We start from the raw sequence: 72,089 nt of genomic DNA, 5'->3' as shown, positions 1-72,089 counted from the left end.
TATATAATTTCTATAACTATAATTACACATATATAGTCAGTTCAATATCCCCCCCCCCCATCTCTCTACATATCTGGGGGCAATGGCTGAGGGGGGATACTATAGGGCAGCGTTTCTCAACTTTTTCTTCAGAGGTTGCTAGGGGGTCTTTGAGCAATGAACAGTTTGTGCCTCTCAGGTCAGTTTACCAGATACCAATGATCTTTTTGGCTATCTGTAAGGGTGGCAGCTTTCCTGCTGGTCAGCAATGTAGGAAGCATTCTGCCCATTGACCACCATGCTAATGTTCTGTGAGCTTGTGGATAAAGTATTTATAGCAGGGGCTCCCTGAAAGTTATCTCAAGGGGTTCCCTCATGGTAATAAGTTTGAGAAACACTGCTATAAAGTGTCACTTGACAGCTTTGAGTCTACTAGGAGTCCTGATTTTGCCAAAATAGCCGCACCCAGCAGCAATCTAAGGGCATTGGAATGTCTATAGAACAGAGAACAAAAAAAAATGCCTAAAATATATTAAAGGTCTTTTTAAGTCCCATTTGTGTTTCCATGTTTTTTCCTTCTATATTGAGGGCTAGGGTTACTTACTTTTAGACAGGACATATTCCAGCTGGTGCATCTTTCTTGACCAAGCTTGATAACCTAATGGAAAGTCTTCAGTATTCTTGTGTCATTCTGTGCATCCCAAAGCTTCTAAGCAACTAGACAAGCCTGAATTGTGAACTAGAAGGACGCTCAAAGTTTAAATACTGTATACATTTTTATTAGTAACTGAAATATGATGCCTTGAGATGTCGTTGATTATTATTTTTCTTATCTGTGGTTCATGCTTTAACTGTGATGCACTTATTATTTGTAAGAATGACTGCACCTTTCTATGTACAAAATCTGTTAACACGAACTATGCCAAAAAAGTGCATAGCATACATTTTCATGTGTCGGGCTATAAGTGAAATTTAGCAAAAAAATAAGGGTTTCATTAAATTTTTTGGAAACTAACAAATACATATTATTTGCAAGTCTGTATTCCGAATATAAATATTATAATATAACACTCTGACACTTTATAGCAAAGTTGGTTGGATTATAGACCCGTTTACAAAATTTACTTTTCCAATACAGAAAATGAATTGTGAACAGATTTTAAAGTAAGTGAAACAAAAATGAAACCATTTTTTACATCACATATATATAATTATATATATATACAGTAGACATGTTTAGGATTGGGCAAGGTTAAAGTTATGTGTGTTTACATGTGTGTATGTTTTACATTTATCCTTGAGGCCAACAGTCTCGTTTCTTTTAACCAACAAAGCTCCGCATTCAGATGGTGCTAGATGATAGCCATTTAGCTTTGTACTATGGCTATTTTGATGTCTCAACGTAATAAGGTTACTGGTTGGGGTGCCAGTTATGCCAAAGTTGCTATACTGATGCAGATAAACTGAAAGCTGTATATGGCTTGTCAGCAAGACTGATATATTTCTGAGTAAGGATGACAAGTTATAAAAGGTACCCTCAAAAAAAATGCCTTCCAATTCAATTTAATTCAATCAGATCTGATTACAGTAAAAAATAAACTAATTAACCGTGTCAACCTAACAGAAATATCAACATTATGCTATAAATGTAATAGTTTAGTTATACCATCAAAATATGTATTTGTAACCAAACTGTCCAAACTATGTTTGTGCTGTCACTGAGTAGTATATGAATGTTTGTTTTATTCATATTTATATTCAGAGCAGAATAACATGAAAAATGTATTTTAATTAATCTGTTTGATGAATAACACACTCTATTAGTAAATTACCCACTAAAGCCCCCTTATATTGGTCTCGGTAGGTCATTGGAGCTGGGACCTTAGCTCCAAGAATCTAGCTACCAAAGACCCTGCGAGGTAAAAGAAATCCATGAATGTTTCATCTTGTTAGAAGCCCCCATCAAAGTTCTTTGAAAAATAATAAATGAATAAATGCACAAAATCAATCTGTTGTGATGTGTGACCTACATTTCCAGAGCTATTACTGTATAATGCAACACGTGGTCATCGTAAAGATGAAGTGGTGATTTGTGGTCTGATCACCCAAAAGCAAACACGGCCTAATGGTAACTTCACTACCTCATCCGTCATCAATTCCTTCCTTTAAAGAAACATTAAAAAAACGGGAGGTTTTACTGTCTAATGAATCCTAAATTAATATAATTTCTTGGGAAACAAAACCTAAACTAAATCTTCAAAGCTGTTTCAGTTCAGCATTTGGCAATCTGGCATTAACTGTATTCTTTCCTCAACCAAAAAAATCATATCTGCATACCAAATAACTTTTAATAATTTGGCAATTTCCATTAAATTTCTTTTATAGCACTTTGATTTTTTTGAAATTTCATGATGGAAATTGCTAGTTATTTTATTACATGGGAATATATTGTGTTTCCCCTTTTAAATGTAATGTTTAAGAAGATCATGAGTACAGTATTTAAAATTATGTAAGTGCTTTGTGCATTAGTCTAGCCATCTATTTTTAACTGCTAAAACTTCCAGCAGTAAAACCTTAACAAGAGTTTTGTTATATTACACAAATGGATGTACTTTGTTGCGCTGTAAATGAAATATGTCACTATTGTTGTAAATTTAATTAAGATGTAAAACAAGCAAAAACATACAGAAAAGTATAAAAAGATCCTATTATATTAAATTCTGAAAATGTTATGCTTAAAACAGTTTTGCACCCTTTTTATAATAAAATAAAGCATATTTCTTTAAACTGCTCATGTTTTGAGTATTACAGGCTGTGTACTTTATTAGAAATAGTTGGTATAAAGGACTATTAGGGTTTCTCTTGCTTGCATTATTGAACTGATTTCTACTTTCATGTGCACTAGTAAATAATCTGTAATGAATTTTAGGTGTTAAAGGATACCTAAACCCAAGAACAAAAATGTAATATGATGCAGCTTACAAGTTTATAGATGTGGCTGTATTGACTATTTATAAGGCTAAGGATTGTTTCAGCAAGTACACAAAATATGTCATCAACTCTGAAACACAGTGTTCTTGTCACTTCCCTTGAGATGAAGTGGAAAACAACCTTATCTTCTGCAAACCACTAATCAACTCCCATGTAAAATAGATGAACAAAGGTAGACATATTTCATGACTAGCCTAGTATGACAACTATGGCTTCCATAGGCACAGTGGAGGAAATAATGTAGCCATTCAAGTACAGGAGGTGTGTTAATCACAGGATTTGTAATATTTGGGGTCACATATAGCTATTAGGTTCTCTGAACTATAGCCATTGAGTTAGCACTGCCAACACCCCTCATTTATCAAGTGCATGAAAAGACAGATATGTTCATGGGACTTTAAAGACAGTTCGATGTATATCACAAGTAGACTTAAATATAAAAAGGTAATTTTTTTTATGTACAAAAAGTAAAAAAGGGAAAGGAATAAGGGTTTCTATAAAATTGCTCAGCACCAAACACATATCTATACCATTGAGATTTTTTGGTAAATTCTGATAATCCAACACGTTTCGCAGAATACGCTTCATCATGTATACATGTACAGAATGTCAGTGAATAGAGTACACAAAAAAGTGTAAACTGTAAGGTGTAGCTGAACCTGGCAAGAGATGCAATCATGGAAAACAGGAGAGCCCTCTCCAGCAGCAATAGAAGGACACTCAAGCCAAAACCAATAATGTTTCCAATAAGTATAAGTTTTGCTCTTCTGTATAAGTTGAAATCTCACTGAAGTATGATCAGTAAAATGAGTAAAGCAACATGAAGATGCGGGAATGAGGGTCCGTTTCTTAGCTGCAACAGAAAAAAATGGAATGGCGGTTCAATAGTAGACATCGATTCACACCCAGCAGCCCCCTCACATCACTGTATGGAGTTTCCAAAAAAGTAAATCCATCAAAAGTTACAATCAATGCAATCATTACAACACCTGTTTTCTCCTAGCAACAGTGATTTAGCAAGACCTCCTTCTTGCTCCTGAATTAGACTTTTCAACACTATATCAAACTTAGTCATTTACATTGTCCATGTAAAAAGGCCACCACCAGGCCTGCTCAGCCAGCTTCCTAAATCTGGGGACCTTCTTGGCTCTTCCAGGAAACAGGCTTCTTTCAGCTATGCATACCATCCTGAACCCCACCCCCCCTTGAGTACCCCCCCCCCCCCCCCAACACCTCAATATGAACTGCAGATTGCCTTTTTGTGGGATTTGGTAGGCACTGCAGAGCCAACTCAAATTCCTGGCCTGGTAAAGTGATGAGTATTTGTCCAACATTTATTTATTTACTATACATTATGTATGAACACCACTGCTTTATAACTTAGCCCCAAAGGTAAATTATCTTTTGTTAACGTTAGCTAGAGATATCCAAGCTGAAGCTTTCTGCTTTTCACATTTTTTTATGTTAAAAAGAATAAATATCAGCGTACATGGTGTTTACTTTCAGTACCTAGTCAGATTTAGAGTAAAGCCTTTTTTTATAATTCCCCTGAATTATAATTCGGTATGTATATATTGAGTAATTTAGGCTAAAATTCATTGTATTAATAAATTAGCCACAATGCCCTCCTATATTGGACCCACCCAATCCTTCCAATACATTCCACCCCTGGATCCCTAATAAGGATTTGTAAAGCTTCAGTTTTATCATTAACCCTAATCATAACCTTTTTCTGTAGGTAAAACAGGGAAAGATGCTGCCAAATACCCATTTATTTACCCCCATACCTCAGGAGGCTACTGAATAAAGTGGCACTAAAAATATGATATCGGGAAGGTCCTTATTGCAGAAAGGGACAAGCAATTTCCCATCTGTATTACGTATTCTTACCTGCCTGATTGCAGCCTGCTATAGTTCTGCTATGAACTTGGCAATGGGGCAGCTCTTTATTTGCAAAAATGTTTATTTCCTTCTGCAATAAAACTTACTTACCCGCCTGTTCACTGTCTTCTTTTAAAAATGCATGCACAGATTAGCATACAAAGCTGGGTATAAATAAATTAATTGTGTCATACTAGTAATCAAGATGGATGAAGTTCAAGACACACAGAGCAGAAGGGATGGCAGCACCCATGCTGGAACGGGGATAGGTGAATTACACCAGGGTAAAGTTCTGCTTTAAATATAAAGGATATATTTAAATGGTAGCTGCTTTGTCAGAATAGATTTTCCTGGCTACTCTTTATCATAGGCTCAAACATAAAATCTTACCAAGGTTACCAATGTTAAATGTGATGCCAGGCAAGTTGGGTTCACTTGCAGTAACTCTGAATTTGCAGCTCCCATTATCAGAAAAATACAAGATTGTGAGAGTGTGAAACATTGTCCTTGTTTATACAAAGAACTGTGTCACTGTCTGAGCCTGCTCTTTATTTTAATAGTAACCTGTTTGAATGTTGCATTTTTTTAAATTTCATTTAGAAAACTTTTCCACTTGAAAAATATCCTAAGTAACCCATATAGCATATATTAAAGTCCAAATCCAGCCTAAACAGTTTTTCTTCTGGACAGATACCAATATTTTAGGGCAATCTCACCAGATAACGCATTGAGTTCCCTAGATGAACAGCCTCTGAAACACAAACCACTAGAGTTACTGGTAAGTTTGCATAGCCTGAGAGGTACCTTATACCATCGCATAATTAGTTTGCAGTTTGTTTCCACTGCTGAGCTGCTAGAAGAGCCTAGTATAATCCCAAAAAGAACACCATATTTCAGTACATTTCATTTTAAGCATGTGGTTTTGAAACTTGTTTATCTATTAATATGATGATGTTACATTTGGGGCTAGGGGTAAATCAACAGACACTATTGAACATTGTAAGGTGAAATGAGTTGGTTAACCTCCTTACAAACTTCAGTAACGAAGTGTTTAATCTGCAAGTAATAGAAAATCTCAGCAGAGAGAAATTCATCTGTATTTCTCAAAAGATGCGAAGGTTTTCAGTCCCTGCAGTGACAGCAAATTGTAAATCCTAACTTTATTCTGTGAGTACCACCATTTAAACACCTTATAATTTGAGTGACCCAGAAGAAAAGCTGGATTATTAACATATGATGATATTAGACCCACCAATGTTTATGTCTGTCTCATAATTGCAGTGTATGTTTCAACACATGATGATACGCCCGCAGGCTGAGGGGGGAACCCAAAGTAGGCCATCTACTGGAAGAGGGAACACCTGGGTTGCCTCAGTGGAGGCCCAAAATAAACCCACAAGCTGGGCTGCCACATAATATTTGTGCTTGGGACATTTATCAATTCTTATGAGCAGTATGGCAATGCTAAAAGAGACAGATTTTGGGTCCACTTTAATACCTTAGAATCTCTGGTCAAGCAAGTTGTTGATGGGAAAATGTATAAATGATTAGTCCTACCTCCAACTGCAACACTATCTACACACAAACATTACTCCTCTTACAGCAGACTTCATAGATTGTCATCTCCATGCCCTGTTTTTTTTTGTTTGTTTTTTTAAGATTCTTGTTAATGTGATGCATATAAGTAAGAAATGTTCACAGACTATATATGCCCAAGAAAACATGAAAGATTGGTTTGTATAAAGACAAAATACGAAATGGAATAAAACATACACATTTTCTTAGATTTACCCCAAATTTTCAGACATGAGCATGTTGGAATAAATTTCAAAATCCCCAGGACTATAGACTGATAATGTTCTTTAACTCTCCTGCCTAGATGCTGTGATCCACTTATCTCTGGTAGAAGCTCTCCTGGAAATACAGTGAGTGTCACTGCACTTCCCATGAGGTGCACTACTGTGACTTCTGCAGACATTAACTGGCCAAACAAATGAAATATAACTAGTCTAGCACATGTATTCTTTTATTATTAAAATAAAGTAAATTGCAAATGTTTCTGATGGAAGTAAGTACACTCCTAAATTTACTATGCTACAAATATTGACACAGATGTTAACAAACCAGAGTTACAAACTACACAACCTTTGTTGATGGCCACATATACACTTATGGTGGCATGCGGAGGATCAGGAGAAGCCTATGGCTACAGGCCTATTCATTGATCATTCATATAAAAAGTAAGAGAAAAAGAAAAGAAAGAAGTACAAGAGGGGAATCAAAGGGGGACATGATGAAGGAATAGAAACGGGGGAAGAGGGCAGGTTCACGGTCCCTGTATTTTAAAGAACCATATATAACTATGGACAACTTAGTGTGACTCATTTGATTGTCAACAATGACTGAACAAAGGATTTTGGAACATAGTATTATAGCCAGGGTGACCAAACCCTTTGAAATGTGGTAATGGTGTCAAACTGTATTGCTCTTAGATTTTTATTACAGAGAAATCATTTCATTTTATGCTTGACTTGAGTAACAGTAGGGGTAGCTGACCATCAGGCTTTTGCCAAAACTGTTTTGGCAGCCGTGAATAGGAACATTAAAAGTTTAAATTGCAGTGTAGTGCATTGAGTAGGTAATTGACTAGGGCTTTCTCTGTCTTTTTTTAGGAACAAATGCCCAAGCACTGTGTATATCAGTTGGTATACCCCTATTCAGAATCTCTTAGTCTTGAGGCACTCTCACCAAATATAGAAGAAAGTCCCATCTGTTGGACAGCCTCTAAAGCATCTGCCTGTAAGATGAAGGTAAAATTTCTGCATGTACCAGTGTATTAAAAAATTATAATTGGTTTAAATAGCCATGGCATTCAGGCTGCCATGGGCCACCGTGTCACAGATTTGTAGGCAGTCGTCTGGGTCCAGGCATAGCCCAGGTCTTTTTCTCAATGGTACACATATGGTAAGGGAAATGGTTTTGGTTTTACCAAAAAGACGTCATATAAGGAAATAATTTTGGGGCTCTTGAAAGCATAATTGCTCAAATAAAGAGAGAGTGCTGATGACTGTTGGAGGAGACTTAGAGCCTGATTTAATAAAGCTCTCCAAGGCTGGAGAGAATACACAGTCATTAGTGAAACTGGGTGACCCAGCAAACCTGAGATGGATTTCTTCAAAGTAATTTGTTATTTGCTAGAAAATGTTTTGAATCTTGAACCAGATCCATTCCAGGTTTGCTAGATCACCCAGCTTTACTGATGAAAGTGTATGATCTCCAGCCTTGGAGAGCTTTAAAAAATCAGGCCAAATGTTTTTGATTTGAAGGTACCAGAAGATCTTTGAGTTGGTAATGTTGTATACCTTCTAAAAATAGTTGTTCAGATAGCATTTGAGGATACAAAATTGTATATCCTATATAGATCATGGAAGATCAATCGGTGGAAACTAGACATCTGTTGTCCATGCCTGGGATGAACATAGGGTTCCCCATTATTGTGGAAAGTGGAGCATGAGTATTTCATGGATTACTATATACAGAGAGAATGGAATATCACCAGATTGAAAACAACAGGTCTGGACTATCCAGACTAATGGGTATCCACAATGGGTATCCGCTGGTATCCACAATAATGGCTCTAAGGAGACTGGGTCCACTTCTGGGGCTTCAAACAAGACCCACAGCCGGGGTCTAAACCTAGTATAGTATGCTGCAAGTGGAGCAATCTGTGCTGTAGTATAAAGCCTACCCCATGTCTAGGCTGGAAAAGGACTATCTGCGAGATCCTCGGTGGTTTTCCTCTCCATATAAAAGCGAGTACTTACCTCTGTGGGATACACAATATGTGGGATGGTAAAGTGATTGGCAAAATTCTCATCACTTAAAGGATCTTTATGAGCCATGTCATTTTAATGGCCACAATCTGACCAGAACCTGTCCTATTTAAACCCTAGTTCTCTATATGACTCTGAAAGTGAAGTAATCAATGAATGGTGTATACTTTATTGCCGCTAATTTGTCCAAGACTGGCCAGATCATCAAATTCACTCTGAGCACAAGAGCTGGCCATTTGATGCTAAAAAGACTGTCCAAGAATTCCAAAAATGATACTGCAGGAAGGTAACACTTGCAAAAGTCAGTGTCAATGTGCATGTATCTACAATCAACAGAATTGCATGTGTGCCAGGAAAGCCTTAGTGTTTGGGAACTTAGGAATTAGGGTATTTATTAAGGTATCTGCAGCCTTTATTTTAATGTACACTGCTGTGTAATAAATTGATGATCTAATAAATAAAATTGCATATAACTATTATTAACGATAGATTAAATAATAGAAGACTAAAGTCCAACATTCAAAATTTTGGCAAAGACCAAGTCTTCTGAGAAAATGTATTGAGGTCTAACAATTTAAAGATAAAGTTGCCTGGCTACAGTATCAGATATGTTTGGTACAAACCATAGACGGGTTTCAGAAAAACCTTTATAATTGTGCATAATTGTGCTGGCAATGTTGTAGTTTGGGTTTCTCTGCTGCTTTCACCAAAACATTACACAAAATTAGGTGTGGGTTAGGACTGGTCTATTTAAAGCCCTGATTTGAATCCCATTGATGTTGTGGATAGTGTTGTGGGTGAATTTGATATAAGGAAACCCACAAACATGAGTGACTTTTATGAACTGTTACGTCAAAGAGTGATATGATATTCAAAACCCCTTGAAAAATAATTCTAGTAATTGGAATGATACAAGATTTTGAAGCTTCTTGCCCTTTCATAGTACATCACTACATCTACTGATACTTCTGTTGAATATATTATAGAAAATGCCCATTTTCCCGGTGTTTTTATTTAAGTATAATAACTTTATCTCTAGTCACTGTTTGAATAAAAATGTAATGTTTGCTTACTCAAATGTTAATAAAAGTCAACAACATTATTAAAGGTCCGTATTTTTCATATGGCTGTAGATTTATAATCAAATATTTTTTCTCTTTGGCAATATGTTGTATTATCAGTTTCCAACTATGAAAAAGAAACACAATTAAAGTCAAATCAATCATTCGGTTTAAAGGAATTTCAAAATACACTTTCCTTAATTTGACAAAGTTTTCTCAACAAAATAAACAAGAACAGTACATAGAGAATGTAAGATGTGAAAACCATATAATTAATGCTTTCACTGACAGCTGGTGGTGTCACACATCTCAGAGGAACACCTAGCTTCTGTTATAACTGTCAGCATGAGACATATGTTCTTTGATTCAGGTCAGTAATTTGAAAAGAGCTTGTTTAAACCTAATGAATTCTACTTTTAATAAACAGTGAATAAACATTTTTGTAAGTTAACCCTTTAATCGTGGAAGAATGTTTTTTACAAAGGAAAACATGCATTGCAATACACATTAAAGGGACTCCGTCATTAAAGGTAAGTGAGAGAGGTGGAAACTAGCAACCCTTAAAAGGTTTAGCGAGAAATGATTCAAGCCTGCCCCAGAGGTGAATATAAACAGAAATCCAAGACAAGAAGAAGCTGGAGTAATCCATGAAAAAAGCGCCTGATGGTGGTGTTCTCATGACATGATAGCACCACCATCAGACGCTTCTTTCATGGATTACTAATATCCTTATAAGCATCTGACCAGATTTTTTTATATCCTTTAATTATTTAATTGATCCCTGCATGAATTCTTTGTGTGTGCTTCTAACTTTATACTTTGTGGTCCCCTGAGGAAGCCAAAACAGGCGTTGGGTCTCAATATTTAACCTCCCTATCGGTAAGCCCGAGTGTGACTCGGGGTAGGTAAACCTATGGGAACAATAGTAAATAAAGCGCTTACCTGATCCGCCGGCATCCTCCATCGTCCTTCACATCTTCTTTCTTCCTCCGGCCGGCGTTCTCAGCACTCGATGAGTCAATACAAAATACCTGTATTGCATTCAATACAGTGGATTTATATGTGTAAAAGCAGTACATTGTTTTTCATGAACATTTATTTTACAGTATAATACTATGATATATATCAATATTTATTATACTTTATATACTATTATATTATACTGTAAAATAAATTTTCATGAAAAACAATGTACCTCTTTTAGACATATAAATCTGGACAGAAATTAAGCGCTCTAATCATTCATATGTAAAGTTTCTTATCAGTCAGGGATTTTACATGTACATGTGTCTAGTACATTATACCCAACGTATATCCCCCTGTCAGCTTTGAATGGGGGATGGGACCCCCTTATTTTAATCACATGAATATGTATTGATTATGTGTTGTATGATTATGAATATGACTTACCACATTATAAATTTCTCATAATTTGCCTACAAACCCCAGCTTATTCTTGTCTTGATTTTCGGTTTAGACTTTGTCAATAAATAAATAAGTACAAAGAACTGTTCTTAATTCTTTGCAAAGAACATTCCAAAAACTAATCTCTCACACTGTCCTTGCTGCTAAACCTTAGTGTAGTAATCACAAACCTCCAAATCACTGAAGTATCTGACGAATCTAAAATGTCTGGGGGTGCTGAATCCTCCTCCTGCTAATATGCAGTGGTTTCCACGGGTCCCTACTTTTCTAAAAGTATTAGGGCTGCATCAGACTTGCCTTGGGATTGAGCAGCCCCACACAGCTCCTGGTGGCTGGTACCTTGCCAGCTGCTTAGTCACTCACATTGCAGCATTCGACAGCTCCATTCATTCTCTATAGGCCTACAGTGGGCAGAAGCTACCTGTAGCATCTCCTTCGAGGCAGTGGGTTCACTGGAGTGAGGAATTTTTTGGACCATAAGACGCACCTGACCATAAGACACCCAGGTTTTAGAGGAGGAAAACAAGAAAAATTAGGAAAAATATTTGGAACCACAATGTTTAAAGAAATATTTAATAAAAAAATATATTCCATAATATTTGGGGATTATTTTTTCCATACAATGCTAGTTACTACACTGTCATAGTAATCACACAGTATTTTGCCTGTCACACTAGGAGAGAGGGAGAGAGAGAGAGAGAGAGAGAGATTGCATGGCAGAATATTGCACAGACATTGCACTACAAGACTATAGTGACAGGAAAGCTACAGCACACCTGTCAGAGGAGAATGACGTGCTTCACAAGAAACCCAGCACTGCTCACTTCAGACTGCCCTCCCGCCCTTTCTGCCTCTATCCCCACTCCCCACTGTTACACAGAGCCTTCTCACACTGAAAGACATCCCCAGCATCCCTATAGACGTGTGGCCGGGGCTGCTAGCAAACAGCAGGGAGGGTCTAAGTTAGGGCTTTCTGCATTGCCTGATGATTTTAGTGCAAGGTCCCTTGAAGAGGGTGGAATGGCACTCCAGCTGTTGCCCTTCCCTCACCCTAGGAAGTGTGCCAGGGCCCCCCTTGGATGCGCGGGCGGGTTGGCTGTGCGGCAGTATTCGCACCCTCATTTTTCCCCCACTTTTTGGGGGAAAAAAGTGCGTCTTTTAGTCCGTAAAATATGGTATATTTATAATTATTATATATATATAAAAAAAATATATATATGAAATATTATAAAAATAGTTTTCCTTGCACCAGTCAGAACATTGTTACCTTCTACACATGAGGTACAGCCAGGCTGATTTTAACCCTTAAAGGATGTGCAAGAAAAAATGTTTTTTTAATTTTCTTTGACCATGATTGGGTATTGGATACAAAGTGAACTTTAACCTTTATTAAGGTAAGTTAAAACTAGTTTTTCAAAGTGAATATGTTCTACTCAACCTCAGTGAACACTTTAATTAAGATGATATACAGTACAGTTTACAGAGTGCAAGTCAGTAATATGTCATATATAGTGCAGATTAGATTATTGCAGAGGTCAGGGATATATTTAGGGCAGTTTTTTGCCCTTTATAACATAGAGGAGTGCTTCATTTCTTTCATCTGCTATGTGTGTGAGATAACCAATTTTGGGCAACCACAGAAAATGAATTTAAGTATCAAATAATCTATGCAGGTAATCTCCTAAAGGGCCGAAAAGCTTTTACTAATTACTGTTTTCCTTGTATCTACTTCCTAATTTAATCCCAGAGGCCACAAAACGGCACATTATAAAAAAAGCACATTTTTAAATAACATGAAAATAACGTAAATCTGATTGCACAAATAGCTATACTATGAGAAAAAAAAAAAGATTTTTAGTTCCTGGCAGCATGGCATCGCTGATTGCATTTACTGGTAATCCACATCAATCCACACTACTCTTGTCTCTTGAGATAAGAAAAGACTTTCTACTAATGTGTTTATACAAGCAATCAGCAAAGTGGAAAAATGGAATTCTCCTGGGTAATAATAAGGGCAGTGAGAAAGGGCAAGAAGATGTGTGAACCCTTAGCAATATGGATAAATGGAAGGACTACAGACATTTTTGCAGAAAATACTTGATACCTAAGTAGTCTTTGCTTAACGGTCTCAATGTCTAAATACTAGATTGAATATGCCTCAGTTTTGCACCATTCATAGTGGTGCAAAAAATAACTTTTCATTAAAAATACTTTTTTTCAAGTTGCTTTGTGAGGTTCTTTTCTTTCAGACTAAAGAGTGCAGCAGTATGTGTTATCCAGCATTCCCATTGCTATCTGGAATCCAAGAAACATACTACATACAGTATCCTCACACTTTCCCTACCACTCTGCCTATCACTGCGTATGAAGGAACATATCACCAGCATTCCTTTAAACATGCTAATTTTTGTGCAATGAGTTTTTTAGCAGATAGCACAATGAAGTACAGATTAGCTGTGCAATTTACTATTTGGTTCATTGCACAGAAAGGAAAGCATTTCAATACATCAGACTGTGGCAACATGCAAATTCTGGAAAAAGGAAAAAGAGTTTGCTACGATTATGTGTTGTAGTTTTGCTATGTAATATTTGTATTTCTTTTCTTTTTTTTCTTTTTTGTTAGCCCATAGTTCTTTCCATTGAAACTTTCTCCTGCCCAAAACAGCTCATTGAATTGGAGCAATCAACTAAAATATCCAGCCAAATTAAATATAGAATATGTATATGTAAACTGTTTTATCTACTAAATGATTTGATATTCTTTTCACCCAGTTATGTGATCTACATACCGGTGCCATACTGCACAGCTAGCAAAATACCTATTTCTTGTTTTAGAATAAAATGGAACAAAATTTTTGTGGGTGTACTTTTACCATAATCAGCAAACATATAAAACATGGAGTACACAAACCTGTTACTGCTGCATCCCCTGAAGCCACCTTGTTTGCCATGAACTCTTCTGGGACCATGGTGATCCTCTTCAACCATTGGACAATCAATGATAATGTAACTCCTGCACATGTACAGGAATCACATTGTCCCTGGCTTCTGAGTCCCCATTTGGTGGTACTGTATATAGACCTGAACTGGTACAGAGCTGCTATGAAATAGTGCAGTGTAAGCAAAAAACAAAAAGTCACCAGAAGCCAGGGTAGAAAAAATTTGGCAAAAGAGCAAAAACCTCTAACTTCTTTTTGCTGATTGTGTTTAATTCTGCTTTAACAGCTGGAATCACCAAGGCCAAACAAAATGCTGAGCTCCCTCTAAGCACAAAGACAAGACAATACTACAAATGCAAGTCTGGTCTCTTCTCTGGTATAGTGCCAGAGTCACAATAAAGCTAATCTATTAAAGGTTGTCAGAATGTTCCCATAATAAAATGTGCTAACAGGAGAGAAGATAATCTTTACTAGGGTAATATACCATGTAGTATAAATATACTTATTTCTAGGTATCCAGCACAGACAAAATGGCCCTGATTGATTAAAGCTCCCCAAGGCTGGAGAGAATACACATTCATCAGTGAAGCTGGGTGATCCAGCAAACCTAGAATGGATTTCTTTCAAAGTAATTTGATATTTGCTAGCAAATGTTTTTAATCCTGGACCATATCTATTTCAGGTTTGCTGGATCACCCAGCTTTACTGATGAAAGTGTATTCTTTCCAGCATTGAAGAGCATTATTAAATCAGGCCCACAGTCAGGCTCAGTAACTAATTAAAATACACAATAAATATGAACCTCAGTATGTTTTTCTGTAAACTACAATAAATTACTGTTTCGGAAAATCAACTAGTTGGTATTATGTTACGGTTTCTGATTGTGAACAAATCAATGTTACTGTATACTAAAACATTTGCAGGAAATATTGTTTGTCTGCTGGTAAGGCTATTTCAAGAATGGTATAATACAGCCATCTAATGGCGACACTAACAACTTCATTTTGGATTTCTACCCTCATATTGCTAAAACTGTAATGTATAAATCCTGCTTTAGCAATATCAGATATTATGTTTGCTTTTTAGATCATACATTTAGAAAATTTACTGGCAGTCATATGACAGAATGGCCATAGTTTGCCCATTTGGATAAGCCTTCCATTACTTACAAGGGTAATACAGGATTGTTCTTGATTACACAAGATTACAGTTGTGTTTAAATTAAATCTAAAATATGCCCAAAACAACCTCTACATGCTTTATTACCTAGTGAAGAAGCAAATACTGCTAATAAAACACATGGACCTGGAAGATTCTAAACCAGATTTTCTTTCTGTCTATTGTACTAAGTTTCATTGAATGTCAGTATCACTGCTTTATAAATAGACCACAGAGGGTATTTATAGATATTTTTTCATAAGTTTTCTATATGAGCTATGTTTTGGTATAGGTTTAGTGACCTTCAACCCCCCCCCCCCCCCCCTTTAAATTGTAAGTAGTAGTTGTAGTTGTTTACTCATAGTGTGCCATTGTAGATTTTTGCCTTCTAAATCCCTGCTACAGACTGAAATAACCCCTTTACTGTCTAATGCAGTCACACATTCCAGAGTTTTTTTCTTGGACCTATTAGTACAATAATATAATATTTAATTGTGGTTGATTTTATTGTTTCTATACCATTTATTCTCTGTTCTGGTCTTTTATAGTGTATTTACAATGCTGCCTGTCCATGATTTAGGCATATTATATGTTAGGAGCAATGACATGTAATGAGCCTTTGTGTGCAGCCAGTTTCAAATTGTGAATATGCATAGGGGAGCATTGCAAGCTCCATCCAGTGCTAGATCCATGACACTGGAGCCATTAGAGAGGCTGGTATGTCCATCCCTGGCCTCAGGCTCCTTAGTTAGGGAATTCCTTCCTAAAACATACATCATTGGAACAGATGCACCCAGTATTGTGTATTACACTAAGGCTAGGTACACACGTGCAATTGTTCTCGTCCGATAATCGGCTCAGGGCCGATATCAGTCGAGAATCTGGTATGTGTACAGCATTTGTCGTCCATCGTCTGAACGAATGATGAACGATCGTAATAGAAGTGAAGGGAGATTGCAGTGGGGTGCCACTCCATGGTTCTCCTCCTCCCCTCTGCGTAGAACAAAACGGTGCTGTATGTACAGCACTCGTTCATGCATCGTGCAGTCGTTAGTCATTGGAAAGCATCGTGAAAGATCCTTTCCAACGATAATTATTGCACGTGTAAGAGGCATTGTATCAATATCAAGCCAAAGGGTGAAAGAGTGAAAGGGTACATCCTACTGGATAACAGAGAGGGACCATCTTTTATAGCATAAAATTTGCTTTTGTAGGTGTACTTCCTCTAAATATATTTCCAGTTATGTCACTACCTTCACCTTTGATATAATGGTAATTTTTTTAATCAGTTTACTTTATTAGAAACACTTGTAGGTGAAATACACATTTTGTTTATTTTTCAACATTTGTCAGTTTGAAGTCAAACTCATCTTCCATTTTGTAAAGTTGCAGAAGCTAGTCCCTGTACTTAAGTTGTTGAATAAATGTCACCGTCCACAGTAAACTTCCCACAAGAGAATGCACTATAACCTGCAGAAAGTCAAATACATTTTCTTCTTTCCTGGTTGATGGACATCTGGCATATTTAGGCCTTTCTGCCCTAGCCTGTGGGCTATGTCAGCTAATTCCAAAGAAGTGATATTAAAGTAATTATCACTGGTGATCCTGTTGCTAACATGAAAGGCTGCTAAAACCAAAAAATAAAACATTAAAAAAAAGATTACTGTAAAAAAGAATCAACCATGTGATTTACTATCATTGTCCCAGGCCCACCACTTTCATTTACTGGATTTCTGATGAAGCTATAAGCAGCACCATGACAGCCCCTCCTACCATCCATGATCTTCCTCCATTTTTCAAAGATGAAACGCACAATGTGCCAGGCTGGTTTCTCTCTATAGTATGATGGTGAGCCTTTAAATAAACCAGCAGCAAGAGAATAAAAAATGTTAAACTGTACTATGCATACATGGAAAAGTGAAAAATTACAGCAAATATAAATACCACTGGAATAGGTTATTTGCTGCTGTGCACAACAAGTAAATTAGGGCTTCTGCAAAGCCATCTGTGTTGCACATTAAAGCAATTTAGTTAGAGCAGTGGAAACTCACTGCAGCTGTCAAAATGAATAGCATCGAAAAAGGAGTACTGCTGGAAGCATATTAGTTCCTTCATCATGTGTTAAAGCCGTGCAGTGTATTTGGGAAATGAGTGTTTCAGAGCTGTATAATACATACAGTGTAGCAGACCTATTCAAGAGTGTTTATGTAATAGGGTTCCTGACTGCCCAGTATGTCTCCAGGTTAACCAGCCAAATCTGTGTCATTAACAAATAATTACTGGTCTATTTATGGTCAGTAAATTCCCAAGCCACCTTCTAATCATAGTGTCTCCAACAATCTCTAGCTGCTTTCCACACTCTGGCTGGCCTTGTCGTTTCAGGCAATTCTTACTGCACACCACAACCACTATGTCCTTATGGGAAAGCTGGCATTCCTACTATGCAGGTTAAAGAAACACAAAATGAGATATAATGTTTTTTTGAAATTACCATGTGTTACCAAGCATATACAAATGTAAGTGTAAATTTGGTTCACAGTAACTGCAAAATAATTCATGGTTCCCACACACACTGTCACATTTGGGGAGACAGGACCACAAAAGGGGTGTGAGCCCTGAGAAGGGCCAAGGCACCGAGTCTAATAAGTAACCAGGTCTTCTCCAGAGCCTCTAGTGGTGAGGATGTTGTGATGCTGGTTACCTCCAGGTTGCGGTCCTTGGACAAACCAGGGTGGGCAGGAAGAGACACGGTACCAAGTCACAAGGCAGAAAAAGTGAGGAAGAAGTAAGTGTGACACACACATTTTGTGGTCGGGGTTCTTTGCATGAACTGTGCTGCACAGTATTCAGTACCTGAAAATTATTTTTTATATATAAGCATTTGAAAGCACATCCATGAAAACACCAGCCAAATAACACACCTGGTGCAACAAAAAAGTGAATGCACATTTACAAGTGCTTTACATGTTCCCATCTCTAAAGGAATCGAGGCCTTCCTACCTGAGCCTCCTGCAGCATAATGCTCCTGATAGGGGTCAAGATTCCACATACTCAGCCCCCCCCCCCCTTAATAGCTGAAACTGGTGACTCTGTTTACTATGGAAGACCAACAGATGCCAAGTTCTCCGCTGTAACTAGACAAGCCCCTAAGAGAGACCCCCTGACTTAGATAGAGCCAGACTTAGGTAGAACCCTCCTCGATGTTCAGGCCTCCTTATACCGGCCCCCCAGCTAGACCAGGCCAAGAAACAGAAAAGATAAATACCCTAGGCATGAATTTTTGAGATGAGAATGAGGGGCACCCTGTAGGCAGCCAAAAGGATACCCCCTGCCTCACCTACACAGACCATCAGGAATTCATACATAAACATTTACTGAAACATGAATAAATGTTTGCAGCCTTTTCTTCGAGTGGAATCACTTTCCCCATAGACATTAATAACTCCAACCTCATTAATTACTCCATTCATCAATGAACCCCTGCAGCATTTTCCTAAATTTTTGGACAGAGGAATATTGATAATGGCAAAAGCAGACCCCCTTCCCTCTCCCAAATGAAATCACTGCACATCAGCAGATACTGTGCAGCCCAAAATCGTGGGGTAGTATGAGGTGGATGATGGTGTAACAAAACTTAAGGAACCACTGCATCTGCACTCTGGTGTTTGAACAAAAAAGATGAGTATATGTTTTTTGTCCACATGCAGTATATTTCTCTTCTCTGACTTAGAGAAGAAACAAAGGGTGAGTTTTTTTACTGAATGTATTTTTTTAAAAGCTGTACAATAGAAGAGGGTTTAATGGAATATATATTATAATTCATATACGTCAGGCTCATTCAGATCAATGGGGCCTGTAAATGCTTAGCAGTTATGTGGCATTGTGAAGCATTTTTAAAATGTTGCATTGTGTTTTGTAAGCTGTTTTTCAGGCTTTTGAGGAATTTTGAAGGTCATTTCCTGTGAAATTGACTGTAAACAGTATTTTGTTTCAGAGCATATTGCGAAGATTGCATTAGCAGCCAAGACCTTGTTTTAGCAATTTGATGGCGATAACATATTCCATACATCAGTGACCGCTGATGGAGGGGGTAAAGCTTTGATTTATGGAATATGTTAAAATGGGTTAAGAATATTTTCATATTTCTGTTCCATACAATGAAGTACAGTATGTTTTCATTCTGTCCTAATGATCTCATACCTCAAATATCTTAGTTACAGTAGCAGAGAAGTGCTTGCATGTTAAATGACGTATGGAAAAGATATAAACTTGCTTGTGTGGATAAAACGTATTACTTTGACTTTCAGCATCACACTGTACCTGGGACTTCTCTGTCTAAAACTGACTCAGCGCCAGAATATCCCTGTCCATCCATTCTGATTCAGTGTCAGAACGTCGTTGTTCATCCATTCTGATTCAGTGTCAGAACATCCTTGTTCATCCATACCAGAACATCCCTGTCAATCCATTCTGATTCAGTGTCAGAACATCCTTGATCATCTATTCCTAAGTACCAGAACATCCCTGTTTATCCATTCTGATTCAGTACCAGAACATCCTTGTTCATCTTTTCCTAAGTACCAGAACATCCCTGTCCATCCATTCTGATTCAGTGTCAGAACGTCGTTGTTCATCCATTCTGATTCAGTGTCAGAACATCCTTGTTCATCCATTCCTAAGTACCAGAACATCCCTGTTTATCCATTCTGATTCAGTACCAGAACATCCTTGTTCATCCATTCCTAAATCCTTGTTCATCCATTCCTAAGTACCAGAACATCCCTGTTTATCCATTCTGATTCAGTACCAGAACATCCTTGTTCATCCATTCCTAAGTACCAAAATATCCCTGTCAATCCATTCTGATTCAGTGTCAGAACATCCTTGATCATCTATTCCTAAATCAGTACTAGGACATGCTTGTTCATCCATTCCTGAGTGGCAGAATATCCCTGTTCATTCATTCATGACTCAGTACCAGAGAAACCCTGTTCATCTATTTCTTAGTACCATAGTATCCCTGTCCATCCCTATCTCTGAAAGTAGCCATTTGGTAAGGCGGTCTCCTACTCTGATCTCCGATCAGCTGTCCCTCTTTCTCTCTGATGGCTTCTGTTTACAGCGCAGGTATAGTGAGTAATGACACATCTAAATGTGTAGTTAAATCACTCTCAAAACTTTACTGTTTGCACACAGTTTATATACCAGTTCAATGGCATGATCAGTGCATGATCGCATGACTACAGACAACTAGCAGACATGACAAATGTCCTTGTGGCTCTCCTAAAACAGGATATTCATGTCAGGAGAACAGATAAATGGCCAAAGGGAGGAAAGGGTATTGATAAGAGGAGTACAACTAGTTTCAACATAATTCAATCATCTACAAAACATAACAAAAGCACAAAAATAATTAACTTCAAAACTCAGCAAAATTCCTTAGTTCCTTACACCATCTTTAACTAATATTTACATGCCAGTGTATCTTCACTGAATATATTATTCCCTACCAAGTCAGCTGCCAACCTGCAATTACTACTATTCAGCTGCAAGGTGGCTCTGGAAAGAGCACCTTTTCCTTATCTGATTTATCTTGTATAGGCTCTAAAAATAATATATGTTTCCATTTGTAAGCCAACATAGCCCTTGCACTGTTCTCCCATTTCCAGCATAAAAGATGGATATCCCTGATGAAACAACACTATAATTCCTGACTCAGCAGCATATGTAAGAAAAATATCCCTTCCTATTCTAGCTGGGTTCTCTACAAGGAGGCATATTCCTTCCTGGACTTGGAATAAAATGGTAATGAGGCAGCATTAGACAAAAGGGGTTGTTTAAATATCAGTAACTTAAAGCAACCTGAAATTACCAATTAGCTGACTAAATTATTAATTATTTGATTGATTGCTCTAGATTACCATGTAATGTGCTCCCATGAGCCATGTTCATGACAGCCCTGGAAAGAAAGTCCCACAGAAAATGGGTTGAATAAAACTGGATGTCAGGCAGCAACTTGTTGTGGAGAAGAAGTTCTGCAGGAAACAGTCTAATGCTTTATTTGTATGCTTTCAATGCCATACTTTTTTAAATATTTGAAAATGGAGTTGGGCTTGAATGTATTTTAGGACTTGTTCAATGTAGATAGCAAAGATGGGTGGGTGACCAAAGATGAAGTGGAAGGACTTATAACATCACCAATGTTGCCAGAAGACTACGAAATATGCACAAATCTATCTCTATTGCAAATCTTATCCATGAGTAATATTAGAATAGTTAGAAAAACTGGGAAATTGCCCAGACCGCCCAGAGCTCTCCCTCATCTGCCAACAGTTTTCTCTGCACCTAAGAGCTCCATTATCTGCAGCTGTCACACATTGGTTTGTGAGCATCAGTTCTCTCCTGAAAAAAAGCTTAAATAAAGAGGGCTGCACAGCAGGCTTCACCAACCTCTCTTCATGAAGACAAGACTGTGGCACAGAAAGAACCTCAATATTTGATGAATACTTATGTCTTGAGAAAACCTTTAGCCTAAGCTCCCTAGAAAGTTGAAACTATATCAGTGGTGGGAAATTCCTCATTTGTTTAAACAAAGTTGTGAATTTATCAGAACATATATACGTTCAGATTAATAAATAGGATGAATTCCTATTGAAGAACAGGTGTGGGAGAACATGGATGAATGTAAATTCTATTTTCACGAGAATGTTCAGCAAATCCCCCTTTGAAAATGGATACAAATCACTGTTATTAAAAAGTGGAGGTGTAAAATCATTGGACTCATAAGCACAGAAACCAATGCAATTGGCAAAATGTCAGAAAACATGGCTCTTTTTCTCACATTAGCCCTGGTTATATTACCACTATTTTATTTGGGATATCTTGATAATTTCATCTAAAACCCCATTATTTATGAGCTTGTATGACTTTATTATGTTCTCTTTGTATCAACATTTGCATATAGATTTGAACCTGGAGTTTTTGCAATTACAATATGGGACAAAAAGTTGTGAATTGTGTTCATGCTAACTTTGGTGATAGGTGAACTTAAACAATGTCACCTATTTGCAAAAATGTTTGTTTTTTTCTATACATCTACAGACAAACAGACACGATAAAGACCAGTCTTAGTGTTACAAAAATAATTTGCAACAAAAAAAGTATTTTAAATAAAAAGTATGGGTGTTCAATGTTGCACTAGCAAATGCAGCAGGGTGGATGTTTGGTGCTAGGTAGCCCAGTAAATTAAATCAGCTGCCCACATACAATACATATTAATATTAATGTGCTGCTTAACACACATGCTTAAAAACTTGCCCTGGTGTAAAGGGATCCTCATTAAATGGGGCCATACATAGGCTACATATACTGAACAGCCTTTTTCTAGCTAACATAAGCATCCCTGTAATTTTTATAAGAATGAAAGCAACTAAGGAGGACATGCAGATTTGTGGAAGCAAAATTGACATATTCCTAACTGTTAACAACACTGCTATTTGGCCCTCTCCTCGCAACATCTCCCAAATCTGCCCCTACCTGTCCCCAGAGACCACCATACTTCTTGTACACGCTCTTATCATCTCTCGTCTCGTTGTAACATCCTCCTCTCTGGTATTCCACTAACCCGACTCTCTCCACTACAATTTATTGTGAATGCAGCAGCCAGACTCATCCATCCTTCCCTCCGCTCCTCTTTTTAGTATCTCTTTGTAGTTCTTTTCATTGGCTTCTATTTAATCAAATTCAAGTTTCTGTGCTTTGTCTTCATATACCTTCCCTAGCCGCTCTCTTCGCTCTGCCAATGACCTATCAATGACTTCCTCACTCATAACCTCATCACACGCACGGCTCAGACTTTTCTAGAGCTGCCCCCACTCCTTGGAATGGTCTTCCTCGTCCTATTCGGCTTGCTCCTACTTTCTGCTCATTTAAAAGAGTTTGATTATTTTGCTGAATGTAAGTAATATTGCCAAAAAAAACCCTGTCTGTTTCTCTCTTTCTTGTTTATTATACACATTTAAAAGAGCACCTATACCTCTTTGAGTATACAGGCCATAAGGAATGTACATGGCTATTCTGGAGCCTGGTGTCATCCCAGCACTGCACAGCTGCTGGCACTGGGCATCACAGAATGGTGCCATCAAATAAAGTAAATTCAGGATTTCCATGCCCTGGGTATATTGTATGTAAGCTGGCCTTTATAATAGGGCAAATATTCATTGGAGAGTTTAATTTCTTTTTAAAGCCCAATTGAACTCTTTTGCTTTGTTTCTGTAATGTCTTTGTTATGTTACTACTTTGCAGATGAAAATGAAGATATAAAGGCTCTTGCAAATGCAAAGGTAGCAGCATGTTTTGGAAGTAAGCTCTTCGAGACAGAGTCCTCTCCTCTTCCTGTGTCACTGTAACAGTCTGTAACTTTCTGTCATTTGCAAATATTATTTAATGTATAGCATTGTGTAATACGTTGACACTAAATAAATCAAGTGTATTATTATTATTAATAATAATAATAATTAATAATAATAATTAATGTTAATAATAATAATAATAGGGGCATATGCTGAGCTAAAAAAAAATCCTAAATAGCCGCAAGATGGCGCACTGATTTCATAAATAGCCACATGAAGGCGCAGTGATTCCTTAACTAACCACCAGAAGGCGCAGAGAATTTCTGGAGTAAAATGGCAGATTGGAACTCATTCATTTCATAATATACAGCAATTCCCAAAATAGCCACAGGATGGCGCATTGATTTGCTTGCCCAAAGTGACTGAAATGATGAATTCATCCGCTCACTAATTGAAAGATGTATTTCCCCAAAAGGCCAGCAGGTGACGCAGTGATTTACTAATAACATAGGAACAGAGCAATGACTGTTGCCAATCCCAAGATGGCGGTCTGTCATTGACGTCCAGGTCAAGCGAGGTGCGTGTTGTCAGTGCCATGCTTCTCAGTGTAGGTCGCTGTGTACTGTGCGGGGTTCGCACCGTTCCCAGGAGGCTGTGGGACAAGCGCTGTAATGTTATTACGGGTGTGGGAGCCGCAGTACTGTGTCAGCGGACTCTGTCTGATACCCGGCGCCCTCCAGGCTTGGAAGAGCTGATAAGGAGCGATGTATGGAATGATTATCTGAAGAGAGTGCAGCAATGGGGGGCTGGGGCAGCGGGGAGTGAAGGAGGTGACCAGCAGAGGGCATCATCTTGGAGAGATGGAGAGAAGCAGGGATGGAGGACTCGCCATATCCTCCCTGTTATAAAGGAGATAAGAAGTAAGGAGAAGGAACTGACAGAACTACAACAACTGCTAGCAGGTGAGAGCATGGCCTCCTCCCCTTCATCTCATTCTTCTGCACCCCTAATATGACAGCCATTTACTGAGCTGCACCTGAATGGTGAGCTCCACTGATTTCTTGGGGACCCCCCCCCCCGGAAGGGAGGTGTTTAAATAGAAATATTACACCCCCCCCACCCCGCATTAATGCCTGGGAAGGGAGGTGATTAAATAGAAATATTAACCCCCCCCCCCCTGCAGTAATGCCTGGGAAGGGGGGTGTTTTATTAGAAATATTAACCCCCCCCCCCCAAGTAATACCTACGAAGGGAGGTGTTTAAATAGAAATATTACCCTCCTCCCCCTGCAGTAATACCTGGGAAGGGGGGTGTTTAAATAAAAAAGTGATCAGGTAGGTTCATTATTACAGGAGGGACATTTGTTCACATGTGTGATCCTGGCAGCCAAGAATGAACTTATACACACACAAATGTGAGGAAGTTCCGTCATCCCGGCCCAGCCAATCACAATGCCCAAAGATCCTAAACCTGGAATAGCTGGTAAAGATGCCAGAAATGGAGTGTAGATAGATTGCAATCAGGTAAGTTTATCTCCGCATTCCTCAGATCCTCCTTGATGGATGGTAACATCACTCTAAAGCATTAGGAAAGTTAGGTATGTGAACTGTGTATTTCACCCATTTTTTTTTTTTTTTTTTTACACAGAGCTGATTAAGTTGAGGAAGGGGCCCTCAGTAAACATGTGGGCTTTGCATGAAATCCATCAGACGTAAAGGTCCACTTATGCTGGCCAAACCCCCTCCCCAAATACCCTACTATATATAGGCAAAAGGATTGGTTGGAGAGATACTTACCATACCCCATCTTCTGCTGTGGCAAGTAATGAAAGTTAATGGCACTGCGTTTCCAGGTAGATCCTGTGAAAGACAAATCAGACAAAATTTGGTGAGATGTTTTTGCAATAGATGGGATTGTTGCTGTTCATCCACAGGACAAGTGGTCTAATTCTTTAAAAGTGGAACTGAACTTTAAAAACAAATAAAAATGTAAGCAGGCAGGTTTCTTATGTGAATATATAAACCTGTCCGTTTGCCTTTTTTTGTGCGCTCTCCGTTCCTTGATCAGTCATGGGTGGCGGCATCTTCACACCATCTTTTTCCGGGTCCAGGGTCTTTGGCCTTCTTGATTGGCCAGTTGGAAATGACGTTGTGTTATGGCGCAGCTCAGAGTACATTACATGAAGGATTAACAGGCAGGCAGGTATGTTTGTTTCATTGCAATGTTCCTTCTGCAATAAACAGCCTTGCTGCTCACAATTTTGTTTTTAAAGTAAAGTTCTGCTTCAGGAAATGTTAATCAAGATTATTATGCTTACCATGCATGGTGCTGTAGGCTTTACCATCCTCTCTCTTTTGCTGAAGCCAGCACCTTGGATCTATCCCAGGACCCAATACATAATCCACCTGGGACATTGCATACAATCATGCCCATATGCAAAGCAGCAGGACCAAGCCTGGTTTTCAATTTACTTCAGTGTTCTCTCCAGCCCTTTTTAGCTGGGTGCACCACCTGGCACTTTTCAGTAACCACTCGGCTGTTTTGGGGTGGTTACGGGGAATAGTCTTCTCTTTGAGTACACAGGCCGTATGGAATGTACATGGCTATTCTGGAGCCTGGTGTCATCCCAGCACTGTATAGCTACTGGCATTGGGCATCACAGAAAATGGAGCTACAACTAAAGTAAATGCAGAATTTCCATGCCCTGAGTTTATTGTATGTAGACTGGGCTTTAATATGGGGCAAATATTCATTGGTTCACTTTTTAAACCCTAGTTGAACTCGTTTGATTTATTTCTGTAAATCTTTGTTATGTTACTACTTTGCAGATGAAAATGAAGATTTAAAAACTCTTGCAAATGCCGAGGTAGCAGCTTGTTTGGAAGAAATCCTAAACTTAAAATACCAGGTAATGTACCCACATGACCATTTAACAGTTTGGCCTTCATGTGATTAAAAAAATGCATCTACCTCTATTGTATGCAACAGGCCTTCAGAAATGATATCTGCAGTTAGCTGCTTCACGCTGCATAGCCAATGGCTATAGCCAATAGCTGTGCACCCAGGAGCAGCAAAACTGCACTGCAGATTACACATTTGCATGTGTTGTCCTCATGCTATGGTTCTTTCTCCAGAGGAGGTGGGGAAACCTTTCAGCAAGAAGAGCTGCAATTGTGTGCATAAAATGGTTCCTAACCACACTCATTCAGTTGAATAGAGGAGGGGGGGTCAGTTGGGATTGTGGAGTCTGCAATAGAAAATCTGAATTTGCCCCAAAGGCTTTAATGATGACCTAAACCGAGTTACTTAAATGTTTGTTAGCTTTAACATGTTAATGTGATTTTCAAAGTTTGGTCGATTTAAATCTTCAGATTTAATTAAAAGTAAATAGACTGGTTTGAAAGATCTTGTTTAGACACAGGGGTAACCACACTTCCCCCTATTGCATGCGTCCCTGAGTACAAATGGTGGTGCTAAAACACACTGTGTATAATGAAGCGGGTGTAGAGCAATGACTTGAAGCAGACAGTGGAGAGAGTGCATGTAGACAGAATGTGGCTGGAGGAGATTAGCAGCTAGATATAAGAATGTATGGAAAAGGGTTAATAAAGTGTGTTTTACTAATTGAGTTTTCTTATTCTTTATCAATCAACCATTGTTTTTTGTAAAAAAAATTCTTTTGATTAGTAGAATAGGGGGATTTTTAAACCCCCCAGATTTTTATTTCTGTCTGTGTTTTTAATTTTACAGTTCTGATTGGAAATGAGAGAAAATCTCTCTAACGCAGTCCCGGAAGCCAGTAATAACTAGACAGCTTTAATCCTTCCCCACTCTATCTTAAAGCTGAGCTAAACTGTTCTAGAAGCCGCAGGTGAAGCTGGGATGCACCAGGTTTTTGACAGAGAACAATCAGACTGATTTATTGCAGAAGAGACATCCTTCTGTCATTGTCCTTTTTTACAATAAATTCTGCCTGATGCCAAATTTTTAAAGTGGAACTTTAGTTCTGTTTTAAACTAGTAAAAAGGTTTCTGACTTTGCACACATTAACCAGATTAACATTTTAGTTCTACATCCACTCTGATATATCAAGTGCGAATGACATGAGCCCAGGAAAGACTAACAATACTAGCCAACAGCACATTAACACTTGGTGTGCATTTGTTGCTGAGGTTAGATTAGGTTACTGATATTAAAAAAAAAAAAAAGGTTCTGATATCTTTTTTTTCCCAGCCCAGCAATCTGTTGGAAGTCTATTTAAAGATAAGTGTACTTTTATCTAAATATCCCTTACCTCCTCCCCCCACCCTCAAACACACATTGGCCTCTCTTAACCCACCTTCCCCCTTCTAAAGTTTAGTGAGATCCAACCTACCAGTCAAAAATGTTTTAAATTCCTACTCTACAGCTACACTGCTCTTCTTGTTTTATCTAGTGAGTTACTGATTACATACATAACACTACACTAGAAACTGCAATGTATAATCCTCTTTTTGTACTTTCAGATCGCCTGGCTTTTAATTTCAAGAGATGAAGTAGATGACTGCAGTCTTATTTTAGAGGTGACAGCGGGTGTAGGAGGACAGGAAGCAATGCTCTTCACTGCTGAGATATTTGACATGTATCAGCATTATGCAGCATATAAAAATTGGAGCTTTGATATACTGGAATACTTCCGCAGTGATCTGGGTAAATTACAGTCTGTAGAAAGAATTTAGATAATTGATAATGAAATCTGAATATACATCCCCTCACTTGAGATTATCAAAATGATTTGCATATGTTTTATGCTTGCAAAACAAGTTTTCATGTAAACACAAAACTCCTTCTTGGGAGCTGGCGATAATACCAAGGGTTGCTGTATCAGTTCAGATCTGCAATGCAGACTCTTTTCTATATAGTGTAGATACACTACTCCTAAGTATCACTGTTCTGTACAATGCTGGCAAGACCATATTGAACGGATTGTTTATTTTTCTGAAACCTGTCTTATATTAAACATGGAAGATGCAATTGTTTAAAATTTGCTTTTATTCTAAGAACCATAATGTTCTTAAGAGTTATAGGATAGGTATAGTTCTGTCCAACTTAGACAATCAAACAGTGGGTGTACACTGGGATCAGAGACTGTCCCATCTCTACTCTTATTCCTAAAAAAACATGGTATATCTCAATCCATTCATGTTATGCTGACATCAAGCTGAGCTTAAGCAACCTTTTATTATACCCTTTGATTCTGCTCCTTATGTAAAACATTTAATTGCCTATTATAAAGCTATGACTTGTATCAAGCTGCTGTGGAACCAGTTATTTTGTACGGGCCAGGGTGCATTGTTTACATTCTTGGGATCCTGGTGATACCAGACACCATTTCCTACTTCTAGTTTCCAAGTCGTTTTTAGTGCTAACCAGGCCATTCTAGAAAGGTTGGGAAAAACATTGAAAAAACAATGTTGTAAAGGAGTTTGGATTGAGAGTCCAGTCCTGTTTCTTATTCATCACTTCAATTACCTGGAATGACAATGAGTGAAATCCAGGCCTATTCATTAACACTCCATCAGTTTGTCCTTGGGTAGGAAGGTAAAGAAACCTGTGGCTTCCTTCTCTTTTTTTTTGTTTTTTTTTTTTTTTTGAGAAAAGCATTTTTAAAAGGACCCTGCACACCTAGGACGAAGTTCCAGGGTGTTTTTAAAGTCTCTCCTAAAAAAAAGATCTGTTCTAAAACATCTAGATAATGCTTTTGAAACTTTGTGTTTTGTATCAGACAGTGAATGAATGAATATATCTCCTATATTTAAATTAGGTGGAGTTCGACATGCATCAGCAAGTATAGGAGGTGCAGATGCCTATAGACACTTAAAGTATGAAGGAGGGGTGCACAGAGTTCAGCGGGTGCCTAAAACTGAGAAACAAGGAAGAATCCACACGAGTACAATGACTGTAGCTGTATTGCCTCAACCAAGTGAGGTAAAGTAAAAATAAAAAATATTTATGAGTAAAGCTACTGTGAATGTGATGTTTTATTGTGGCAAATACTTGGAATTAACACATGCTTAAAATATTTAGAGCATATATATTGCATATGTGAACATTGATGGCAATAGCTTGGTCATAAAATAGCACCCTGTTTAAAGTCCCTTTATACCCATGTGTAGTGGTAATGCTTATATCACTACAAGTATAATATGGATTGTCATTGGTACCCAGTGCAAGAGAATGCATCTGCATATTAAAATGCCTGCTTTAATGTCTGGTGTAGTTCATGGACAGCCAAGCTGCCTCAACATGAGACAATAATTTACTTCAGTTAATTGGAAGGATGTAAATTGAGCCTACAATAAAAAAAAAATACATTAAGTGAGGCAACTCTGGAAATTCTGTGGTTGTCTCCGCATTTGCACACTTCTGCAAACTGTTCAATTCCCACTACTTTTGTGTAATGGGGTTCCCAAATGGCAATATGGCAGCATGAGAATTTCATTCCTATACAAGTTGTACTGTCAGTATGGGATATCATGTTTGTTCCCCGAGTCCTCTGGTTTAGATATTTTTCACATTTGAACAGGCTACTACATGACCATGCACAACAAACGCATTCACTTTTTTTTCTTGTTATTACACAACAACACACGTTATATGTTTTATCGTGCTCTGCAACACGGTGCTTAGGGGTGCCAATACAATAAATTGAGGGCACTACGGGTGTTATACTCATTGAAGTAATGCACAGCATAACTTGTACAGTGCCTGAACATGGAAAAGTAAATCAGACACAGCAGCTACAGTATCTGTTTACAAAGCCGTATTGCACCACTTTGTTTCTGTCCTGGGGTATGTTATGTTACAGTTGTCTTCTCTGTTTGCAGATAAATTTAACGATTAATCCCAAAGATTTGCGTATAGAGACAAAAAGAGCCAGTGGAGCTGGGGGACAGCATGTCAATACCACAGACAGCGCAGTACGAATTGTTCACATACCAACAGGTAGGTAATAAAAACTGTTAGGGCAGAATCTTTTACCCTTGGGGGTTCTTCTATAGTTGAGCGACAGAAAAAAAGTGTTGTTTTGAAAGTGTTCCAGCTCTAAGCAGGGTGCCAGATGTTTAAATTAAGCCAGTCTTTGAACAAAAAAAAGATACTCATGCCAGACTTACCGTAATTAACTTTTTAACATCAGTTTAAAGTAAAAGCAAACTCAGATCCCCGACGAAACCTTGAACTTCCCAGTTTAAGGGGGAGTTTGCTTTGTAATGGGTCAAGTCCTGTAAAATATTAAATAAAAACTGAACATAGAGAGGTTCATCTATTGAATTTAAAGAAGGAAAATTGTTATGGCTAATGGTGCACAACTGAAATTTTAAGGTTCCTTGCAGTGACTGCTATTCTCCTATCTACCGGTTTCCCGTTTCCCAAAATTTTAACTTTTTAGCCTATTGATGACAACTAATAAAGAATTTGGTAGTTGCAGATGTCTTTTGTGCCTTCCTAATAATATTTGGTGTTTCTACTAAAAAGTATTGTTATAGTAACAAAACAGTGCACTGATGGCATTGTTGGTCTGTGTGCTCTTTCCTTTACAATATTTTTTTTATACAGGAGACCCAAATTACCTAATGGACATAAATATTAGTGGGTTTTTTTTCCTCATACAGGTTTGGTTGCTGAATGTCAGCAAGAACGATCTCAGATCAAAAATAAAGAGACTGCCATGAAAGTTCTTCGTGCGAAGTTATACAATATTAAGTTAGAAGACGAGACCAATAAAAGACAAAGCGCAAGAAAAATACAGGTAAAGTCCACTCAATGGTTTGATTTCTCTGTTCTCATGAAAGATGTAGGCTGAACCTAAGCCAGAGATACAAAACTGGCTAAATAAAGTAAAAAAAAAAGTAGGGGGAACAAGGTCGGCCAATCAGACTTAACTACATTGGAGTCATTACATAAGGGCTCCAAACTTGACTGAAAAAAAAAAAGCCAGGGAACTGCTGTTTCAGGGGAGACTCTAAATGTAGCTTCTCTCAGCAGCCCTGTAGAGAATGAGTGGGGTGGCAATGAGCAGTACTAGTACCACCCACTGCCTCTGGCTGTCAAATGTGCCGATGCTGTTTCTTTAAGAACCACCACTGTTGTGCGAATGATTGACCAGCCATGGGGTAGCTGCACAGGATCACTGGGCTTTTTTGGCTATACATACACATTAGGAAACACATTTTCAAACATTGTGCTGATCCCTATTGTAGTGTAGATATACAGTAGGGAACTGTTTGTTTTATACAGACACTGGGTGGTGCTGCTTCTCACTTTTCTTTTCACCTAGTTAGCTAGTGATAACAGTATTACATTTCCCATGATTACAAACAAGAATGACTTAAATACCTCATGCAGAGAGCTTATCAATAATTTGCATTCCAAAGGGTCACACTTTGCATGTGTTCATCTGTATCTCTCTTTTTATTATTTCTTGTATCTGGAATTAATACCTGAAGCTATGTACAGATGCTAGATTTGTGTTGCCAGAGATGAATGATCCTGTTTTTCCCAGCTGAAAAACCTATCATCTGTAAAGCTTTCCCTCAATGTTGGTCTGTAAGACAAAAGCAAGTGACTACTGGTATTTTCCTAATAGAGAGGACAAAACAGTTGTCCTCTCTTCTGTCCACCTTATGGAACAATCGGCACTGTCTGTACACCATTTGCTCTTGCTTTTACTGGAAACCATTACGAAAGCTTATTACATATTTTTTCAATAGTTTGCTTAGAGCTGGTAAAAAAATCTGCTTTGATTGCCAATTCTCTGTTGGTGACTACACAGGGAGAATGCCCCTAACCGGGATACAGACAAAAATAAAAACATACTACTTTGCACCAGGTTTAGAAATATTAACAAATCACTTTTATTACTGTCATCTGTGTCCATGTGTTTTTGTTTCTATAGGTTGGTACAAAAGGACGATCAGAAAAGATCCGCACATACAATTTCACACAGGATCGTATCACTGACCATCGTATCAGCAAGTCAATGCACAACATAGAAGACTTTATGCTTGGTGATGAACTTTTAGATGAGATGATTCAAGCTCTTAGTGATTTTGATGACTATGAATCCCTTGTAGAAATTGTATCAAATTAAAATATTATTGCTTGTATTTTTACATAATAGTATGTATTTTTTTAACTTTTGGATAATTATGAAAATGCCTTGCTTGTGTCCATCCTTTTGTCAACATGTATATTGACGTCTGTGCTTTTTGTAAGAGCTGTGATCTCTCTGCAGGGGTCCTGCATGCAACCTGTGGATCCTACAGCCTTTTAACCAGCATTAGGGCAGATTCACACCTGCCTCAGGATTGGGAAGATCCTATGTGGCTCCTGCTGTGGGGCACCTTGCTTCAGTCATTTACATCACAGCACAGTTTATTAAAGAATCATCCTTTGCATATTTGACAGCTATGTATTTTCAATGGGGTGCTGCATGGATAAGCTACATGTAGCATCTCCTTTAAACCAGCAGCTCACTAGCATGAGGAAGTGGTAACTGGGACTGAAACCTGATTCCTAGTGTTGAGTATAGCTTTGTGCAGCATCATTTTGCAACAAATTGCTGTGAAAGGGTTTGTCTGCAGGGAAAAAAACACCCTACTGCATTGTTACACTCAGATTTCGTTTTTTAAATTTGGGCTAAAGCCTCAACAAAGCCTCAACCATGCCTACTGTTTTTCTGATGATTTCTGTGTTATATAAAAAGTGCTTACCAATGTACAATATTTTTAACTTCTGGATGCTTTATGTTGGATGGTACAGACATCAACTCTGAGATACACATGCCTCGCCTAATGCACACTCCGATGAACTGCATTATCACTTCCTGGCTTCATTAACCTCCTGGGCAGTTCTTTTCTGTCCTGATTTATATATCTAAAAGCAGTACATTTGGTCTTTCAAAAAATTGTATTTTACATTTTAGGGCTGTAATTCTTAGGCATACCTCACCAAAATATGTCCAATATGTAATAAACTTTAAATAAAAAACACAAAAATCTGTTAAAACAAGGGTGCATAAATCAAAAATACTGAAACCTGTAATATAACTGTACTGTAGCATATATAATATAATGATTACTTTTTATAGGATTCAATACAGGTATTTTGTATTGAATCTAATACAAAATCATTTGAAATACCCACCATGTTCCCACACACATCAACTTCACCAGGAACTCCCGGGGAACGTCAGCGCACTCACCAGGGGACAGATTGGACGAAGAGGACACGGCCAGAGGATGGCAGGACACTGGAGGGGTTACCACTCGGATAAATACTAGTACAGGCCAACAATTTAAAGCAGTAATTTACATATGTTATAGATGAAAAAAAACACAAGGAATTGTTAGTGTATTAGTTTAATTTTGTGCATCTGGTAGTCAGGGGGTTTATAAATTATCCATTCTATACCTTTTTCACTTTTTCTGTCAATCAAAATTTGTGTTTCACTTTAGAAAAGTTAGTCATCAGCTATGTTGGTTATCTAATAGAACTGATCATTTTATTTATTTTGAGATTAGATTCCCCTCTTCACCAGACTCTTCACCCTCAGGCTTTTTTTTTTACTATTTAGGAAGAAAGGGAAATTGTACCTGGTAAAGTGGTAGCAGGGTAATGTCATGGAAGCCTGGATATCCCTAAGTACATTGCCATATTGGATACAAATCAGGAAAAAAACAATATATTTGCAGGTAAAGCTGGACCTGGTAATAATAAGAGTTGGAGGAGAAATTTAACATCTTGCTAATGGCTGGGCGGCTGTGGGGTTATTGTTATTCGTTTTGCTATAGGATAGAAGCTTCCTGTTGCCCCGGGGCAGATTTGGGCCTCTAAAGTAGCTTTCACTCCTCCATAGCTGTGGTCAGAGAGAGGTTATGGAGCTGAGGGATCTCATTCACTACAAACTGCTGACATTCCATGTACTACATCATTACTGAATGTGGTGGGTAACATCACAGGGTGCAGTAGTGACACATGTACCCAGGACATTGAGAAGTGTTAGCTTCTTCTTTTGCAGAGAACGTTTTACATAAAATTTAGTGACAACTGAATCACTTTAAAGACAAAGAATTAGCATTAAAAGCCTAGCATTTTTTTTTGGTAGTTGCAGCTTGCCAATATATTTGTCACATAATAGAAATAAAGCAAACTTTTCACTACACATGGTCATTTAAAATATGTATGATTACCTTTCCAGTGGTCTGTGTTTACAAATATGGACTTTACTGCTTTCGAGGTATTTCTTCATTTTGGGTGGGATAAATACCGACTTGGTTGGTGAGAAGAAATACAAGATGCACCAGGGCAGTAGCTCATTCACTCCTCCCTGTTAGGTTTATATCAATTTTTGAATTACTTTTTATTTTACCCGTGCAATGTAAAGGATACAGGGATTGTGTGAGCCATAGAACACTGCAGGTGGTACTTACAATCTTTAATGGTCAGCTTTAATTTATATAGTTTATGGGTTTGCATTATTGCATTGTGTGTCATACATGTAGTATTCTATGATGCTATTTATTCTGATTGGAAGCTCAACTCACCCATGTCCCAGCACACCACAGATGAGAGCTGGTTACACAAGTCATGTTGATTTAAAGCATACTTGTACCAAACACAACACAACACAACACAATGCAATGCTTGTGACTGGGCCCCAAAAAGCCCTTGTAACTGCGTTCTATGAAGTTGGGATGTAATTTATTGCTTAGGTTTACTTCGCACAAGCAGTTCACGGGAGGCTGATAGCCTGTCAGCCACATAGAAAACCCAGCTGCCTTGCTTGTTTAAAATAAATAATCACTGGAGGGGATATGATGGGGAACCCTGGCCTAAAATTTTGTCACGGCCATGGTTACCTGAGGTGAGGGATTGTAACCACCAGTAGCGTTCATTTATAACTACTTAGCCCACGTGGTGGTAATGCCTGTGCACAATTTCACTACAGAATGAACAGCAATGTCACCCTGTGAAGTGGAAAAGGAATGGATTAATTGGCATAACAAACAATACATCCATATTACATGGGGGACTTGGGGACATTAAATGTTCTGCAAGTGACCTTCTTCTTTGGAAAAGACAATACCTATGTACTTATGGTTCCATTGAGAATTAGTTGGGGATAACATAAGCACTATGGCTGACTGCTGCACATGGTCAAACTGTTTTGCTGGTGAGAACACTGTATTACATATATTATGTTTTTATTTTTGTGCATTAGGTCAGCATATTAGCCAGACTACGTCCATTTGCAGGGACAGCTGCCATCCTTTTTCTGTCATAACACTTTTTAGGTCCTTTACTTAAAATTCAGCAGAATGTAAACATCCAATACTTTGCCAGTACTTAATATGGCGTATCTAATACGTAGGAGCAAGGACGTGGCTTGCCGCCTGCAAATACCACGGAAGAACCAATAGGCTTCAGAGTCTCGATCGGCGCCAATCGTCACCTAATAGGCCAGGGTTAGGGCGGACCTTAGTTGTGATTGGATTGAAGTTTTCGGCACGAAATTCAAAGGTTTTTCTAAATCGTCTGAGCAGCTGGCGCCATTTAGATGACATAGGCAGAGGACGGGGCTTGTATACATCGCGCGGTTAGGGCTAAAGCGCAAAGTTCGGTTTTAGAAGTTTATTTTAATATTCTATTAGACGTAAAGTGCATTTTTAAAAGCAATATTTATTTTTAATGAAGAGGCAAAATCGATTCAGTTTGTGATCTGGGATTTAATCTGAGCGAGGTGGACAATTTGGGCTCTTGTAAGTATTTTTTTTTTTTAATAATTTTTGCAAATTTGATAGAATTCCTGTGTACCCTATTGGAAGTCATGTCTTTATTGTGCTGCAGATCACATCTATCCTGATATTATCCGGGAGAAGGGAGGGAAAGTCTGATGGGGGTTATAGTGGTTCTGGGATTGTTTATAAAAAAAACTGGCGCCTTGTGAACAATTCCTTATTATCCCCTCACCCCCCGATCTCCCCCGGGTCCCCCACAATCTGAATTTTCCGGGTAACATTGATGAGGTGTCTGCCACCCGCCAAAATCTTCCCTCCACCATCTTGTGATGCCGGACGGGGCAGGCGGTCCTGATTGAATATAATGACCAATAATGATTTTATCCAGATCTATACAATAAATATAAGAGCCTTTCCCTGTGCTCGGATTGATTTGTAGGGCAGCGTTGTGTACAGGCTGACTTTGGGCGGGGGAATGGCGCTGGTGGGGGATGGGGAGCCTCGTCCTAATTCGGGTGATTTCCGGGCTCTTCTCCTTCACAGGAGGCCCTGACTCTGCTCTGAGGGGATTTTATCTGATTATTCTCTGAAATATCACTGGGCCATCCCAAATCTTCACATAAGTCCCTGTGGAGAGATGTAAATATGGAGGGAAACACAACAAGCTGACATTACTAGGTGTTTTTGTTGTATTGGACTTACCTCAGATATTTGGGCTCTGCTCACCATGGCATGTTGAGGAGACGCATGTAATAATGTAACACACGTGTAATACCACACGGGACATATGTTGGTGCCATGGCTTGTGTTAATTCTCAATGATACCCCAAATGTGTAGCAGTGTGGCCATTTTTTTTTTAAGAACAGGGGCCACAGACATTGAAATGAATGGAGACTGCGCCAATGTAATGCACACCGTGTGCCGCCATAGTGATATCCGGCCTTTATACTTTTGTACTATTGCACATTTTCCATTGGTTCAGAATGGTGGTTTTTCCACAGTCCAGGCGCCTGGAAGCAATTTCAGGAAATAACACTTGTTTTTTTTTTTTTTTTTTACATATTGGCATATGCTAGTTATTATTGTTAAACAGCATTTTTATAGCGCTAACATATTACACAGCGCTGTACAATAAGGGTTGCAAATGACAGATGAATACAGACAGTGACACAGGAGGAGGAGAGGACCCTGCCCTGAAGAGCTTACAATCTAGTAGGTGGGGGAAGGAACACACAATAGGCGGGGAGATATGGAGTGGTGGGAAGTAGTGAAGGTTTTATAGAGAAGACGATGGGTAGGCAAGTTTGAAAAAAATGGGATTTGAGTGCTCTTTTAAATGAGTAGAAAGTAGGAGCAAGCAGAATAGGATGAGGAAGAGCATTCCAGAGAGTTGGGGCAGCTCTAGAGAAGTCTTGGAGTGGTGCATGTGATGAGGTTATGAGTGAGGAAGTCATTGGAGGAGTGGAGAGAGTGGCTGGGGGAGTATTTTTCTACCAGGTCAGAAAGTTAAGTGGGACAAGAACTGTGTAGGGATTTGAAGGCAAAGCACAGGAGCTTGAATTTGATTCTCAGGTGAAATAGAAGCCAATGAAGAGAACTACAAAGAGAGGCAACAGAAGAGCGTTGGGAAGGATGTAGTTCAGATGGAAGCTTTACAAAAATGTTGTGCATCTGCAATAAAATCATACCTGCTTGACTGCAATTTTTATTTGCGCACACCTGTCTGGTGCAGGGGCAGCCATCTTCACCTAGCCTGGTCTTCAGCCATCTTGATTTTCTGCACGCAGGCATTCCTTCAGTCCCATCAGCCCCAGGGGATGCTGGGATATCTGGAACATCTCAGGATCCGATGCTGAGACACATGTGCACATTGTGAGTTGGGTCACAATTTAAGGTCTGCCACTTGCCTGCAGCTTCTCCTCGACCAGCTTTAAAATAAAATTCCAGAGGTTATACTGTTATTGCAGTAGAGACATTGGCTGTCCCGTGTGCAATAAAATAAGCCTGCCTGACCACAATTTTTTTTAAACTGCCGATGCTCATGTCCTCGCTCTATCTCAGGTGACCACCACCAGTCCTCTTCCAGGTGTTGGATCCACCATGTTGATTAGCTAGGCTAATGTTATCTAGCTCTTGCACTCATATGTATGGGAGTTTATCTAATCCAGGCAACCCCCAGGAATGCCAGTATTCCCAGCATCCACAACTCAACTGATATCCCAAATTCCTTGTTTACTCCCATCAGTCCATCCATATTCAGGGCCTAAAGCACTTCTATTTAAACATTAGGCAAGGTCACGTGACAGAATTTCAAGTGCCAAATTATGGAAGTGGAAGCTATAATTGGACACACCATTACATTACCATTACCCTGCAACTCCCATCTCGTGCCTTTGGACTGAATCATTAACCATCCACCTGGAATCCAATACAACCTCTACTGTTGCGATCCTGAACTGCCTTTTCACCATGCCAACTCTGACTGATTCCTATCCCACTCCTGGAACACAACAAGCTGAAAAGCCTCACTACAACCAATATTACAGGAGCTGCTTACATGGACTTCAGTTTGCCACATTGTATCGTGCACTCATATGGTTCACAATTATGTGTACAATGTATCCCTTACCCTGTACTCTGCTGGTTCCATTCCCTCTCCTCCCCCCCAGTCTGTCTCCCTGCTCCTTCAGCCACCTGCTTTGTCTGTGCTCCTGCACCTTTTTTCTCTACTGCTACTTGCTGGTGACATCTCGCCCAACCCTGGTCCCTACCCTCCACAGCTTCTCTTCCCTACACTTTCAGCAAGATACACACTCCTTCCAATTTCACTCCTGTTCACACTACCTATTTCCATCGCCAAAATGTTCCCTGTACCTGTTCCCAGAGACCACCAAACTCCTCGTACATGCTTTTATCTCTCATTTGGACTACTGTAACATCCTCTTCTCTGGTACTCCACTAACCCGACTCTCTCCTTTACAATCTATTATGAATGATGCAGCCAGATTTATCCATCCTTCCCACTGTTCCTCTTTCTGCTGCATCTCTTTGTAGTTCTCTTCACTGGCTTCCATTTCACCTTAGAATCAAATGAAAGCTCCTGTTTGCACTCAAATCCCTCCACAGTTCTTATCCTACTTACATTTCTGACCTGAAAGAAAAATACTTACCAGCCGCTCTTTGTTCCCCCATTGACCTACTAATGACTTCCTCACTCATAACCTCATCACACGCACCGCTCCAAGACTTTTTTTTTTAGAGCTGCCCCAACTCTCTGGGATGGTCTTCCTCATTCTGTTCGGCTTGCTCCTACTTTCTGCTTTTTTCAAACTTGCTTACCCATCTTCTGTCTTTTAAAACCCTCACTACTTCCCACCACTCCATATCCCCCCTCCTATTGTGTGATACTTCCCCCACCTCCTAGATTGTAAGCTCTTCAGGGCAGGGTCCTCTCCTCCTGTGTCACGGTCTGTATCTCTGTCATTAGCAACACTTATTTAATGTACGACGCTGCGTAATATATTGGCTCTATTTAAATACTGTCCTTATCCAACACTGAACTGCACATCCGCAGCTGAGTTTATTAATAAAACTTGCAAACAGGAAGACACGTTTGTTTTTGTTTTGTTTTTTCCCCAGAAGATAGAAGACATACCCGGTTTCTTCTGGAATATAAAAAAAGCTGTCTGCTTGTTTTTTTTTTTTTTTTTTTAGACAAACTAAGCCTTGGTTCCATTCCTAACAAAGTATGTGATGACTGACATTCAGGTTCTGTTTACACCATAGTCCTACATGCATTGGTGCTTTGTCATTCATTGTGGATGGCACACCAATTCACTGTGTCCTGTGCATTGTGCAACAACAAAGATGGCTTCCCACATATTCGCCTTAATTTATTCTCCTTTAATGAAAAGCGTAAATGAGCTTCTAGGTTTTATAAAGTGCGTGTAGCTTCCAAAGCATTTTTTGTTCTATACTTTTAACAGGTGTTGGCGATTTCTGTAGAGGGAGGGTTTGGAATGACTTTTTTCATATATTGGATATAAAATCTGTGACTACTGACTGGTGTTTTCTTAGAGAAAAGCGGCTATTGGAAAAGGCCTAAGTGGTGGATTGATCTTTTGCTTACACCTCATTTCACCTCAACACCTCATTCCTTTTTATGGTTGTGTCTGGACTCCTTTGAGTGGTGAGGTCCATGATGAATATAGGCCAGACCCAAGCTTCAGTTAGTAAGGGGTGCACCTGGCCAGGAATTCTTGAGTTTAGGTGGTGTTCAATATGCAGTATTCTCCAGACCCTTTTACCTGGGCGTACTACCCAGCTGCTTTTTGGTTGATTACAGAAAAGTTGGTTCACAATACAGGACCTGCTACAGCTTCTTCCCACCCAACTTAATAGAATTCTGTAAACAACACAACCATGCCTTCCCTATATGTCTACAGGGCTACTTTCGCCTTTAACATGGGTTAAATTGCTGTAGCAGGGTTGCAAGATAGTTTTTGCCCTATAACAGGCAGACGCTGAGCTAGGAGCATTTTGGCATGTTCATCAGACAATTTTTTATAGTGGCTGATCTGATAATCACATGGCAGTATTTATAGATTATGATAAATATTGTATGACTTCTAGCTTAGTGGGTTAAACTTTATGGTGTTACGGGCTCAAAATGGCTTTTTAATGTTAATTAAATATTGTGGTAATATCATGTAGAGGTATGTTTTTTTACATGTATAGTCTACTCAATTTTAAACTTGTTTTTTGTTTACTTCAACAGGTTGTAGTTAGTGTTTTCCACGACTACAAAATGAAGTGTGGATATAAATCCCCAACAAAGTTGTCCCCTGCGAAATGCAAGCATGAGCCTAGTCCAACCAAGCATGAGCAGGAACCTTCTAAGGAATATGGATCCCCTCAAAAAGTTGACTGTTTGGAAACAACCATGGACCAGTTATCACCAACAAAGTTGGATAGCTTTAAACAAGGCAGACCAGTCAACAACAAAGAAAACCTGTTACGGAGACTTCAAGCGGCAGAAATGAATGATGTAGATTGTAGTTCATCACAGGACAGCGGCTATGCTTCAATGCTGCACGATGATTCTCAAAACCTAGATGAAGAGGATGACTTCAGCACATCATGTCTGCCTACATTTGAGACACCAAGGCATCCTGTCGAGAAGTCTTTATCAATCTGTTCCTCAAACCTGCTGCCGGTGCTAAAGTTTGAGGAAGCTGTTTGTTCCACTTTAAAGAAAAACTGTAAGAGAAGTCCTAGGGTGGACTGGGACACTATCGAAGAAGTTGCTTCCAGTGGAGCCTTTAATCTTGATAAGCTAATTGGCAAAAAAATGGGTTTAGAAAGACTGGATATCCTTGGAGAGTTTTTCAAAAGGGATTTCAAGCATCTGCTCAGCAAAATTTTAAGGCATCTTAGTGCGATTGACTTAATAAAGTAAGTTTGTTTTTTTTAAATTCTTTTCACCAATACTATTAGGTTAACAACATTGTTAAGTTTAGGACATCTTCACGTTTTACCTGTTTGCGGTATTCCCAAGTGTGACTCGGGGTGGATTTTCCAGGCAAAAATCAGTATTCCTGAGTCACACTCGGGGTAGCTTTTAACCCAAAAAAAACCACCCACTTACCTTGCTCCATTGTCGTTCCCCGTCGTCCTCCTGGTCCCTGCAGGTCCTGGGGACACGTCCTTCCTCCTCCATCTCCAGCTGGTGAATGCAGCGACTGTCTCAGGGGTTTCCCGGTGCCGGCGAGCAAATCGGTGGCAAATAGTGCTTATGTTGCCCCCATAGGTAGAAGCTACTTGTATTGTCTTTCCTAAAGCAGCAGTTCACTGTCATGAGAAAGCAGTAACCACACCAAAACCTCACTGCCTTTTATCAGTGATCTGTGACCACTGCAAGTAATATTTCTAGTTCGACTGAACCTGTGCACTCCTGCACCTAATAATGTATGTATATTGCATATCCAGTAAGTAACATTAGAATGTTTTGTTTAAAAAATGTAATTTGTATTTTGCCTTTGTCATAGTTTTCTAAACCTGATTGTATTTGTCTTCTAGTGTCGTCAGTGTGAGCTCAACATGGAAAAAGATCCTGCAGAGGGATACCTGGGCTTACAGTGTTTATCAGAAGTTTCAAAAAGAAATATCTGTAAGTGTTCTTTGCCCTTTTATTTTTAAACTATAATAAAATAACACACCTGCAGTAGATATCTGTTGTGCGTTCATGGTTCCCATGTTTTAGCCTTTTAAGGACCCTGCAAGTATGGAAAAATACCAGTTGATCGGTCAGAAATGCATTAAGTTCTGTTGTGGGCTGACAACACAGCAATTTTTGTAGATTAGTTTTCTCTTGAAAACTGTAACCAGAAAAAATTAGAAAACTGTTTTCTCTTTTCTCTGACTTGAACCAACTTACTCTTTTTTCTCCACACATAAATACCACTCATTCTGTAGTCCCAGGGAAAAGACTGGAATGTTCAGTAATTATCCTTGTGATGACACAAGACAATTTCTGATAGGTTACACAGGCATTTTCTTTTTCATAAAACTAGAATGCTGTGGTTTCAGTACAATTTGTAAGTGCACAAGAAATTGGTAATTAGGCCACAATGTAAGTAATGCTGAAAGTGAGCAGTTTGTGTAAAATTAGGGTGGTGTTCATCTTTATTTATCTTATGTCAAACAGGAGAAAGAAGCAAGAACTGAAGATACTGTAACACGTGATTCTTTATTCCGGTTACCGCTTGCCCCTGTTCAGAAAGTAGCCAGTGCTGCATGCTGTGTTTCCAAGAAAAAGAGTAACAAAAAGAAGCCAACAGCCCTGCATAGTCGACACACTGAGTTTAGTGAGGTAAGCCTGTCTGGGCTACTTTTAGTTTGAATTGTCCTTATTTACCGTCCTTCTCCAGTGTTTCATAGTCAACCTCCATTCCTGGTACTAGTCAAAATGATTGGTTACCACAAACTACTTTTTTTAAAGTAAAGTCCTATTTTAATGAAAACTAGAAGTAGTTGGTGCAAGGTTTTAGGTTTACCAGAGTGATCTGTTATAAAATATATGCTTCATTTTTTTTAAAATAGGCTTCTGGCTGCTCACAAGACGGACATTGTTGGGTCTTTTTGCTCAACAGGGAGCAGAAGACCATCTTTAGTATCCATAGTGATGCTAATGTTATGAAATCAGTGCTGCCTTCTGCAGTATTGTACTCTGAGCCCAGTCTGCCATGATGATGCACCTCCGGGGACTGTGTCCATGACAGACAATTTTATAGATGTGGTGTTGCATAAACCTAAGCCTCATGTAATTTAAACACGTAAGGATTCCAATATCACATAAAAATGCACCATCAGAGCCTTCCTCTTGTCTTAAAATTAAACATAAATCTTTGCTTGTGTATTTTACCTTTACATGATTAAAATATTGACAAGGTTTGTGAAAGAATTACTTTCTTGGTTTAGGGATTGTGCAAAAAAAAAAAATGCTTTTTAGATTTTAAACTCATTGACCGTTTTTTCTTTACTTTTTATTTTCTTTAACAGGTTGGGAAAACACTTAATAATGACCAAAGCCTTAAAGTTTGTAGAGACTGTGGTTCTCCTGCCAAGTTCGACTCTTATCTTCACAGAGCAATCTGCACCCGAGAAAGCTGTCAGTTGGACTTTTGCACACTTTGCAGTTGTGAATATCACTTTTCCAAAGACTGCATGACCAGTGTAACTCGAAATCATAAATACTTGTCACAACCTCTTCCCGGGAGTAAAAAAAGCAAGCAGAACTTAAGAAGGCTTTAAACCAAAAAAAAAAAAAAGACTTTCTCAGCAAGCACTAAAAAAAAAAAAATCCTAATTTTTGGTTTTATGAATTTTAAATAATTTTGAACATGTGAATGTTGTCAAAGGTGTGTTTGCTGTTCATTTGTACTGCACAATGCAGATTTAAAGTTTTAGGTGTTGGCAAGACTTTTATAAAGTTTTATAGGAAAGGTTCTATTGTAGGTTTTTAGAAATTGTGTGGACCGTTATTAGTGTTAATTTTAGGCAAGCTGACACCTCAGACATTTTTAGTTGTAATTTTACAATGAATTTGGGACAAAATATGAATTGGTTGGTAGCACCTCCTGTGGAGTTCGGCTGATTTTGCTATTCTGATTTTTTGGTCCAGCTGCCTCTCCAATTGGTACTTGAAAGTTTCCAATGCCTATTCGGGTCTAGGAATTACTTCTCAAATGTCTAGTTCACAAAAATAACTTGCAAAATAGATATATAGAATTAAAAAAGAAAAATGTGATTTTAGGTTTTGCTGTTTTGAGTTACATTATTTGCAAAACAATCCAGTGCTGTAAATCCTGTAAATATATTTTAAATGTTTGTCTGTCCATTTTTTTGTAATGTCTTGTTGAAACTTACGTGTGCAATATTTATTTTTGCACTATATGAAATAAATTATTATATGTTTAATAGTTTTCAGTTTACATTTCTAAAATATTAGTAATTCTTTACATGGGCTGTCTACTAGAATGCCCCCCCCCCAGTACACAGGGATGCTTAGGCTATATGACTGACATTAGCGTCCCTCTTGCCTTGAATTTGTAGACTTTACATTTGGTCTCCTTTTACAACTTGGGTTGTAGTGGTTGTATGTTAAACCACTAAGCTGTGTACTTTTATGGCTTTATACTGGGGATCATCTTTCCATTAGATTGATGGCTGTTTAGGCTGAATGTTAAAGATCACCCTTCGACTACACCAGGCTGTGTAGGCTATATGTTAGATCTAATGCTCCTGATAGACTTTTAAGTGATGTAAGCCAGACATTTAGCTTTAAAGTTTAGCTGTGGCCAGGGAGTTGGGGGCCACAGATGGCAGGAGTGCGTGCTTCAGCTAAGACAGGAGCTGGAGCTGCTGACAATGGCAGATCAGTGTATGAAAGGCTTACACTTCTGCCAATATCAATCAGCACACTAACTTCCAACACACTGCTGTACTGTTCCTACTAATGTGCTGACAGAAGGCAGAGCTGCTGTTGTATTTTTTCAATTTCAGCTATAAAACCTAAGTTCTCCCCAGCCTCTTTTATTGGGGTGCACCACCCAAAAACAGCCGAGTGATTAATGAAGTTTTTGCTCACAATGCAGGGGCTGCCACCCACATACAATTTCTTCTTAACCTAACTTCTGGTTTGAACACATTATATTTTGTGTGTGTGTGTGTGTACATATACACACACACCCAAAGTGTTGATGTGGGATTCTGACCCTGCTGCCTGAATGTAACGTCAGAAATTAGGATTTAACACACCAGGAAATTTTTTTACAGCAGCAGGAGACACCGCATCTGCTTCAAGCTTGGACATGATGTATGTTCAGAGATGCTTATCTGCATACCTCAGTCCTAACAAGTGCTTATAAAAGATACTGGTTGCCTTTTATTAGCTTAAACTAGTCTGGTATTCCCATCTGACCACTTGGGATGAACAAGACATTTGCTACTTCCTGGGTATTTGCCTTTTTCTGACCATTCTCTGTACACCCTAGCAATGGTTTTGTGTGAAAATGCCAACAGATCAACAGTTTCTGAAATACACCAGCACTTAAATCATCTTTCTTCCACCCTTTTTTCAGTTTTTACTTCAGCTGGTCATCTTGTCTACCTGTGTTGGATTTCTGCCATGTGATTAGATAATTAGACATTTGCATGAATAATCATTTTCCAGTAAGTGTAGGTTTGATTAGTTATAAAGCCTGTCTCAGATTCTACATTCTAATAGCCAGGGTGGCCTGCAAGTGTGTGCAGGGTTTGCTGATTGTCTTGTTGGGAAGCTAGATGGCAGCAATGCACTCTATTCCACTCATTTTAAAGTAAATGTCAGCAAAATAAAGGAAAAAGCACACACTGTTCTATGCAATACTTAATACTACACTCATGCACGTTTCCCATGTCTAAAAAAAATCCCTTTTGATTTGCCAGGAAGCACTCAACACACCACATGCTTTTTTGTGCGCTGGAAGTGAAAGAATTGGCTCCATGACCCAGATATTCACAATGTGAAAAAATTCTATTGCTATGCTCAAAAAACTTTGAAGATAATTAAAATAATCCAGAAGCTTTTTTTAGAAGCAGGAAAAGGTCTAAAGCTACTTACACACATCAGATAACAGTCACCCAAAATAAACAGTTGTTTGTCTTAGATGAAAATCTGACGTGTACAATGGTCCCTTGATGTCAATAATCAACCTGCCGCTGAGAAATGACCACAAAGATCATTTCCAGCAACATATCCCTGGCCTTCATCAGTAATGACGTAACAAATCTGTATGAGGCTTCAGTAACAAGGTTGATGTCAATGCCTTGCACTAAACAAATCACTCCCTATGGAATTATTTTAAGCTCATTTTGTTGTGGGGGTGGGAGACTAAAGGTGAAATTGAACTTTCGGTTATTATGAGGCTCAGGGTCTACCATCACCAACACAAAAAGCTCAGTTCACAAAGCTAAGATAAAAATACTAATTTTCATATGAATGATATTTAAATGTGTCTCCATAAAATGTGAAAATCATGGAAATATGTGTAAAAATAACATTTTTCCTTGTAAGCTAAAGCTTTCTTTATGAATTGAGACAGCAATGTTTAATAAATTTGAGGAAAAACTGGTCTGTGGGTATCCATAGATTATAGGTACCAGATTCTGGACACGCTCTGTTCACAAACAACATAACCTTTGTAATTCAAGATATGAAATCCGAACACAATCACTGCAAGCACATTTCTTCTTAAAAGAATATTATAGGAATAAAAAATTCCTGTAAGCAAGACTATTTTCCAGGTTTGATTAAATAGAATACATTTTCCCAATTGTTCTATATAGATAGGCCAGTAACATCATATGCAGTCAGTTTCCTGAAGATGGCACCATTGTCACAATTCCAAACAAATGAAATAAAAATATTACAATAAAGAATGGCAAAGTTACTCCTCATGGTGTTTCTATAAAATAATTACATTTTCTCTGTGTGTGATAATACTTCTTATACCTACCTTATCATGGCTCACTATTTGAGTTGTCACTTTAAAACGGGTTGAAATTGTGCAAGTGTTCTGAAAAATGTGGCATTGATGGGGAAAAACCCCAAGGCCTGTCCTCATGCCATAATTTTAGAGACACCTTTTTTTGGCATGCTGCTGCTGGGTCTCCACAGCATGAAAAAGGTCAAATTCTAGCACGTGGGTTTGTCATAGATCACATTGTAGGAAGACAAATACAATCTCCTCCTTCCAATGGATACGGCCCTAACACAAGTGTAGGTAGTTTACTGTGTCTTGGACACTTGGAAGTGGAAGAGATATAATGGTTTCACCTCTGACAGTAAGGCTAGAATTTATCCGGTTGTTAGATGTGGTTTTGATACAATGTCTTATCTATGAACCAAATTGGTACAGGTAGTCCCTGGGTTAAGGACATCCAACATATGGACGACTCCTAGATAGGAACGGGGCTTCCCTGCTCGCTCGTGTGCAGGAATAAGGCTTAATGGAGGGGAGGGTGGCAGTTTGCATGACTTGTAGAAGAAATCTTATGCTAAACACAGCTGAGGTTCTGGGTGATCTTAAGAGATGAGGTTTTCTGCAACCTCTTGTAACTCTTTAATGACCAAGACAAAATCTGCAGTTGTTTCTTTTTTTATATCAAAGCACAGCTTGCTCCAGAAGTTAATGAACGTCTAGGCTCAATATTTTTTTTTCTTTTGCTTTGTTTGTAATTAACAGTGAGGTTTTTTTTTTACAGTAACTGACACCACACTGCCTAATATTATGTTGAAACAAACATATGTCCTAATTTCATTTATTAAAATAAAGTACCTGTTTCAACTTACATACAAATTCAACCTAAGAATAAACCTACAGTCCCTATCTCATATGTAACCCAGGGACTACCCGTACTTATAATCAGGTTGTTACACAACTATATTTTTGAATTTGAAACCGCTGCTGTTCCACCGCTCCCCAATTCCACTCCACTCCAGAAGGGGGTGGCGGATAACTAAGCTGCCATCATCTCTCAAAAACACATGGTGGAATCACTGGCTCCAGTGATGGAGTGATAGATTTCCTTAGTGCAGTCTTTCTCAACAATGGTTCCTCCAGAGATTGCTAAGGGTTCCTTGAGGACTTCTCCAGTCATTGTAACTGACATCATTATTTTGTCTGTCTGTATAGGTGACTTCTCTCTAACCACCGCACTAATGTACTATGAGTTGTAGATATGGTAGCAGGGCTTCCCGAAGACCTGAAAGTTATTTCAAGGGTTCCCTCCTGGTCAAAGATTGACCTAATGAATAGTAAATGATATTTACTTGCTCACGTGTACCCTACTTCTGACAGTGTGGTTTATCAAAAGAGACATACTTGGATTGATGTGATGGTAAAGTGCAGGAAAAATAATGGCAGCTAAGAAATTTGAGATACTTCAGGCTATAAAGCAGCGGAAGAGACTAATTTGGGTGGTCTAAAGAAGAATTAGGAAATGGGGTAGGAAGACAAGGATATCATATGTTGCCCACCACCACCCCATATTGGAACAGTCCCAACACAGATTTGTCTTCTGCCTCTAATCCACACACATTAATAATATGTATTTCATAGGGTCTGCCTCTTTATAATAAGGGGGCTGCAAAAGCAGCCTGATTTTGTAACTGATTTTGATTTGATATTTACATTTAACGCAGGAATATCAACATAAACCCATTTATAACTGGTTCTTTTTTTACTTTTTTTTCTATATTATCTTTATTATCTTCCCTATTATCTTTTATAATATACATTCAGATGACAATGCAGTTTATTAACAATAATGTCATTCAAAAAATAAGAATCAAATATGACATTTTACCTTTTTATTATATTATTAATAAATATGCAGCCACACTGAAATACAATAATCTCCTTGAAGAAATGTTACATGGGAGCTCCTATAAATGCACATATAATACATTTTAACATCTCCAGAAAATTTTTCCTAGAGTCTGTTTGTGGATTGCATATGTCACACCTATTAAGTTTGTTCTTTTTGCTGTTTAAGACAAGACTTGCTATAAATCAACAGACGAGGGGATGCATGGATTAGTTTGATTTTTTATATATAAATGTGACCTGAGGAATGGCAAATGTCAAATTACTTATTTTTAGGTGATCTGTAAAAAATGCTTTTACACTACTGTAGAAAAATCTAGCATGTTAAAGTTTATTGTATCATCAGTTCAATCATTTTGCTGGCACTAGACCTGCCAAGAATGGGTCCTGGGCTTTGCTGTTGTACTGCTTTACTAAATAAATATACATTTATTCTGAAATATGTGTAATTTAACATATATTCCTAAATACAGATGGACCCAGATCATGCAATTTTCTGATTATTCACCACTTGAGGTCCCAAGAACACCATAAAGAATTGTCTGCCATTCTCCCATCTCTTGGGAACATATTAGCAAAAACCCTTAAGGATTGTTGTGGTAATATATGACTCATAATGCAGTACAAATATAAGATCTGTCATAAAACACCATGTTAATGTCAATTTGGGTTTTTTTCTTGCATGGACTAATTATTTTATGTTAGAGGTTTTCTGTTCATTTTAATCTAATTTATATTCTTGTGATAAGGGTGATGATGCCATGTACGTAAGAGGGAGGGATGTGCTTGCATAGTTATTATAAAAGCGTGATTTCTGTGCAAAACGTGACCAGCAAAGAACCTTACTATCTATGGTCTTATACACATTTATTACATCGGGATAGGATATAATTGTCCTAATGGCGGCTTATTAGGAAATCAGTCCAATGCTGCTAGTTAGCAATTAGAAGCCCAAGTGTAAAAGATAAATGTTTATGTTGCCCTCATTAACAGTGGTAATTACAAATTAATGAGTCTTTGTTGACTTCTACTCATCAAAATGAATAAAGTCTTTGCTAGTTAGTATTTTAAATGACTTACCATTACATGTAACTAAACATTCTTTATTTTTTCCTAAAGGATACATGAAATAAAAAATTAGATAAGTTTTTGAAAATCATGCATGGACAATGCGGAGAGATTGATGATCTATGGCACTGGCACTTTGTATGTAGCAGCCAAGTGAATTTTCACAGCTTTTTTAACCCAGGTGCATTTAGGCACATCCCTATCACCTATCCCTTTCTGCAAAACCACTTGCGTGATCCTGTTTATTGCAAAGTGGGACTTTAATTCCACTTAAAAGGTGTTTCACTACTTATCCAATAGGCTTCCGCAGGTCAGTATAATTTCACAATGGTTATACCTACATGGGCAGCTCATTTACCATAATACAATGACCTTGTTGTCATAAAATGTCAAGGCAGATGTTGATTGTCCAAGAAAATGATAGGTGTGAATACTGTAAAAACAAATAACATAATCCAATCACCAAGGTGCTGTGAAGCTGATAATAGGTGGTAATTGATTGAGTTAGTTGGCTAAATATGTAGATTGCCACCAAGCTGCTAAAACCCAAATATAAAGGGATAATAAGTGCTGTTTAGAAATGGTTGTTACAGTTTTCTTTAAATCAGTTGTCCTCTCTGTCTAAAATGCACACCTCATTGTCTTTGGATGAATGCCCATTTTCCTTAAGGTGCAAAAAAACTGCATCTCAAGGTCCTGGTCTGTTGAATTCCCCATCCAGTGTTGAGCTATATTTATTAAGTGATTTCTGGCACCTAAATGTACAGATTTTCACACTGGATCACATACAACTGGGTTCTTCATGTGTGTTTGGGTGCTAGGCCATTTTGCTCTACAAGCTTCTGTCTCAGTGTGTTGCTGGACTTTAAAAATGCAATTTTTAAAATACAATATTTGGTAAAAATTCTTCTAAAGGTTTCAACATTTTGCTGCCTTCAGAAGGACCATAATAATGTGTATGTTATGCTTCTCCCTGTGCTGTAGGGTCCCGTGTTTTAATGGACCTTGCAGTTGTTTTAACAAAATATGTATCTCTATTCCAATTTTTCAAAATAAAATATATAATGAAATAAAGGTGGAATTTCAAGAATTTAAATTGATTTATTTTCTATTAAAGATTTCATATACCAAGTTGACATGAGACATGCAATTCAATTGCTGGGCAAATGTCAAGTTATAGAAGATCTGTGAAAAATCAGTTACATTACCTAAAAATCTAACATTGGCTTTTTTGCATCTTCAGTGCTATCAATTTATTGGCATGAGGCATGCCCAAAATATCATGTGATTTGCTTCCTGTACTGTTTTGCTGAATACATTAAATAAATAAAAAGAACTTCTAATAAACATTGATGTGTGTTCCAGAGGATGGTTGGGACCAACAATTACATAGTGGTTCACGTGGGAAGACTTCAGTCTCCAATTGTATGTATATCATATATCATACATTTTTCAAGGTAACATGTATATATTTGATATATTTATTATTCTAGTCTGAATGTACAGTCATGAGAAAAACATTAAAGAGTCATCTTTTCAGGTCTTAACATTAGGTAAATACATCGGAAGGGTCGTCAGGTGAAAGCTACTTCATTCAGTGAAATTGCATGCAGCAAGGCTAAGGTTTGCAAAATTGTATATGAACAAACTATAAGACTTTGGACAGACAAGAACAAAGTGGATTTTAGGCCATAATGTTTAGCACCACATTTGGGAAAAAATAAGACAGCATATCAGCTCATACACCTAATACCAATGGTCAATCACATTGATGGAGGTGTGTTGATTTGGGCTTTATTTGCAGCCACAGGACCTAAACATCATTGAGTTGACATTCACTCCTCTCTATACAAAAGTATTATAGAGTCAAATGTGAAACCATCAGCTAATAAGTAATGTAACAGGACAATGGTCCTAAAACACCAGCAAATCTACAACAAATTGACCGAAAGGAAAAGGAACAAAGTGTTGCAATGGCCCAAAGTACAGACCTCAACCCAATCAAAATGCTGTAGCAGGACCCTAAAAGAGCTGTCCGTAAACAAATGCCCACAAATGTGAAAGAACTGAAGCAATATCGAAAAGAAGAGTGCGCTAAATTTCCACCACACAATTGACATGACTTAATAAAGCTCTCCAACTCTGGAGATAGTAGACTATAATGGGAGAAACTGGGTAATCCTGCAAACCTGGAATTGATCTAGTTCAGGATAAAAAAACAACTCCATCCAAGTCTATTTGCCAACTAATAGCAAATGAAATCCATTCCAGACCAATTGTGAGGGACTAATAAAGTCATATAGTCACATAGTGTCATTTTTTCACACATGGCTTCTCCACTTTTGCTAAGGACCAGATGATTTTTTCCTGATACATAAAACCTTATAATTGAGGCAATTTTTTCTTGTTACTGTATAATTATTGTGAGCTGCATTACAACATTTGATTTCCCTTTATGTTGTTCATTTATAATTGGGTAATGATTAAATAATTTTGTGCAACCCTCTCCTTAAACTAGTGATACCAAAAGCATACAACGCTGTCATAGTACATTTCCAGTGCAATAAAACGTACAGTTACATCTGTCTATTATATATTGCAATGTGTAGAGCTCATTAATCAAGGACATCACACAAACATTTTGAAGTATTGTCTCTTTCCACTTACCTTGACTGGTTCCATTAATAACTGTCAAATTACAAGCAGATAAACTAATTATTTTCCTGTTTGTATTCCTGAAAAGGTCAAAAGTCAAAGCTTCTGTCCACGCAATGTTTAAATAAATGCAAAGAATGAAATAAGGTGAAACAATTTTGTAACCTTTTACAGTAACCTGCTAAAGATTGGGTTATACATTTAAAAAAACAATATTATGTTTGATGTTTTTAAACCTTTATATTTAAGTAGAACTGTAGGCAAACTAAAAAATACTGTATATAATGCATCCTGTAACATTATTCCGAATCGTTCTCCATTTTTTACGGCCAGTAGATTGGTAACAATCATTGTCACCCTTTGGACAATGTACACTTTTGGAACCACTGGTAGGATCAACTGGCAATAAGTCCTCTGTTACCAAAGGAACTCAGAAAACCAAAAGCTTTTGTGTTAATACAAGGGACAGGCTGTGTCATAAATGTCATTTTATTTCTTTAGCAAAATGTTCACTTTATTAATAGTCTTAAAATCATTGTGCATTTTAAATCACCCCAAATGTAAATAAAACACATAGAAACATGAAGAATATAGAAACATATAAAATGTCACAACAATTTGGGAAAAAAAAAACTCCTGGCTGTTGGAATTAACCTAACCTCAGATTTTTACTTATTCCCGTAGTAGGGTTCTGTCCTGTGCAACCTCTTCTTCTGCTTAACATCGTTTACTGGTATTGGGCAGAAATGTGGTACTGGCCATGCCTGCTCTTTAAGACCTTGTACACTTTTATTGGGACACCCAGTGTGTCCACAATGACCCGATACAAATCTCTGAAGGCTCAGTTCATGGTACCACCAATGAGAATTTGTGGCCAAGAAGGAGTAAACCATGATCAGGAAGCTAGTATGGAGGGGGTCAGAACGTGTTAGTTCAGGGGTGGTAGGGCAATTGGTTGAAGAAGTTCATATTTAAAGTTGAGGCATAGAGCCTGATTTAATAAATCTCTCCAAGGTTGGAGAGGATACACTTTCATCAGTAAAGCTGGTAAAGCTCAGTAAAGCTGATGAAGGATTTCTGAAAAGATGTGCTGAATGTGAAGAACAGACTCAAGAATTTTCCATGATAGATGTAATAGGTCAGAAAAGACCAACCTATTAGGATCATTCATTGCTGGACATCATCTACAGAAGAACATTAAAAAAAAAAAGAAAAATATGCAAAAAGTAGAGTAGTTCTTTCTGTAGAACTATTTTCTAAACTTTTGTCACTTCTGTAATAGATTGATAATGTGGTAATGTTCTTAGGGCATGTTTGAACCTCCGTTTTCAGACTTTTGTAAGCGTTTTTACAGCCTTCAATTGGTTATAAAAGGCTTAAAAAATAGTTAGAATAAAAGTGAATGGGTCTGTTTTTTTGTGCAGGCTTTTCCAGGCTTTAAGCTTTTACAAGCATTTGTTCAGAAGTTTAATGCAGCTTCTAGGGTCATTTGGCCATCCAAACATCTCCAGACTTGCAAACACCTATAGAAGCCTGTGAAAATGATCATGGAAGCCTAGCTCTGCAGAGTAGGCTTCAGAAGTTCTTACCATTTTTTAGGAGCAGGTCTGAACATACGCTTATTCTAGTTCATGTTTATCTTCTCTTGTAGCTGTTTCCACCTCATTGTATAGGATACTCTCTGTCAGTGACTAACCCCCTATATTAGACTTACCACAGGGGCCATCACCTCCACTCTTGTGTTCTCTATGTTTCCAAACTGTAAGCATGTCCAACTGAGCAGCAATTTCTGTCTTTTTAATTTCTGTTATTTCCTCAATAAAATCTCTGACTTTTCAGTGTTTGTTTTAATTGGTTTAAATCCACAGTTTATTACATTTCTGCAGTTGCTTCTTGAAACACTGTTAATAGTTTTTTTTCTGATGAAATGAAAGATTTTTCAATTACATCTGACATTAATTGTTAAAATAAAGTACACTTTATTCAATATACAAAAATACAGGAAAAACGAAATAAAGCTGTTATATTTATAAACGTTTACAAATATGAGTATTGAAGAACAAAAGTAAGTGGTGGTTTCCCTTAAAGACAAGTTTATAAGTCAGAGGCCACCCCCTTAGATAGGAACACAAAATTGTAAAGAAAGAAAAAAGAGTTTTGTGGTTTTGTATTGTTGCCAAGGTGAAAAACTATTTAATGTTTATAATTTCTGCATACACATAGAATAAACTATATCAAAACAATGTGAAATACGTCACACAATAAAGTATGCAAAACTTGTTAAAAAAAGTAAACTTTATTCGATATACAAAAATACATAATATAGAAATAAAATAAAGCTTTAATGGTTATATTTATATAACAGTTTTTAAATATATTAGGTTTGTTATGTTTTTTACTATTATGTAAGGAACTTAAGCATATGGAAGTTTGCATGATTTTGTGTGACTGTTAATTTCAAAGCTTATTTTTGTGACTTGGACTAATTAGTATTTTGAAACATTTACAAAGCTTTTTAATGAGAAAACCTTATGGGGGGTTGGTAATGATAAAAATAACTATATGCCAATTTTGCGATAACAATTATCTGCATGTATGCCGTAAATCAGCGGAAAATTTTGGTGGTCCGTGGTTCTGTGTGCCCCCAAGCGGGGCCAGGAGAAGGACTTTGCTGGGGGGCGTAGGCTGTAGGCGATGACCTTCGATGGGAGAGTGGGTTCTAGCATCATGACCTTACTATGGGGGAAGTTTCTTCCCCTTTGAGTGACACAGGCCTCACGGCAATGGCAAGATACATGAGAAAAATTGCGGGTATGAAATAATTAATATACAAAATAAACTTAACTTTACAATTACTATTAGTCAAACTGGCAACCTTTTTTTGCACAAAAATCGAATAAAATAAAAAATCTAGAAATCATAGAAAGTCTTCCTTCTGTATTATATGTAATAAGAAAAGTATTGTCAAATTATGAATCTAATATGTTAAAATGGTTTTAAAGGGGCATTAATCAATTTTAATACTTTTTAGATGGAGCTGAGCATAGGGCTACCATAAGTGAATTGATAATGTAAGAAGTTTAAAAATTAATGAATATTGCTATGACGTTTTTATATATGAGATTTAAAAGGAAGATGCACTTGGAATTTTCTAACTTGTTGGGGGTTTGCTTTGTTTGTGTACAGTTGCAATATATATAACTTTTCTTTGGAGAAAGGGCATTCTGATAATTATTGAAAACCACTTGACTGTAAACTAGTGCACCTTGGATATTAATTTAGAGAGTGCACATCTCTAATGAACAGATTAAAAGTCTGTATAGATCCCAAACCATCTTGTCATCCAATTGTGGTGATCACTTGCAGCCTTTTTGTTTACAAACTATCCTCACCAGCTTGCATATAATGCAAGGTCAAAGAAAAAAGTGGTATGCAGCAAATAACTATTATTTACTGATCCTTAAAAAATATTGGGCATTGTTTAGTAATGTAGTAATATTTAGGTATTAAGATGGTACCTTTGCATATGGAGGCTTGGCATTTAGCCTTTAATTACCCTTGCTCTTAAAAGAGTTAAAAAGTTTTTTTTTTTTCAAAATTGGGCATGATCATTATTTTATATTGCATTAAATGCAGAAAGTTTGGTACTGCAGGTGAGAGGAGAAGGGGTTTGTAGCCTGTTCTCCCTGTTATTCAGGTTTTTTTTAACAACAGCAGAGTTCCAGAAAACTTTAGCTCAAGGGCTAATTCACACTGACAGTGAGGTTGCCATGCATTTACCGCTTCTTCAAGCCAGGAAATGCTGCTGCCTGGGCCAGTCCCCATAGGGAATAAACGCAGCGAGTACTACTACTCCTCACTACTGTCAGCTGTCACTGCCAGGTGGGTGCTCGAGCAGTTGGCAGGGTGCCAGTCTCAAGGAGCTGTGGAAAATTGCTCATTGGGGAGTCAGGTGTGAACCTGCCCTATGGCTGACTGTATTCTGTACCTATAAGTACCCTATATTTTATGAATAAGAGATAATTTACGTAATTTTTTAATAGCAGTCACTATTTCTCAAAAATTGCCACAAATTCTAAAGAATTGTTCAACCTACTACTTTTCAGTGCCCCTTTTAAATATTAATTTTTTTTATTCCACTTTCCATGTTTTTTTTTTAATATATTTTTTAATTTTGTGATAAAATAGTAGGTATTTCCTTGATACCTGGGATTATGACTTGTAGCCTTAGCATTATTTAGGCTTTTGTAAAAAAGTTAGCATAGTGAATTTTAATATATAACTGTTTTTGGTAAAAAGGAGGTAACATCATAAAATCAGAATATAAATCTGTAAACTGATCAAGTTATTCACTTCTGCACAAAATACAGTGTTCCAGCACTTTAAACAATGGATTCTAATTCCTTATCACATTTAGAGAGATAAACACATAATGATTGCTGGTATTTTAGAAAAGGGCAGCCATATGATTACACAGGAAGACTATTACTAAACTGAATAAACTAATAAGGGTTCATATTACAGATTATAAAGATTGTCTCCATTAATAAAGCAATGGATACAAAAATAGTGATTTAACAAGCGCCAAATACATTTTTTGAATGGTATTGAATTTGACAGATGCTGTTTAAAGGGCTAACAAATGCAAGAGGGTCAAATCAGTTGGCACAGTTCTTCAGATTATAAAGTAGCTGGAAATAAAATGCCACCAATGCAATTACTGCACCAATTCCATCTTATTAAAAATGTTTTCTTTTATTAGGATTATTTCAGTCAATTATTAAACATCACATTAATATTTAATGAAAACAATTGGTGCTTTAGTTAATTCCTATGAGGGTAGTCAGAAGCAATAATTTTAATTATTTTTAATTTATTAAAATGTTTAATTTTCTTCTGATAGACAGCTTTTATTATTGTAATTAATTTAGACTCAGCATGCGAGCTTGACTATAGGAGAAGATTTAAACTTTATGGATTGCAATTTAAAAGCATTTTTGCTAATGTTGAAGCTGAACCCTAATAATTAAGTAAAAAACATCTTATCACTCTACCAATATCCATTGTTGAACAAATGTTTTATTTTTAGGTTCTGGTGTAAGCATTTTTCTTGTGTTGCCATTTGTGTGCTGCTGTCAGAATTAAGCCCTAATAATCTTCACCATTGGAGTTGTGGTGAATAGATTACAAAGTGGTTCTCTGGAAGGATGTCAGCCAATCAGTACAGCAGGGCAAGACCAGAAGGATCTAGATGTGAACTCCTATAAAAAATAAATCAGTTCTGCCTGTAGCAAGCTAATAAGGATACAAGACTGCTCCATAAATGTGCACCCAACTTGTGACCAAGCCCTATAACAGTAACAGAATACAAATTTTTGACTGAGCTACAAATCAATTGCACTGAGAAACATTTGTGCAGTCAAGGCAAAACACCTGCTATGACAAGTACTGTCCTTTTCCATGTCTAAAGTTCAGCTTTGGATACATATTCCAACTTTATATCCAGTTTATACATAGAAGAAAATGTAGACTTACATGAATAATTGTATTGGCTTTGTAGACGTGTAAAATATGGCAAGCTTTTGACTCAGCTTGTTGATAGTTCAGGCTGCACCATCAAGATTGCAACTTAAATCTACAGAGTCCTTGACCTGACAAAAAGGAAACGTCTTATTGAAGCAACATTCTCTGATTGATTCACTTCTGGGACCATTAAGCTATGTACACACTTGCAATGGTTCTCGTCTGAAAATCGTCTCAGGGCCAATATGGGACGAGAATCTGGCGTGTGTACAGCACCCGACGTCCATCGTTCGAACAATGGCCCCAGCGGACCCACGGACGATGGACGACGAACGATCGTAATAGTGAAGGTTGGAAAGTGAAGGGGGAGAGCGCGCAGTGAGGTGCAGCTCCGTCGTTCTCCCTCTCCCCTCTCCATAGAGCAAAACGGTGCTGTATGTACAGCACTTGTTCATGCATCGTGCAGTCCTTAGTCGTTGGAAAGGATCGTGAAAGATCCTTTTCAACGACAATTATTGCATGTGTGTACCCAGCTTTACTTTATTCATGAGTTTGGCTTTACTTTCCAAGTATATGGAAATTGAGCTTGTAAATGGCAAAACTATGTGTAATATACAGTATATATGTTTTATACAGTAAATCTTTTGCTCAGTGTTCCACTTTAACCTAACAGGAAAGGAGAACGTTTTCACATCTTTATACAGCTTGCATTTTAGCCATATCTGTGGGATCATGCACAGTTTGTTTAGAATTCCATAAAGGAACCTGCAATGAAGGACCTGTTGATCCCTCTGCTTTTTACAAATCCTAATTAAAATAAAGCTAAAACTAAATAAAGCTTAAACTAAAGCTTCCATATTCAGGCTCTGGTATAGTAATGATAACTCACTTATATGTAATGTTTATATGTAGTCTGGAAGTTTTTTGTATACTGCTTCTGTGCTAGAACTGCAGGGACCATAACCCAAGCTACCAAAGGGCCCCGAGAAGGTAGGGAGTCAGTTCGGGTAAGGAAAAACTTCCAGCTGTGGAATACCGGCAAACCATGTGATCTAAATAAATAGAGATGTGCCCCTTGGAAGCATTTTCCTATACTACTGACTTTTATTGTACAGAATTATTAAATGGCTTTGTTTTTTTTTACTTGACACCAATATGTCCCTTTCATGAGTTTACACTGGGATGTTTAAACTCCGCAGTTTTTAACCACTTTTTTCCAACATTATAAGTGGTGTGGATTATTATATTGTCACTGCCTTTTTTACTGATTCATATTTTGCAAGGTATATGCCAAGATACCTAGAAATATTCAGTAAAAAGTACATTGTGCTATCCTTGAATTTCTCATTTCTACTTTCTAATTTAATGATTTCCTCAAGGATGTTCAATTGATACACATCATTTCAATTCAAATATTCAGTCTGCTTAAGATAAGTCCATTAAACCAGCGTTCACAGTCCTCAAGGGTAATTTTTGATTAGTCTAGAGATTGGTTAAGTTATTCATTAACTTTTGTCAAAATGTGCCAGATGACACTTTAATTTAATATTAAACTGTAATGGAGATGTTATGGAGAATTTTTAAACACACTCTAAACAAATATGTGCTGTTTATTTATGCTGCATATAGACAAATTATATTTCTTTATTAACCCTTAAATGTTGATAATTAGTTCTCTTTACATTGTTTGAAAATTACTTGTGGTACTTTGGGGTGATTGATAAACATCCGATAACATTTTAGATGTTAATGAAAGCTAGAGTATAATGAATTATTATAGGAACCATTTGAATCAGCAGTCGCCAACCAGGTCTGCAAAAAAATCTTGGGGGTACGCGGCTCTGGCCAGCACCCCCCCGAGCGTAGTCAGGAGAAGGACCCCGCTGGGAGGACGCACTGGCCAGAACGGTGGACCACGTCTCCTGTACAGTTCCTAGACTAGAGGTGGTGGACAGGTTGTGTCACTGGATCTGAGCCTGTAATGGGAGAGTGGGCGGGGTCATGTCATAATGATGTCACTCTGGGGGAGGTTTCTTCCACTTTGAGTGACACACGGCTCCCCACGCATGCGAGGTCAGGAGCCAGTGGTTTTAGTGGTCCGCGGAAAAAAAATTGGCGACCACTGATAAAGATTTCTGGATTTATTTTCTAAGCTGGCATCCAGTAACCTTTCAGCCATCATATCACCATCTGCAATCACAGAGTGGGGAAGCTGAGCTTCCAAACTGAACAACTTTAAACCTCTGCTATGAATATTTAGGATTAATTACTCCATGGAGCCCACAGCTATGGTGGTCAACAAGTGCTTGCTTTAGTACATGTACTGCCTCCTAAGAAAATGTAAATATTTAAAGGTCTATAACCTGGTTAATGATTCATAGAAAAATCTGCATACAAGGGCATCACATTACCTGGGGTATGTGTTACATAAAATGTGGACCTGTGTGCAGGTTGTACCCCTAGTTGTAGTTCAAACTATTAAAAATTTTATCAAAGTTCAGTTGTCCTGCCCTATCAGTATAGACTGCCCTGGCTAGTCTATACGAACTGTTTCCTCAGAATTTAGGCATTGATGTTTGAAGTTTCCATGCATTTCAATAGGCCAGTTAAGTTTAGAAACCTAAATAAATGCATTCAAAAGTGGTATGGGCATTTATAAGTGAAAAAAATATACAAAATAAAACTTAGCTTAAGTCTAACTCCTAGATGCAAACTTACTCCTTTTTTTGGAAACAGTAATGAAAACGAATTAACTAATTTTTGATTTGAGAGTTTGAGATTTGAATTTAATGAGAATTCACTAGTTAGGCTTATCCATAACTGAACAAACTTTTCAGAAATTGTCCATCTTTCCTGCAATGTGAAGATATTTTTTATTAAAATATTTTTTTAATGTTTTTAAATTTCTATTCTGAGACACTTCACAAAACCTCATAGTTGCAGCCATTTATTAGTAACCATATTTAGGCAAACAAAAACCTTGGCATTAAAATTGTGTACTGACATTTACAAACGCATTACATTACTATGATGTATAAATCTATCATTCAAAAGTTGTGGTTGTTACTTATTTGAATCGAATATTATATAATGCAGTGCACATTCACATAACACAACTACCATACATTTTGGTGCCCTGCAGTGGGGAAAAAATATGCATTTGAAGGTTTTGTGTGTTGTGATATGCTGACACCCTTTTTAAATGGGGAACCTAATTCAATGCATGTTAATCCAAAAAATATGTATGGGACCTTAGTAATCAAAAGGCAGTTTAATGAATAAAGAAAAATAAGTAAAACATGGTAATGAAAAAAAGAATGCATAATCTTCTTGAGGTTTTCTACTTTGTTGTCTACAACAGTCATTCTGTGTATGGTACAAGAATGGTCACATCAATATTAAGATAAAGGCGCGCCGGCGCGAAGACGGGTGCCAGGACAACGCGGAAGAGACCTCCGGACCAATCGACTGCTCTGCGGGATTGAAGGTAAATTTATTTTTTTTGTTTTGGGTGAGGTTTAAGTTTACTTCCTCTTTAAATTTAAATTTAAGAGATTCCCGTGGTCAAATTGACTGATTTAATTTATTTTTGTAGTCTGAACTTCCAAAGGGCTTCTTGGAAAAAAGACTAAAAGCTGCTTCAATGGCTGTCAGTTACATTTAAAATTTCTCACTTTGTAGAATTGTACATTTTACCTGGACCAAACTGAACAAACTTTTTAGATGTTGAATTTTCTAATGCACTCTAAGAATACTGTTTTCCACCACATAATAAAAACAAGCATATTACTTATTTTTAAAATATAGTTGACCATCCAATATTTTTTGAGTATTGTCCTATGTAGTATCCTGTATCTTCCCTGGGTTCTAACTGACTTGCATTGATTGCCATTAGTCATCGAAGGAATGGAAATTACCACACACTACGTCAACAGCAGAAGTATATTACCATGGCATTTATTGTTAACATATTAGTGGAGACAGTTGTTTTATTTATTTTGCTTTATTTTTTTACCATCGAGACTTATAATAAATTCAGTTACGGCAGAGTAAATATGATAAGCAGTAACTTATGCAAGTCAAATAAGTAGATACGCTATCCTATAAGAAAAGCCTTGCTGTGAATGGGATCATTACAAAAGTCTGTATATAATCTATGGACTGGAAATATGGCACCAGCAGAGACCATAAATAAGACAAAAATATGATCACTGACATATCTTTTCCTACATGTTTATATTAGCTCTATATTGTAACTATAACTATAATGTAAAATATTGTATTTTTAAATATACATTTCTCATATATGTAATGTTCAAGCAATTTTGTGTGTTTTGGCTGTGCCCTTTTTCTTCATCAAATGCTACAAATGCTTACACATGCTAAAGGACATGATTTTGTAAAGTACTTTGTCCTTTTTTATTTTAAAAAAAGGTTTTGCCTAATTGTCATCAAATTTTCCATCACAGTTTGGAGAATGAGGGAACTAAAAAGGATTTAAAAAAAAAGTAAGTAAAATCAAGTAGAAGGTTATAAGTAACCTTGCTCTGGTTAATGGGGTTTAACCTTGCCCCGTTCATAATAATAGAACTCAGCTTGATAATAAGAGTATATTAATATAATATAGCACAATTTAGGTTAAAATATAAGGAAATGTTAGTTTAAACTCAAGATGTGATCATTTGTAGTGACAGAGAAATACAGATAGTCCCCGGGTTAAGGACATCCAACATACAGACCCCTCCTAGATACGAACAGGGGTTCCCTGCTCGCTGTGTGCAGACTGGAGGCTTGAAGGGGGGAGGGGCAGTTTGCATGACTTGCAGAAGAAATCTTTTGCTAAACACAGCTGAGGTTGTGGCTGATCTTAGGGACTGAGCTCTTTCTGCAGCCTCTTGTAACTCTTTATTGACCAAGACAAACTCTGCAGTTGTTTCTTTTTGCATATCAAAGTACAGCTTACTTCAGAAGTTATTGAATGTCCAGGCTCCATAAAGTTTTTTTTTTCTTTGTTTGTGATTAACTCACTTGTGATTAACTTTGTGATTTTATACAGTAACTGACACCATGCTGCCTATAAATATATTGAGACAAACATCTGTCCTAGTTGCATTCATTAAAATAATGTACCTGTTCCGACTTACATACAAATTCAACTTAAGAACAAACCCACAGTCCCTACAGTCATATGTAACCCAGGGACTACCTTTACCTTAATACCAATATTTAATACCAAATGGTTCAGAAAGAGAAAAACACCACACTGTACTGCTTCTTTTCCGTAATAAGATGGAACACAATAAATACATTTTACCAACCAACCTGTCAAGCTTATAAATATAAGTATGTTAAAGTTTAGTTATGTAATATTTTATTTAAAAAAAGCTGTTATAATAAATGTGTGTGGCCTAGGTGGAGGTTTAAATGTATGAAATCTGTAGGGGGAAATAAATTAAGATGGATAAGTAGAATAATTGAATTGTTATAACTTTAACCCAATATAAAGGAAATATCCTTAATAACTAAATGTGCAGTGTTCATCAGAAGATGGGTATGCAGTATACAGTGGTACTTGTGAGCTGTGTTTTTTAAACTGTAAAGGGAGCCAGTAGTAGAGGCGTTTTAGGATGAGTACCTGTAAAGGAGGATGCCAAGCATGAAAAGGATGGTGTGTAGGCATTGTAAGTATGCAGGTGACTAATGATGGGTCAGATAGGTGGGCTGCAGCTATAACCAGTGGCAAAACTCCAGGGTTGGAGCTATTACTGTCATGTTGGGTTAAGCCCTCAAAGGTTCAATGACATTCATTATATCACTAGCCCACTTCCTACTCCCTGCACCACCCAGATTTCAGACATTTATTTCTATTCTATTTTAGTTTTTTTATTCAAATGTCTGCTATACTATATTACTATGTTTCTATTATGAAATAATATGATTTTAGCATGAACTAAGTTATTCTATTTATAATAATAAATTTGTTCCTGGACTTCAAAACTTGCTGAGAGCCACTTCAATCCCAGATCCACTTTTACTGTTAGACCCAGTAGCCCTGGGTTTTTTAAAGCTCTGCAAGGCTGGAGAGGATACAATTTCATCGGTAAAGCTGGGTGATCCAGCAAACCTGCAATAGATTTCCTAAAGTAATTTGCTACTTGTTAGCAATTGTTTTCAATCATGGACCAGTTCCATTCCAGGTTTGCTGTATCACCCAGGTTTACTGGTGAAAGTGTATCCTCTCCAGCCTTGGAAAGCTTTAATAATTTAGACCCAGTGACTTTGATCACCATTGCAAATAGAGCAAGAACTCCACCAGTGGGAGCACAGACTGCAATAAAGAAAACCTTTTTTACATGTTCCTGACTGAACTGTAAAAACACAGTCCATGAGGGTGGTATGTGGGTCTAATGTCCTGTGTTCACAGTCCAGCATCATGCAGCTCAATGAAGATTTGCCAGAGAACATCAAAGTTGTTAGGTTTGCTTTTGGTGTCCCAGCATGAACAGTCTATCAGAGGGTCACTGGTAGTCTTGGGGTGCATATCCTTGGAGGGCCACAACTTCATGGTACCCTGACTGCTGTTAGGTACCAGTATGACATCCTCAGTCCCTTTGTTAGACCTCACACAGGAAGGGGGGATTCCTCCTGGTGCAAAGCAATGCCGAATGCCCCATGTGTCCAGACTGTGAAACTGCTCCCAGTGGTGCCACAGACTTACAGCGACAGAGGGAATCCCCCTGGACACCATCCATCAAACATGCCAGACCTTACCAGGAATATAGGCCATACATGGGGGTCATGCACAACCTTGTGATAAATTCACTCAAGTTCAATAATTCTGTGATTTCAGTTTTTTAATTTATTTTCAGTATAATTTTTAATACAGCTATGGTTTCAGTTTTTCCTTATTTTTTTTAGGTAATGTTTTATTATTGTTTGTTTATGTATTATGTTTGCTCTTTTATCCAAAAATATAAACAAAAAATACTTTATGAAAAAAAAAAAAACATTTAACAGGCATGAACTGTTAAATAGAAAATACTTGTGTTAAAATCATTGTTAGATTCTAAAAAATAAAATTCAATAAGACTGATTTTTTTTTAAATATTTTTTTTATTTGGCACGATATTAAATGTTGATGCCTTTGTTTAATATGCAGCCCTTTTCTGTTACGATATTCCGTTTTTTTCCCCCATTTTTAGAGAACTTACAAAAGTGTTCTTAAAACCACCCACGTGCCGTCATAAATCTTTTTCTCTTTTCTTTCAAATAGAAACAGTAGAACAAAATCCAGAAACTGCCTTGCCGTGTTTTTATTTATATTGTGACATTTCATATAGACATTTTCTTATTGTTGACTTGTCTCTTTTTTTCATATTGAAATAGCTAAATGCTAATGTGTTGGGAATTTCTGGTTTATGATGACACTCATAAATAATTTCCTCATTAAGGATTCGGCAATACCCTTATCTAAAGGCTTCAGTCAAGAGAAACTGAAACAAGCATTATTCCCCTAAACATGGTGATTATACTACACAGGTAATGTGTCCGTAGTGCATTTTCCTGCTACATTACCAATCAATAAATAGCAGATTGCTTTGATGCTTTATTTTAAAGGATGCAAATCAGACCTTTTGTGAAGCAATACCTTCAATTCTTTAAATTTCTATGGTTATGGTGTCTTTCAGCCTTGTAGCTCATAAGTGTATTATACCTTAATGTCCTGCTTCTCCTTTTTTGTTACTCTACACTCCTTTCCCCATTGTATACATCACTATGTAGTACAAAAGTGCAGTACAAATAGTACATTTTATATACTGTTATTAGTATAAAATGCACAGAAAATGAACATTTAAAAAAGGGGTACCTTAAACCCCCCAAGTGTGGGTATTTCCCTATATAAAATATAACTCTGGACTTTTATATGTGAGGTGGAGCTTCTATCCCTTCTCTGGGTATCAAATTACCCCCCACTCTATCCAAAGATAATAAAAAAAAGACTATAACAACTATATTTTCATGTATCTATTTCAAAAAATATAAAGCTTCATTAAATGTTCATATAGTGAAGGTAATTATTACAGGACAAACCATTTGTGAACTTTGTTTTTAGTTCTTTCCCAAATTTCCTCCTGAGATGATGCTAATTGGACATATGAGGCTTCCAGAGAGGTGTTGGAAACCACCTCAGCATGTGTACTATAATCTTGGCTCACTTTCCTCCAAGCACACCGTGCATAGGAGTTTTTTTTAAGCCAAATCAGTAAATAACATCTGCCCATATTATTTAAGTTTTGTTATCTATAAATTATGGTGATGAGTTTATATACATATGTTATCTACAAGAAAGTAAAGTTGCAGAAAAAATTAATTCAGTACACATGTTGCTACCAAAAGCTAAAATAGGTGGACTGTATGCACGGTGAAAGGCTTCTTATAGATTCACGTCTACGTATGTAAAGTTCTATACCAGCCCATGAATGGTTTAGTACCCGGGCAAAAATGGCTAAATGTTCCTCAAATATCCCTACCATGGAATTTGCCTTCAAAGTGATACTGCGGTGGTATATGATGCCATCTAAAATGAAACATGTTTACCCAACAGCATCGCAACTCTGTTTTAGGGTTGTCAAGAGCTAGGCACGGACCTCCAAATTTTGGTGGACATGCCCTCCTGAGCACTATTTTTTCCAGATCTGTGTGTAGCGACCCCTGGGTAGCTTTGTTACAATTTAAGCCATCTAATTCAACTAATGTTTAATTTTAATTATATGTGCACATGCCAATTTCGGCAAAACAAACGATTGCCAAAAACTGGAAATCTCAAGCTATTCCTTTTTTTGAGGTCTCAAAACGGGTGGATCTTACATTTCTTTGTAAAAAGCTCAGTAGTATTTTAAATGATTGCCAAGAAAAAAATTCTGTCATATGGGAACCCTGGTGGGTGTATTTTTTTACCAAATTTCAATGATTACCTTCTAGGTCAGGATGTTTTATCCGGTAAAATTTATTTTTTATTTTTTCAGATGTGATATTGGGTTTACCCCCCCCCCCCCTCTTTTTTATTCTGTAGTTTTTTTTGTTGGGTTGAGTTTAGTTGTATTTTGAAAATTATTTGTTCTTTTTTCAATATTTAATTGTATGTGTTGCACAGATATTAGATTGTCATATATAATCTTGAATTGTTTCCACGATACATTATTTTGAATTCTTTAACTTCACTTATGTTCAAAGTATATTTGGACATCAAGGTCATGCAGTGCTAAATAAATACTTCATTTGTTTGAGGTTCCATTTTTGTAAACTCAGTATTGTGTTATGATCTGTAATACGCAAACTGCATTGTTACTTTTTTTTAAATTTGTTAAAAAATGTGATAAAAATTATTGAAACCAAAAAAAATGGATCTGGTAGCAGCAGCAGCTAATCAAAAAATGTTAAAGAGGGGAATTACACTTTAATTAACATACTAACTCCAGAAAATTAGAAAAGTATTTGCTATTTATGTAGCATTCTCTACATAATTAAATGATTAAAACAAAAAAAAGACTTCCAGGCCAGAGCCAATAGCGGTGCCCGCATTTTACCAGTGCCCCCGCTCGTGTAATTGGACTCACCCGACAACGTGATCCTCCTGGGCTCACAACCATCTGCCTACATTACTCACCTTCTCCTGCATCTTCTGTGATACCGGGATCCGACGACAGAGCGCGAATTCTCTTCCACCCGTCAATGCTCTTCTGTGCCTGAGTGTGTGGCAGCCATCTTGGCCGCGTGGCCAGGGCACTTGATCTTCTTCCAGCACCCCCTCAGAGATCTTCACAGTGTCACAGCGTTCTTACCCGCATGGACACCTCCTCTTATTATACTGGTGTCACACAGTCCATTCAACACCATCCCTGGGGTACCCATATTTTTCTGGTGCACTCCTATGGGGCCCAGTGCCTGTTGATTAAAGCAGGCACCTTCTTCCACTGACGGTACTATCCTTTGCACTACAGCCTCTTCTACACTGCGGCTTCAGATTCTTAATAATTTTTCTAGACTTGGTTATTCGGAATTACTGTGTTGATGTCCTCCTTTTGTGTACTCTCTGGAAACGGGAATATCTGTCATTGGACACTCTGTCACTTCTGGCACCTAGACCACATTGCTGATCTCCATTACTAGCATTTTCCTCAGTGATTGATTCTAATATACTGTTTCTACGGCTTGATTTAGTTCTTCTTTCTTATCACCTTGAATTTGCAATCTAATTCACAAAGTTTTACATATCCATTGTCTGCTCCCTTGAACCATACATTAACAAGTGGCAGGTTCTAATACTTTGCCAAAAGACGTCCTATTACAGGGGATGTTTAAATATATAACCCGTTCTACCCCGTGTACTATGGGCCAACACAACAAAGCTAAAGGAGTGATACACTCTCCGGCACACGATACAGCCCCTCCTTCATCTACACATTCCTTATCAGTCTAATGTTGAACCTGCATTGTCGGGGTCTCAACACCCCTCCTGTCCCACAGCTCAGGAGGTCAATAATCTTTTGTTACCGTATTTATACAACAAATTCCACACGTTGCAGATTTGTTGTCTTTACAACAAATCTCTAGTAACACAACTCGAGCGACAGACCTGGAGCAAAGGGTTAGTGACTTGGAAGATCAACTTTTATCACAACAATCCACCGTCTCTTTCCAAACAACTCAACTTACGTCACTCACAGAAAAATGTGAGGACTTAGAGAATCGTAATCACTGCCCTAACCTCTGTTTTCTGGGGATTCTGGAAGTGCTTAAGTACCCAGATCTCCTGAAATTTGTTTCAGTGCACCTCATGCGAGCACTTTATCTAGAGCCACTCTCCTCACACATGATAGAATGCATTCATTGTATCAGTCCAGAAAAGCATGCTTCTAACACAAGGCCTCGCACAGTGATTGCAAAGTTATTCCATTTCATGGATAAACAACAAATCCTCTCTGATTATAAAAAAAGCTGGAACCTTACAAGTCAATGGGTACAAAATTCTTATATTTCAAGATTTTTCAGCCAGTCTTACTCGGCAACAAAGAATGTTTTCACCGATCAGAAGAATCGTTTTGCTTTGCTATACCCAGCCAAGAATAAAGTTACAACCAACTGAACCACTCTGTTTTTGGACTATCTTGATTCTGCCCTACCACGCCTCTAGGAACTACTTTCATTGCCCCCCTCAACTGAATGCCGCCCTTTTCCAGGAAACTTGGTTTTGTATATCCTTTTTGTTTGGGATAATGTTACCATGCTTGTATGTTCATATACAACATATGCATACCTTAACTGTAATGGTTTTGTTATTTGTTATCACTATTTCTCAGGCTGTTTCTTATGTGCTAATCAATAGTTATAATTCAATGGCAGTGGACAATAAATGTGCTTTACATCAGCTTAATTGTTCCGATAACTGAGGTCCACTTGTCACTTTATGATTATGGCTTTTAATTCTGGCTATGTTTCCAAATGTCCATGGATATTACCTAAGATCTCTTAAGTTTAGTGCCTTCCCTTACCCAGGGAAAGTTAGGAAAGTTTTGGGTTCATTTAAAATTAAAAGGTGGTTAGCAGTGCAAAACATTTGGCAAATGATTTGTATACATTTTTATGGTCATTTTTCAATATCTGCTTTAATCTCAAGCAGGGCTGTTTTCTTATGTACTAATCTGCTTTGGTCATTTTTTGTTTTTTTCAAGTGGGTGGGACAGCCTGGGACGACCCCCCCCCCCTCCCCACCATCTATAGGTACTTCTTTTTATGTCAAGAGTTTCCAGTTTTCTTGATCAGGAATGACTGTCCCAGGTAATATGTCTGACCCTCCCTCGATTTATCAACAGGAACTTCATTTGATTTCTTGGAATGTAAGAGCTCTTAATCATCCTATTAGGCATCGCAAGGTGACTGTTCATTTATGCTCCTTCCACCCAGATATCATCCTTTTACAGAAAAAAAACATTTGAAACAGGGGGATACTTTTCGTCTCCTTTGATCCTGGGTGGGACAGGTGAATACCTCCGCCTATACTAAGAAAAAACGAGGGGTAGCGGTAATTTTTAGGAGAGCGCTAACTTATCATATACTGGAGACACAGGTAGATCCGGGATCTAGATATATTTTGGTGAAAGTAATGATAGAGGGTACTATCTACTCATTTCTCAATGTTTATGCTCCTAATGGTCCTAATCCGCCCAAATGCACAATTATTGCAAATTTCTGAATTACTTTTATCAAGGGATTACCCCAATTTAATTATTGGAGGTGATTTTAATACTGCTCCTGACCCTGGGGTGGATAGATCTGAGGTGACAAAATAACTGTATTGAATGCAATACATTGGATTTATATGTGTAAAAGCAGTATATTGTTTTCAAGAACATTTATTTTACAGTATATATAATAGTATGAGTATAATATTTATTTTTTTTAATTTATTAAATTTATTATTTTTACATGATTTTGTGTTTCAAACTTTATTATAATCATACTATTATAATCATACTATATATAATATTATATTATACTGTAAAATTAATTTTCATGAAAAACAATGTACCGCTTCTGGACATATAAAACCGGAAAGAAATGTACCGCTAGGGAGGTTATTAGTATTATAAGTCTTTTTAAAAATTTTCAAGCAGTGTCAGGATATACTATAAACTTTGAAAAGTCTGAAGCACTTTTTCTTTTCCCCAAACATAAACCAAATTGAAATTCTTCCTACCCATTTCAATGGGCAAATCTTATTTTAGATACCTAGGTGTACTGATCCCAAAAAAATCCAGTAAAGATCCATACTCTGGAGGGCAATGGTAAATTTGCCCCGGGATTTTTCTCCCCTCTGCTCGCTGAATGGGCCGCAAGGGGTCCTACTTCGGTCCGACTGTTGATCCAAAGACTCACAAGGCTTATTCCCTTTTATGTCAAGCAGTATTTTTTGCTTATTCAAATACACCTCTATGTAGTAAGGATAGCCAGGGTATTGACAGCACGTGATTGGAACAATCCTTTGGATACTTTGATTGTAACCCCCCTACTTCTTCCAAAGCTATCTCCAAACTATATAATTTTTTTTAAGGCTGGATGTGGATTATTCTACAGCAAAAATAGGCATGGCAAAATGGCAGAACCACCCCTCCAAATTTGTGCCTTTTTTTGGTCAGATTGCAGGAGTTGTTCAAAATGGAGTGGGCAGAGACTTGGGAAAGTTTTATTAACCCTCCCCTAATACCCCCACAAAAGTAAAATTATTCAACTGTTTCCGTCATACTACGTGGTATTTGGACAGAGTAATGGAAAATGACCCTCCCATACAAATGGACTAATTCCTGAAGTCCAGTTTTCTTTTCATGTTTTTTATTTATATTTATATATATTTATTTATATTATTATATTTATTGTTAACAATATTTTATTTATATGCCCAAATGTATATGATTTCAAATAAAGGTTAAATGTATTTTAAAGATATATGTTTGCCTAC

The 72,089-nt window shown here is 37.6% G+C and overlaps 2 protein-coding genes across 2 annotated transcripts; both read left to right on the top strand.

The window, feature by feature from the left end:
* Positions 1-24,154: 24,154 nt before the first annotated feature.
* Positions 24,155-32,775, top strand: MTRF1L (mitochondrial translation release factor 1 like). The gene is made up of 7 exons (XM_072409295.1): positions 24,155-24,580; positions 26,447-26,526; positions 28,124-28,307; positions 29,422-29,585; positions 30,485-30,602; positions 31,271-31,407; positions 32,554-32,775. The coding sequence occupies exons 1-7, from the start codon at positions 24,214-24,216 to the stop codon at positions 32,746-32,748; spliced, it is 1,245 nt and encodes a 414-aa protein (XP_072265396.1). The 5' UTR covers positions 24,155-24,213; the 3' UTR covers positions 32,749-32,775.
* Positions 32,776-36,183: 3,408 nt separating this feature from the next.
* Positions 36,184-44,878, top strand: FBXO5 (F-box protein 5). Its single transcript, XM_072409294.1, has 5 exons — positions 36,184-36,418; positions 41,176-41,852; positions 42,477-42,567; positions 43,105-43,269; positions 43,959-44,878. Exons 2-5 carry the CDS (start codon positions 41,206-41,208, stop codon positions 44,208-44,210), a joined length of 1,155 nt encoding a protein of 384 aa, XP_072265395.1. The 5' UTR covers positions 36,184-36,418; positions 41,176-41,205; the 3' UTR covers positions 44,211-44,878.
* The last annotated feature ends 27,211 nt before the right edge of the window (positions 44,879-72,089 follow it).

Source organism: Pyxicephalus adspersus, chromosome 4 (assembly GCF_032062135.1).
Source record: "Pyxicephalus adspersus chromosome 4, UCB_Pads_2.0, whole genome shotgun sequence".
Taxonomy (NCBI): domain Eukaryota; kingdom Metazoa; phylum Chordata; class Amphibia; order Anura; family Pyxicephalidae; genus Pyxicephalus; species Pyxicephalus adspersus.
Note: the sequence above shows the minus strand (reverse complement) of the source record. Positions and strands in the feature narration are given on the sequence as shown.

Excerpts from the sequence above, each read along its gene's own strand:
- MTRF1L (XM_072409295.1), top strand. The coding sequence starts at position 24,214 with ATGCTTCTCAGTGTAGGTCGCTGTGTACTGTGCGGGGTTCGCACCGTT. Across the intron at positions 24,581-26,446 it reads ACTACAACAACTGCTAGCAG|ATGAAAATGAAGATTTAAAA; the intron begins GTGAGAGCATGG and ends ACTACTTTGCAG. Across the intron at positions 26,527-28,123 it reads TCCTAAACTTAAAATACCAG|ATCGCCTGGCTTTTAATTTC; the intron begins GTAATGTACCCA and ends TTGTACTTTCAG.
- FBXO5 (XM_072409294.1), top strand. The coding sequence starts at position 41,206 with ATGAAGTGTGGATATAAATCCCCAACAAAGTTGTCCCCTGCGAAATGC. Across the intron at positions 41,853-42,476 it reads AGTGCGATTGACTTAATAAA|TGTCGTCAGTGTGAGCTCAA; the intron begins GTAAGTTTGTTT and ends TTTGTCTTCTAG. Across the intron at positions 43,270-43,958 it reads GACACACTGAGTTTAGTGAG|GTTGGGAAAACACTTAATAA; the intron begins GTAAGCCTGTCT and ends TTTCTTTAACAG.